This window comes from Spinacia oleracea, chromosome 1, assembly GCF_020520425.1.
Source record: "Spinacia oleracea cultivar Varoflay chromosome 1, BTI_SOV_V1, whole genome shotgun sequence".
Taxonomy (NCBI): Eukaryota; Viridiplantae; Streptophyta; class Magnoliopsida; order Caryophyllales; family Amaranthaceae; genus Spinacia; species Spinacia oleracea.
This window is the reverse complement of record NC_079487.1, coordinates 89562929-89623876: the sequence shown is the minus strand read 5'-3', so window position 1 is coordinate 89623876 and position 60948 is coordinate 89562929. Positions and strand designations below refer to the sequence as shown.

The 60948-nt window shown below is 39.7% G+C and overlaps 1 protein-coding gene, 1 long non-coding RNA gene and 1 other non-coding gene across 3 annotated transcripts; all 3 read left to right on the top strand.

The window, feature by feature from the left end:
* The first annotated feature begins 10626 nt into the window (after nucleotides 1–10626).
* Nucleotides 10627–11922, top strand: LOC110780289 (uncharacterized). The gene has a single exon (XM_021984711.1). It carries the CDS (start codon nucleotides 10627–10629, stop codon nucleotides 11920–11922), a length of 1296 nt encoding a protein of 431 aa, XP_021840403.1.
* Nucleotides 11923–23982: 12060 nt separating this feature from the next.
* Nucleotides 23983–27812, top strand: LOC130467423 (uncharacterized). Its single transcript, XR_008927360.1, has 3 exons — nucleotides 23983–24245; nucleotides 24902–24975; nucleotides 27481–27812. It is a non-coding gene; the product is annotated as an uncharacterized lncRNA (long non-coding RNA).
* A 28050-nt stretch (nucleotides 27813–55862) lies between these two features.
* On the top strand, nucleotides 55863–55969 carry LOC130466494 (small nucleolar RNA R71). The gene has a single exon (XR_008926718.1). It is a non-coding gene; the product is annotated as a small nucleolar RNA R71 (small nucleolar RNA).
* The last annotated feature ends 4979 nt before the right edge of the window (nucleotides 55970–60948 follow it).

The following is a 60948-nucleotide window of genomic DNA, read 5'->3' as shown; positions in this document are numbered from 1 at the left end:
AAGATACAGCTGGAAAGTCTTCCACATGTCTGTGAACTGCTTGGATAAGTAAATCCAAACAAAGCATCACTAGCAACCTAAACAGTTGAAGTAAAAGTACTTATTGCCTAAGAAGCAATAAAACAGAGTTGTTTATATTAATGAGTTCTTCATTGAACTTTGGTGGATCACATGTCTGCTAACTTGATGGCTCTTCATTGCAAAATGCGTAGAACCACTATCGAAGTAAGAAAGACTAGATCACATAATAAACAAACTCAAAAGATCTTATCATCCTATCTCGAATATCATTCGATGAAAAAGATATTAAGATTGGAAAAGCATGATAACTAAACCTATGCAACAAGTGAGAAAGCAACACTCACATTGTAGCACTGGAAATCAAGCATAGCTTTGAATTCCATGAAATGTTTTAAAGATGGGTTCGAGGCCTATGGTTGTAAAACATTGGGGTTGAACATTTATCATATTCCATTTAATCTTGGTTTAGTATTAAATGATGAGTCCCTTCAATTTGACGATATATTCAAGATAGACTGTCAGGACCAGTCCTGTGACTAAGAAATGTCTATCAAGTGAACTTGAATGTCAAAGGTTGAAAATGGTCCCTAGTCGGAGTTTTCTATAAAATTGGACGCATAGAAAATGTTAGACGACTAGAATGCAAGATGACTAGTAGTTCTGTTTCTTGAACTATGTGGACATGGCAATGTCATAATCATTTGCATAGATACTTACTTTGGGAAGACTAGTATCGGACAAGACCTATGAAACTTTAATGTAAGAGATGAAAATCTGTCATAAGTAAATTTCATTAAAATTATTAGACACTAAATCCTCAATACCTAAGTGATTTGAGATTACTTGTTTGAGAACTGGTTGCTTTGACGTTGACCAACCGTCGCACCGTAAAAGGAGGCTATAAAGGCAACGCTCAGGTAATCACCTATCAAACGAAGTCTAATCTCATGATCGCAAGATTGGGATTGTCCTCCCATAAATCGGGATGAGATGCTTAAAAGTTGTACAAGGCCACTCGGAGAGCTAGAAACTGTGAAATGCATGGCCGTGCTCGGATGAATCATAGGCTATGATTATCTGTTTATTTGATCAGTTGAACTCTGAAACCAAGGAACACCTCTGGACATAATAAGGATGACAACTCTTACCTTATGTTCAAGAGCAAGCATCGAGCGACAAAGGAATTAGGAAATGCACACTTGTCCCTAAGGACAAGTGGGAGACTGAAGGAAATAATGCCCTTGGTCCAAGTCTGCATTCAATGTTAAGTCTAATAAATGCGGTTCAGTATTAATTAACAAGTTAATAATTCAGTGAGATCAAGTGAGCTGAATGCCTAGCTAGAGGCCGCTTCAGTTCAAGTGGAATTAATGATATTAATCCACAGCTTACTCTTGACTGAACCCGTAGGGTCACACAAATAGTACGTAAACGGATCAAGTATTTAATGGCATTAAATACTCCATCTATGGATATTCGGAATCGACGGATCTTGGTTTCAGTGGGAGCTGAGATCGTCACAGGCAAGAAATGAATACTCCGGAAACGATGATATTGCCGGAAACGGAAATATGGATCGTATCGGAAATATAAATATTATCCAAGTCGTAGATGTTGCCGGAAACGGAAACATGGTACATATCGGAAAATATTATCGGAAATGGAAATATTGCCGGAATCGGAAATATTACCGGAAACGGAAATATTGTCAGAATCGGAAATATTATCGGAATCGGAAAATAATTCCGGAAACGGAAATATTAAATATTTGTTCGAAACGGAAATTAATTCCGGAATCGGAAATATTAAATATTGTTCGTATCGGAAATGAATTCCGGAATCGAGAATTTAATCGGAAGCGCATCGTACGAATTAGCATCGGACGAGGCCTGCCAGACGAAGGCCCAGCACAAAGCCGGGGCCATCGCCCAGCAAGCCAAGCGCAACAACCACACGCCAAGCATGCGACCAGGCCCAGCGCAAAAGCCAGGCCCAGCCGAAGCTTGGGCGCGCGCGCGGGGCTGCGACGAGTGGGCTGGCGCTGTGCGTGGGCCGCAAGGCCTGCGTGCGGTGCTAGCGTATTACTCGAAGTGTGTTACTCGAATCCTAAAGCGTATAGAATTCGTTTAATGATTAAATTCCTAATCCTAAACGATAAATTAATTAAATAAGAGTTCCACTAGGATTCTAATTTAATTAATTCGTATCCTAGTAGGATTCCAATTCTCTTTCCATACCCCTATAAATATGTGGCCTGGGTTCACAATTTATAACGAGTTTCAAGTATTCAAAGTGAGTTTTTGAGAGAAAAATTCAGTCACATATCTTGCCTAAAAGTGCCGAAAATTATTAGTACCTTAAGGGCGATTCTAGTTGGTCAATCTTAAGGCGGATCCGGACGTGCTGTGGACTATCTACGGAGGGACGACACTTGTCCTAAAGACTTGTTCTTGTTCGGTTTGGGCGCAGCTAGGGAAGGCACGCAACAAAGAGTATGCATCTAAACTATGCTATATGATTATGTGTAAATAATATGTATTCCTGGCTAAATGGTTTTTCCGCATGATTTATGAATTGTCATATGTATCATAACCTAACATCCATATGCATCATTGATTGGTTCAATAATGTATGCTATAATATGTACACGCCCGGATGTTGCGTACGCACTCAGTGCTACGAGCAGATACCAGTCAGACCTAGGAGAGGCACATTGGACTACTGCCAAGAATATTCTGAAGTACCTGAAAAGGCACAAAGATGACTTCCTGGTCTATGGTGGAGATGATGAATTAATTGTTAAAGGCTATACAGACGCAAGTTTCCAAACCGACAAAGATGATTTCAGATCACAGTCTGGGTTTGTCTTCTGCCTCAACGGGGGTGCAGTAAGTTGGAAAAGTGCTAAGCAAAGCACCATTGCGGATTCTACAACTGAAGCGGAGTACATTGCTGCACATGAAGCAGCAAAGGAAGCTATATGGATAAGTAAGTTCATAGGTGAACTTGGTGTAGTCCCCTCCATTAAAGGACCAATAGCCCTGTATTGTGATAATAACGGAGCTATTGCACAGGCAAAGGAGCCTAGACACCACCAGAGAGTCAAGCATGTACTTCGTAGATTTCACCTTCTACGAGAGTTCGTTGAAAGAAAAGAAGTCGAGATAAACAAGATTGGAACTGATGACAACATATCAGATCCATTGACTAAACCTCTGCCGCAGGCGAAGCACAACTCGCACACTGCAGCTATGGGAATCAAGCATATTGGAGAATGGCTTTGATATCCCTGTTTAATGTTTTAAAGTTTTAGAGTTTAAATCTTTGTAAAACATTATTGGTTAATCATTCACAACAAATGAAAAGAATTCATTTTTCCATTTAATTAGTGGTTTATTAAATGATGAGTCCCTTCAATTTGACGATGTATTCAAGATAGACTGTCAGGACCAGTCCTGTGACTAAGAAATGTCTATCAAGTGAACTTGAATGTCAAAGGTTGAAAATGGTCCCTAGTTGGAGTTTTCTATAAAATTGGACGCATAGAAAACGTTAGACGATTAGAATGCAAGATGACTAGTAGTTCTGTTTCTTGAACTATGTGGACATGGCAATGTCATAACCATTTGCATAGATACTTACTTTGGGAAGACTAGTATCGGACAAGACCTATGAAACTTTACTGTAAGAGATGAAAATCTCTCATAAGTAAATTTCATTAAAATTATTAGACACTAAATCCTCAATACCTGAGTGATTTGAGATTACTTGTTTGAGAACTGGTTGCTTTGACGTTGACCAACCGTCGCACCGTAAAAGGAGGCTATAAAGGCAACGCTCAGGTAATCACCTATCAAACGAAGTCTAATCTCAAGATCGCAAGATTGGGATTGTCCTCCCATAAATCGGGATGAGATGCTTAAAAGTTGTACAAGGCCACTCGGAGAGCTAGAAACTGTGAAATGCATGGCCGTGCTCGGATGAATCATAGGCTATGATTATCTGTTTATTTGATCAGTTGAACTCTGAAACCGAGGAACACCTCTGGACATAATAAGGATGACAACTCTTACCTTATGTTCAAGAGCAAGCATCGAGCGACAAAGGAATTAGGAAATGCACACTTGTCCCTAAGGACAAGTGGGAGACTGAAGGAAATAATGCCCTTGGTCCAAGTATGCATTCTATGTTAAGTCTAATAAATGCGGTTCAGTATTAATTAACAAGTTAATAATTCAGTGAGATCAAGTGAGCTGAATGCCTAGCTAGAGGCCGCTTCAGTTCAAGTGGAATTAATGATATTAAATCCACAGCTTACTCTTGACTGAACCCGTAGGGTCACACAAATAGTACGTAAACGGATCAAGTATTTAATGGCATTAAATACTCCATCTAAGGATATTCGTAATCGACGGATCTTGGTTTCAGTGGGAGTTGAGATCGTCACAGGCAAGAAATGAATACTCCGGAAACGATGATATTGCCGGAAACGGAAATATGGATCGTATCGGAAATATAAATATTATCCAAGTCGTAGATGTTGCCGGAAACGGAAACATGGTACGTATCGGAAAATATTATCGGAAATGGAAATATTGCCGGAATCGGAAATATTGCCGGAAACGGAAATATTGTCAGAAACGGAAATATTATCGGAATCGGAAAATAATTCCGGAAACGGAAATATTAAATATTTGTTCGAAACGGAAATTAATTCCGGAATCGGAAATATTAAATATTGTTCGTATCGGAAATAAATTCCGGAATCGGGAATTTAATCGAAAGCGTATCGTACGAATTAGCATCGGACGAGGCTCGCTAGACGAAGGCCAGCACGAAGCCAGGCCATCGCCCAGCAAGCCACACGCATCACCAACACACGCCAAAGCCTCGACCAGGCCCAGCGCAAGCCAGGCCCAGCCGAAGCCATGGGCGCGCGCGAACAGTAGCATGGGCCGAGCGCTGTGCGCTCAGCGTGGGCCGCAAGGCCTGCGCGGGTGTACGGTGCTTGGCGATGCTCGTGTGCGAATCCTAAGGGATTCGATAAAAGATTAAATCCTAAACCTATTAGATAAAGTTTATTTAAATAGAGTCCTAGCAGGATTCTAATTAAATAAATTAGTATCCTAATAGGATTCCAATTCCTTTTCCATACCTCTATAAATAAGGGCCTAGGGTCATTATTTATACATAACTTTTCAAGTATTCAAAGCTAGGATTTTTAAGCAGAAAAATCAGCCATAACTCTTGCCCATTTAGCCGAAAATAAGTAGTACCTTAAGGGCGATTCTAGTTGGTCAATCTTAAGGCGGATCCGGACGTGCTGTGGACTATCTACGGAGGGACGACACTTGGAGTCCTAAAGACTTGTTCTTGTTCGGTTCGGGCGCAGCTAGGGAAGGCACACAACAAAGAGTATGCATCTAAACTATGCTAAATGATTATGTGTAAATAATATGTTTTCCTGGCTTTATGGTTTTTTCCGCATGATTTATGAATTGTCATATGTATCATAACCTAACACCCGTCGCCTGCGGCTTCGGGCATCGCCTCTTCTAGGACATACTCCTTTTCTTCCTGCATAAGAACTATTTGCAAGTTCCTTTGCCAGTCAAGGAAGTTTTTCCCGCTCAACTTCTCCTTTTTGAGAATTGATCGAATGTTGAATGAATTGTTGTTTGCCATATTTAAAACTACAATTGAAAAGAATAAACAAATAAATAACCATTCACAGTTTCTCTTAATAAACTTAAATTCTAGCATACATGCATAATTCAATGTTCATTAAGCATTTTATTCAAGTTATGTGTTCCAGCAGGTGTGAATAAAATGATTCCAAGATCCTAAAATCATTGAAGAACTAAGCACAGTTTGTCGACTTAATCCTAAAACATCTTAGGTAAGCAAAATCATTTTGCTAATAGTCTAGAAACTATTCTTGGTTGATAGGTACGTCTAAGAACTTATTAGGTAAACCTATCGATTTTGCCACGACATAAAAGGACTCCTTACTTATATCGTTGAGTTTCACCAAAACTAACATGTACTCACAATTATTTGTGTACCTTGCCCCTTTAGGACCAATAAGTAACACCTCGCTGAGCGAAAACTATTACTAGATTGATGTAAAGGATATTCAAGCAAGTGTACATTTTGGCATGGCACCTTTTAACTCAATTTTTAAGTTTGGAACTTAAGGCTCTTACTATGTTGGTTAGATTTTAAGTGAACTAAAATTCTTAATCATGCAACATAATCAAGCTTTGATCTCATGCATTTTAAGACATATTTAAAAGCAATAAATAACTCAAAACATGCATAAGATAAATGTGATCTAGTATGGCCCGACTTCATCTTGAAGCTTTAACTTCAAAGTCCGTCTTGAAAATCTCCATGGGAGGAACCATTTTCTTCAAATAGGATAAGCTATAATTAAAACTAATTACAACTATTTGATGGTACGCAGACCATATTTGAATTGAAAAACAACTTTGGTACTTTAGACCAATTACATTCAAATTAATGGTACGCAGACCATATTTTCTATCCTATTTGGGCCATACTAGTCACTTCATAACCTGCAAAACAGTACATATACAATATATACCATTCACCCATTCATTATCATGAATGGCCCACATAGCTGGTTAGTAAAACACATTATGCATCACATAAACATTTGCAGCAATTAATCAAGGGAACCAATAATCTACAAATTATTCAGTCCTTATCAAGAGTTTATGACTAAAAAGGGCTCCCACTTAAACCAATAAATTCATATGCTTTACTAATTTTAAACATAAAAATGTATTTCTAGTCTAACCGGAAACATACAAATTTAATTAAAATTTAAAGCTCATATAAATTTATAATTGAATCCAAAAAGTTTAATTTAATTTCAGTCGTATTTAAATTAATTCATGATTTTAATTTTAGTAAAATAATTAGAATAAATAAAATTTATTATAATTACAATATTCAAAATTAAAATCCAAGAAAATAATTTAAATTATTAATTTTAAAATTAATTAAAATTACGTAAACTGAAAATTTCAAATTAAAATTTCAAAACGATCTAATCGCAACGCAACAATCCCACGCAACGCACGCCCATGGGCCACACGCACACAACCAACACTGGCCATGTGCGCGCAGCCCATGCGCTGCGTCGCATCGCTGCTGCTCACCATCGCAAGGCATCAATCGAATACGCGAGCTGGTGCTCGCTGCGCGCCCCAGCGCTCGATTTATGCGAGCCATCGCTCGCTGCGCGTCTGCCTTTCCCGCACGCGAGCTTGCGCTCATCGCACGAGGCAGCAGTATGAGAGCTGGCGCTCGCTGCGCGCGAGCCATCGACGCTGTGCGTAGCGCTCGTGGCACGCGAGCTTGCGCTCGCTGCGCGCGAGGCTCCGCATGCTTGCTCGAGGCAGTGCGCGCTGTGGCGCAGCACGCTTGCTGCCCACACGCGACTGCTCGTGCCTTGCTCTCGCCCCTGCCCATGCGCCCATTGCTCACAGTTCATGACACAAGGCAGGGCTGCTGCCTTGTGCTCGTGCACCATGCCCTTGCTCGCTACATTCGTACCGCATGGGCGACGAGCTCCCTTGCTCGTCGTCGCATGCCCGCACTATACAACACCTCTTAAGGGTAACACGTAGCGTCCATTGCTTTGTGCGTGCAAGTTATATGAGCGAATCGCATAAAAATTAAAAATTTATATTCAAAATTAATGACAAATTAATAAATAATATTAATTTCATAATTTTAGGGCGAAAAATCGAAAATTTATTATTTAATTGATTTCCGATTAACATGGATTCAAGTCTAGGTCATAAAAATTTAAAATTTAACACAAATTTACAATTTTTATGGTGGTTTTTAATCATAGGTATCTAATTTAATTATAACTAATTATGAAAATCAAATTAATTCTAAATTATTCCAATTTTAAACAAATTAATCATAATTACAAATTAGATTCCATAATTAACAAGGCTAGGCATTCAAACTTGTTAAACCTATACAGTAGGTCAATCAAAAATTCAATATTTATCAACAAGAATCGCAAATATTTAATTTAACATCTTAAATTTACGAAATTTTGCATTCGAAAAACTAAAACCTTCGAAAAGTCATAGTTAGGCTTCGAATTTGAGAATTCTGGGTTCGGCCGAAAAATATTATTTTTGTCAAAATTTTAGAATGCCTTTTACATGCGGAATTGACACAAAAATCACTCGATTTGGATGAGTAACGAAGAAACTGCCGAAAAACTGCGTACGTATAATTAAATAAACGCAATTTGCAATTAATTAACAATTACGAAAATTAATCACCCCTTTTTAATTCTTGCAAATTTGTAATATTTAACCATGTTCATGCAATTTAGATTATGAAAATAATAAGAGGCTCGTGATACCACTGTTAGGTTATGATACATATGACAATACATAAATCATGCGGAAAAACCATAAAGCCAGGAAAGCATATTATTTACACATAATCATTTAGCATAGTATAGATGCATACACTTTGTAGCGTGCCTTCCCTAGCTGCGCCCGAACCGAACAAGAACAAGTCTTTAGGACTCCAAGTGTCGTCCCTCCGTAGATAGTCCACAGTACGTCCGGATCCGCCTCAAGATTGACCAACTAGAATCGCCCTTAAGGTGCTTAGGAATTTCGGTTATTATTGTGCAAGAGTGTGGCTGAATTTTATTTCAAAAACTTATCCTTTGAATACTTCAATCGTTCGTATAAATTATGACCCTAGGCCCTTATTTATAGAGGTTTGGAAAGGGAACTGGAATCCTAGTAGGATACGATTTAATTAAACTTAGAATCCTACAAGGACTCTATTTAATTAAATAATCCTAATAGGAATAGGAATTTAATCATACATCAAATCCTAATAGTTTTAGGAATTATGCATGGACACAAACACACACACGAGCATCACCCGCAAGCATGCAGGCCATGCCCGCGCACAGCCCACACGCCCACGAAGCCCATGCGAGCTACCGCAGCCCACGAGGCTGCCATGGCCTAAGCTGCGCGCTGGGCCTGCCTTGCGGTAGGCCTGCCGCAGCCTTGGGCTGTGTTGTGCGCGCCATTGCTTGCTGGGCGATGGCCAGGCTTCGTGCTGGGCCTTCGTCCGGCAGGCCTCGTCCGATGCTTATTCGTATGATACGCTTCCGATAAAATTCCCGATTTTCGGAATTCATTTCCGATACGAACAATATTTAATATTTCCGATTCCGGAATTAATTTCCGTTTCGAACAAATATTTAATATTTCCGTTTCCGGAATTATTTTCCGATTCCGATAATATTTCCGATTCTGACAATATTTCCGTTTCCGGCAATATTTCCGATTCCGGTAATATTTCCATTTTCGATAATATTTTCCGATACGTACCATGTTTCCGTTTCCGGCAACATCTACGACTTGGATGATATTTATATTTCCGATACGATCCATATTTCCGTTTCCGGCAATATCATCGTTTCCGAAGTATTCATTTCTTGCTTGTGACGATCTCAGCTCCCACTGAAACCAAGATCCGTCGATTCCGAATATCCATAGATAGAGTATTTAATGCCATTAAATACTTGATCCGTTTACGTACTATTTGTGTGACCCTACGGGTTCAGTCAAGAGTAAGCTGTGGATTAATATCATTAATTCCACTTGAACTGAAGCGGCCTCTAGCTAGGCATTCAGCTCACTTGATCTCACTGAATTATTAACTTGTTAATTAATACTGAACCGCACTTATTAGACTTAACATAGAATGCATACTTGGACCAAGGGCATTATTTCCTTCAGAGACCTCTTGCACCGAAGGCGCCTCAAACAAGCCAGAGAAGCCATCAGGAATGATAGGATCACCCGAGGTCTACCCCCCTCTAGTGCCAAGACTACGGCCTCCGCACGAGACCACCCCACTCCTTCAAAGCCAGTCGGACCGATCGAGGTCAGCTCCCGAAGGACATCTCTCAGGAGGCACTCACCTTCTCCCACAAGGAGACGTCACTCACCCCCTAGCCGGGCTAGAGGTCGTTCTCCCAGGACAAGGGTTTCACTCCCCGATCAACAGCCAGGGGCTCATTCATCCTCTCATCGCCCTAGGTATCGTTCACTCTCAAGAATAGGAAGGAGCCCTCCACGCCGTGAGCGAACATACTCGCCTCTCCTAGAGAGTAGAGGTAGGCATACCTCCCCAAGGGGAAGATGGGACTCCCCTCCACCAAGAACTGATAGGCACATGCATACTTCCTCATTGCAAGAGGCTCTCACTTCCTTCTCCCAAGAAATAATGAACACCCCTCGCCGAGACAAAGTGAAGGTCCCTACCATCGAGCCTTTCGATGGAACTACGGATCCAGAAGAACACATGGCCGCCTATGCGGCTCAAATGAACGTTCAGACTGGATGCGGAGCTACTTGGTGAAGGTACTTTCCAACCACCTTGAAGGGTCTTGCCCTTATATGGTTCAACAAACACGTACCAAAGGGAAGCATCAAGAGCTACAGTGAGCTTGAAAAGATTTTCATCAGCCAATTCGCGGCGGGTCGGAGGCACCAAAAGACAAGTGTCAACTTAATGGCAGTCAGACAGGGAGAGACGGAGACCCTTCGCGATTATATTAAGAGATTCAATGAAGAAGTCCTAAAGATACACAATCTCAAGGACGAAACCAAGTTCGCATCCCTCTTGGCAGGTCTTCAGCCAGATGACTTCAAGTTTGAATTGATCAAGTCCGGGGTGTCCAACCCCGAGGAAGCAATGGAGAAGGCTCAAATGCACATTCAAGCCACAGATATTTGTAAGATCAATTGGGGTGGTGAGAGTGGAACAAGGCAAAAACAAAAGCCAAGACCAAACGGCAGCCACGACCAAACTCAGCCCTCCCTCAAAAAGTCAGTTATGGTTGATGACCATGGTGAGGATCCGAGGTACAACCGCAATAGGCGGGAGATTTACCTTGATCTCAAAGGAAAAGACATCCTCCCTAAGCCACCTGCAATCCGTATGCCCGAAGCAAAGCGAGACAAGTCACTTTGGTGTGAGTTTCACCACGAGTGCGGGCACACCACAAAGAACGGTAGGGAGCTGAAAAAGGCACTGGATCACTTGGCTGACAAGGGCAAGCTGAATAATTACTTAAGGAAGAATCCTCCCCCAAAAGCAAAAGCCAAAGAAAAGGAGTCCCTTAGTGATGATACGGGAGACTACATTGGAGTGATAGCCGGAGGCTTGGCAACAGGCGGGTCTGTGAGCAAGGCGAAGGATAGCTTGTGGGAACTGGAACATCAAGTCCTAAAAGTGGCATCGGCTTCTCAAACAGCCCCGGTGATGACATTTGGTGGGAACACTAGCCATCCAATTCAAGAGTCCCATGACGATCCGCTGGTCATCGAGATGAAAGTCGCTAACTCAACGGTAGGGAGAGTGTTAGTGGATAATGGATCATCCGCCGACATCATTACTCTAAAGTGTCTAGAAGGGCTCAAGTATTCCAAAGATGATCTGAAAACCATCTCCCAGCCACTCATTGGATTTGGAGGTCAAGCCGTCCATCCTCAAGGCACCATCAAGCTACCTGTCAGGTTGGGTCCTAAAAACAAGGGAAGACGGTTGTTGGTAGACTTTCTTGTCGTGGACATCTCCCTACCATACAACATCATCTTAGGCCGACCTCTACTAAGCAAAATAAAAGCCGCAATCTCTGTGTACCAACTTCTCATGCAGCTTGAGTTGGAAGATGGCTCCGTGGGAAAAATATTTGGGGATCAACAAGTGGGCAGGCGATGCTATGTTAACAGCCTCAAGAGAGGGACAAGTACCCCCCAGCCACTGGCCAAGAAAGCCAAGCCAGAAAAGACTCGAAACTCCTGAAGGCAAGCCCCTCCCTCGCCCATGGAACGCCGACAACCTTAGAAGGTTTTATGTTCAATCTCCTAAGAATTTCTCCCTTTCTCAAAAGTACTTAGCTTTATAGCTCACAACCATAGTTTTCAATGATGAAAGTGGGGGTAAGATACATGTAAGCCCGCCATAGGCTAAATAACATCCCATAATTGTAAACAAAGCTTTATATCTTCAAGGCAATAGTAAAGAGCTCGACCAGTAATATTACTTAGCAAATTTCGTTTCTAGAATGTTGTAAGTAGAAGCCAAACATTGGCCATGCAAGCGCAACACACGTCAAAAGGAAAAGACAAGCCAAGTTCAAGCACATGAACTCATACTTAGTGAAATAATCTAAGTCATTTTCTAGAATGGTGCTTCATCGTTCGCCCAAGCATGGGGCTCATTAGTCCCTTTGGAGAACAACAACCCATTCCCATACTTATCAAAATAATCTAAGTCATTTTCAAGAATGGCGCATCATCATTCGCCCAAACATGGGGCTCATTAGCTCCTTTGGAGAACAACAACCCATTCCCATACTTAGCAAAATAATCTAAGTCATTTTCAAGAATGGCGCATCATCGTTCGCCCAAGCATGGGGCTCATTAGTCCATTTGGAGAACAACAGCCCATTCCCATACTTAGCAAAATAATCTAAGTCATTTTCAAGAATGGCGCATCATCGTTCGCCCAAGCAAGGGACTCATTAGCTCCTTTGGAGAACAACAGCCCATTCCCATACTTAGCAAAATAATCTAAGTCATTTTCAAGAATGGCGCATCATCGTTCGCCCAAGCATGAGGCTCATTAGTCCCTTTGGAGAACAGCAGCCCATTCCCATACTTAGCAAAATAATCTAAGTCATTTTCAAGAATGGTGCATCATCGTTCGCCCAAACATGGGGCTCATTAGTCCCTTTGGAGAACAGAAGCCCATTCCCATACTTAGCAAAATAATCTAAGTCATTTTCAAGAATGGCGCATCATCGTTCGCCCAAGCATGGGGCTCATTAGTCCATTTGGAGAACAACAACCCATTCCCATACTTAGCAAAAATATCTAAGTCATTTTCAAGAATGGCGCATCGTCGTTCGCCCAAGCATGGGGCTCATTAGCTCCTTTGGAGAACAACAGCCCATTCCCATACTTATCAAAATTTATCTAAGTCATGTGCGGAAAGTAGAAGCCATGGCACCATAAGTAGAAGCCATGGCACCATCATGTGTGTGGCAAGTAGAAGCCATGGCACAATCATGTGCGAAAAGTAGAATACATGGCACCATCATGTGCGGCGAGTAAAAGCCACGACACCATCATGTGCGACAAGTAGAAGCCATGGCACCATAAGTAGAAGCCATGGCACCATCATGTGTGTCAAGTAGGAGCCATGGCACAATCATGTGCGGAAAGTAGAAGCCATGGCACCATCATGTGCGGCGAGTAAAAGCCACGACACCATCATGTGCGGCGAGTAGAAGCCATCGCACCATCATGTGCGACAAGTAGAAGCCATCGCACCATCATATGCGACAAGTAGAAGCCATCGCACCATCATGTGCGGCGAGTAGAAGCCACCTAGCCTTGGCCTTGGCCTACCCTCACACTCACTAAACAAACTCACAAAAACAATCCCCAAAACACAAACAAAATAAAAAACCATCAGCCATCATTTTACATGGCTCGACAAAAAAAAAAAAAAGAACGAACGCCCCAAAATCAGTGACACCTTATGCGCCTACGTCACCTACCCAAATGCAAGAGGTAGCAGCCTTGACACGCCCTCGCCTCACACAACATGTGTGGAGCACAACTACGACGACGAGCGCCCATCACCACGCGACAAGTGACAGCCCGCGCGTCCCTTAGGCAAGTATTAACAACCAGCAGCCCCGACATCCCGTGTGCACGTCTCGCGGAGCAAACAACAGCCTTGCACGTGCCTTACTTTCGATCAACCTGTCCCGTGCGTAACACGGCTCAACCGAATGTCTCTCTCCATGGACATACGTTGAGTACATAGCAGCCACACCATGTGCAACGATCAATAGCCCCTTGTATAGGCATCAACAGCTTAGTTGGACCAAGAAAGGACAGCCAAGCCCAACAAAATCAACAGCCACGCCGTCTTGCACTAGCATCGTGTACGGGCAAGAGCAGCCACGCCCGCACAGCTCACCTTGCAAGCTCCCGATGTCGGCCCATAATGCGCACTCACCCGGGTTGCACAAGCACGAGATCAGGCCACCTACTAGGCGAGCAAGAGCAGCCAACAATGCACGAAATGCCCACACATGGGGTAAGGCGAGCTCACAAACACAAAGATACTCCCATACTTAGAAAAAATCTAACTCCTCGGGTCCTGAAAAACAACCGCCCAACATCGGGCTTAGACCGAAAAACCTACCCATGGCACGAAAACTAAAGGCCCAAGGGTGCAAAACGGTAGCCACGCGTACATACGATCAACCAACACGCCAAGGGTTTACGATAAACAACAGCCTGTGCGCCATTTTGTGCGCGGAAAATATCAGGCACGAGTTCAACGACAAACGACAACCACGTGCTCTCGTAAAGGAGACAAGGAGCAACACAGCTCGCCCAAAACAACAGCCATATGCGGGTATCATTCGCCCGATACGCAACACATGCGCAACCAACAACCATGCGCGTTACTCAAGTAGAAGCCCCGCCCGCGCGCATTAAATGGCAGCCATATTCCCATGAGGTATTACTACGTACTGAAGGAAAACACTCGCCAAGTCAAAATGGCAGCCATGTGCCCACAAATATTAAACTCTAATCTAAATCTTTTGGCTTTTACGCAAAAGCCAAAGAAAACATGTTGTCAAAACATTTCCACTCAAAAAGCATTAAGACCTTGCATGCATCATCCACCAAAACATAGCCCCACAAACATTTATGCATCCTCCACCAATGTTGTCAACTCCATTCCTACGCCAATAAGTGTATATTACCCGCCCCACTCAAAACCAACCGCCATATTTTTATAAACCCACAAAACTACAAATACTTGGCATATTTTTCACCTATTTTATCAACTCTAAGGAGTATTATCATTAACCACATATTACCCTATCAATTACTACTTTTTAATCCGCCAAACACACAACCCTCGAACGACTAGTCTCGTATATTTGGCGTGGGGCTAATGTTCGGGCCCCCTGTGGGACCCACTTTTACACAAATTACCAAAATACCCTTCTAGGGGAAATTACTAAAAATACCCTCAAGCACAAACCTTTTGATGGGCTCAGACCAGAACTTAGGGGCCCATATCTCAGCCTCCTACAGGCCCAAGATTTTGCACCCCTACACTTGCCCATATTTACTAAGTATGCCATCTTGCATTACTATAAATATGTCTCACCTAATCATTACTCAGGTATGCAATTATTCCCACACTGACTCTCTCACTACTTTCTCTCTCTACAAGAACTGACTTGAGCGTCGGAGAGGGTTTTCTCGGGAACCCCCCCCGAGCCAGTTTACGTTTGCCGTTTTTGTAGGACAAACCACAACCGATTGGAGGAAAACGACAGCCTGGTTGAAGAGGCTTCCCCTATTTTCACACTTAGCATTTTCTTCACAAAAACAATACCTATGATTAAAAACCACCATAAAAATTGTAAATTTATGTTAAATTTTAAATTTTTATGACCTAGACTTGAATCCATGTTAATCGGAAATCAATAAATTAATAAATTTTCGATTTTTCGCCCTAAAAGTATGAAATTAATATGATTTATTAATTTGTCATTAATTTTGAAAATAAATTTTTTTTATGCGATTCACTCATATAACTTGCACGCACAAAGCAATGGACGCTACGTGTTACCCTTAAGGGGTGTTGTATAGTGCAGGCATGCGACGACGAGCAAGGGAGCTCGTCGCCCATGCGGTACGAATGCAGCGAGCAAGGGCATGGTGCACGAGCACAAGGCAACAGCCCTGCCTTGTGTCGTGGGCTGTGTGCAATGGGCGCATGGGAAAGGGCAAGAGCAAGGCACGAGCAGTCGCGTGTGGGCAGCAAGCGAGCTGCGCCACAGCGCGCACTGCCTCGCGCAAGCGTGCGACGAGCGCTGCGCCCAACGATGGTGAGCAGCGTGCGCGTGCGACGAGCGCTGCGCCCAACGATGGTGAGCAGCGTGCTTGTTGCGACGAGCGCTGGTGCGCGCCTTGCGATGGTGAGCAGCAGCGATGTGACGCAACGCATGGGCTGCGCGCACATGGCCAGCGATGGCTGTGTGCGTGTGGCCCATGGCTGTGCGTTGCGTGGGGTTGTTGCGTTACGATTAGATCGTTTTAAAATTTTAATTTGAAATTTTCAGTTTTCGTAATTTTAATTAATTTTAAAATTAATAATTTAAATTATTTTCTTGGATTTTAATTTTGAATATTGTAATTATAATAAATTTTATTTATTCTAATTATTTTACTAAAATTAAAATCATGAATTAATTTAAATACGACTGAAAAATAAATTAAATCAGCGGATTCAATTATAAATTTATATGAGTTTTAAATTTTAATTAAATTTGTATGTTTCCGGTTAGACTAGAAATACATTTTTATGTTTAAAATTAGTAAAGCATATGAATTTATTGGTTTAAGTGGGAGCCCTTTTAGTCATAAACTCTTGATTAGGTCTACAAATCCTTAAGGTTAAAACAACTTGATTAGAATTAATAAGGACTGAATAATTTGTAGATTATTGGTGCCCTTGATTAATTGCTGCAAATGTTTATGTGATGCATAATGTGTTTTACTAACCAGCTATGTGGGCCATTCATGATAATGAATGGGTGAATGGTATATATTGTATATGTACTGTTTTGCAGGTTATGAAGTGACTAGTATGGCCCAAATAGGATAGAAAATATGGTCTGCGTGCCATTAATTTAAATGTAATTGGTCTAAAGTACCAAAATTGTTTTTCAATTCAAACATGGTCTGCGTACCATCAAATAGTTGTAATTAGTTTTAATTATAGCTTATCCTATTTGAAGAAAATGGTGCCTCCCACGGAGATTTTCAAGACGGACTTTGAAGTTGAAGCTTCAAGATGAAGTCGGGCCATACTAGATCACATTTATCTTATGCATGTTTTAAGTTATTTATTGCTTTTAAATATGTCTTAAATATGCATGAGATCAAAGCTTGATTATGTTGCATGATTAAGGATTTTAGTTCACTTAAAATCTAACCAACATAGTAAGAGCCTTAAGTTCCAAACTTAAAAATTGAGTTAAAAGGTGCCATGCCAAAATATACACTTGCTTGGATATCCTTTACATCAATCTAGTAATAGTTTTCGCTCAGCGAGGTGTTACTTATTGGTCCTAAAGGGGCAAGGTACACAAATAATTGTGAGTACATGTTAGTTTTGGTGAAACTCAACGATATAAGTAAGGAGTCCTTTTATGTCGTGGCAAAATCGATAGGTTTACCTAATAAGTTCTTAGACGTACCTATCAACCAAGAATAGTTTCTAGACTATTAGCAAAAGGCTTTTGCTTACCTAAGATGTTTTAGGATTAAGTCGACAAACTGTGCTTAATTCTTCAATGATTTTAGGATCTTGGAATCATTTTATTCACACCTGCCGGAACACATAACTTGAATAAAATGCTTAATGAACATTGAATTATGCATGTATGCTAGAATTTAAGTTTATTAAGAGAAACTGTGAATGGTTATTTATTTGTTTATTCTTTTCAATTGTAGTTTTTATTATGGCAAACAACAATTCATTCAACATTCGATCAATTCTCGAAAAGGAGAAGTTGAGTGGGAAAAACTTCCTTGACTGGCAAAGGAACTTGCAAATAGTTCTTATGCAGGAAGAAAAGGAGTATGTCCTGGAAGAGGCGATGCCCGAAGCCGCATGCGACGGGGTCACTCAGGCAGCCCTCAATCATTGGATTGATGCCAACAAGGATGTGAAATGTCTAATGCTCGCCACCATGAGTGCAGATCTGCAGAAAACGTTCATCAACTCAGATGCTTTCACAATCATCAGTGAGTTGAAGAACATGTTCCAAGATCTGGCTCGAGTCGAAAGATTCGAGACTCATAGGCAAATTCTTGAGACCAAGCTTAAGAAAGGCGAGCCCGTAAGTCCACATGTTCTCAAAATGATTAGACTCATTGAGAATATGAGTCGGCTGGATCAACAATTCTCTCAGGAAATGGCTGTAGACACCATCCTCCATTCTCTTCATAACGGGTATGATCAGTTTAAACTGAACTACAGTATGAATAGTCTGGACAAAACGCTCACTGAGCTTCACGGTATGCTGAAAACCGCTAAAAAGACGCTCAAAAGTGATAAGCAAGATGTTCTTATGGTGCGTGGGGGCAAGTTCAAGAAATCTGGAAAGAAGAGGAATGCTAAGAAAGGTGGCAACAAGGCCAGCCCAACTAAGCAAACTGGCGCCAAGTCTGAAAAGAGGAAGGCCAGTCAACCCACTTTTGAATCCGAATGCTTCTACTGCAAGAAGAAGGGGCATTGGAAGAGAGATTGCTTGAAGCTAAAGGAAGATCAGAAGAACGGAACAGTCGTTCCATCTTCAGGTATTTTCGTTATAGACTGTATACTTGCTAATTCAACTTCTTGGGTATTAGATACAGGTTGTGGCTCACACTTATGTTCCAATCCACATGGACTAAGAAGAAGTAGAAAGTTGAGCAAGGGTGAAGTCGACCTACGAGTGGGAAATGGAGCACGGATTGCTGCATTAGCTGTAGGAACTTATTATTTGTCGTTGCCCTCCGGGCTAGTTTTGGAACTGGAAGAATGTTTCCATGTTCCAAGTCTTACTAAAAACATGATTTCAGTTTCTTGCTTAGATGCTAAGGGATTTTCCTTTTTAATAAAAGACAATAGTTGTTCGTTTTATTTTTAAGAGATGTTTTATGAATCTGCTAGATTAGTCAAAGGACTTTATTTATTAGATCACGACAAACAAGTTTATAACATAAATACCAAAAAGGCCAAAAAGGATGATTCAGATCTCACCTATCTATGGCATTGTCGATTAGGCCATATAAACTTGAAACGCTTAGAAAGACTTCAAAGGGAAGGAATTCTAGAACCATTTGACTTAGAGGATTATGGTAAATGCGAATCATGTTTACTTGGCAAAATGACAAAGCAACCTTTCTCTAAAGTTGGAGAAAGAGCAACTGAACTATTGGGTTTAATCCATACAGATGTATGTGGACCAATGAGTACAAATGCTAGAGGTGGTTTCAGCTACTTTATCACTTTCACTGATGACTTCAGTAGATATGGTTATGTCTACCTAATGAAGCATAAGTCTGAATCCTTTGACAAATTCAAGGAATTTCAGAGTGAAGTAGAGAATCAATTAGGCAAGAAGATTAAGGCACTGCGGTATGATAGAGGCGGTGAATATCTGAGCTATGAATTTGATGACCATCTGAAAGAATGTGGAATTCTATCAGAATTGACTCCCCCTGGAACACCACAATGGAATGGTGTGTCGGAACGGAGGAACATAACCTTGCTAGACATGGTCAGGTCAATGATGGGTCAGGCCGAACTTCCATTAGAATTTTGGGGACATGCACTAAATACAGCTGCACTCACTATAAATAGAGCTCCGTCTAAAGCTGTCGAAAAGACTCCATATGAGTTATGGTTTGGATAGCCTCCAAATGTTTCTTTTCTTAAGATTTGGGGATGTGAAGTATACGTCAAGCGATTAATTTCAGACAAACTTCATCCGAAATCTGACAAATGTATCCTTATGGGCTATCCAAAGGAAACAAAGGGGTATTACTTCTACAATACATCTGAGAACAAAGTGTTTGTTGCTCGAGATGGTGTCTTTTTGGAGAAAGATCACATTTCCAAAATGACAAGTGGGAGAAAAGTAGACCTCGAAGAAATTCGAGTCGAACAACAAACTGTAGAGAATGCTCAAGATGACATTCAGGATGAAACTCAGAGATCTTTAGAAGTATCTGGTTAGAATCATGGTCAATCCAGAAATGTTACCCCGCGTAGATCGCAAAGATATAGATCTCAACCGGAAAGGTACTTAGGTATTTTGACGAACGAGAGCTATGATGTTCTATTACTTGAAAGTGATGAACCTGCGACTTACAAACAAGCTATGACGAGCCCTAGCTCCAAGCAATGGCAAGAAGCCATGCAATCTGAATTAGACTCCATGTCTGAAAACCAAGTATGGGATTTGGTCGATTTGCCAGATGGCTACCAAGCCATTGGAAGCAAATGGGTTTTCAAACTGAAAAAGGACAAGGATGGGAAACTTGAAGTTTTCAAAGCTAGATTGGTTGCAAAAGGTTATTGGCAAGTCCACGGTGTGGATTACGATGAAACCTTTTCACCAGTTGCAATGCTAAAGTCTATTCGGATAATGTTAGCAATCGCTGCATATTACGATTACGAAATATGGCAGATGGATGTCAAAACTGCTTTCTTAAACGGCGTTTTAACAGAAACTGTGTTTATAACACAGCCTGAAGGTTTTGAGGATCCAAAGAATGCTAAAAAGGTATGCAAGCTAAAGAAATCAATCTATGGATTGAAGCAGGCATCAAGGAGCTGGAATATACGTTTTGATGAAGCAGTCAGTGACTTTGGTTTCATCAAGAACGCAGACGAATCTTGTGTATACAAGAAGGTCAGTGGGAGAAAAATTGCTTTCCTAGTATTATATGTCGACGACATATTACTTATCGGAAATGACATTCCTATGTTGAACTCTGTCAAGATTTGGCTTGGGAAATGTTTTTTGATGAAGGATCTAGGAGAAGCACAATACATATTGGGCATCAAGATTTACAGAGATAGATCTAAAAAGATGATTGGACTTAGTCAAAGCACTTATATCAATAAGGTGCTTGATAGGTTCAAGATGGCAGACTCCAAGCGAGGCTACCTACCCATGTCTCATGGAATAACTCTAAGCAAGACTCAGTGCCCAAAAACACTTGATGAGCGTAGACGAATGAATGGGATTCCATATGCATCATTGATTGGTTCAATAATGTATGCTATGATATGTACAGGCCCGGATGTTGCGTACGCACTCAGTGCTACGAGCAGATACCAGTCAGACCCAGGAGAGGCGTATTGGACTGCTGCCAAGAATATTCCGAAGTACCTGAAAAGGCACAAAGATGACAAAGTCTATGGTGGAGATGATGAATTAATTGTTAAAGGCTATACGGACGCAAGTTTCCAAACCGACAAAGATGATTTCAGATCACAGTCTGGGTTTGTCTTCTGCCTCAACGGAGGTGCAGTAAGCTGGAAAAGTGCTAAGCAAAGCACCATTGCGGATTCTACAACTGAAGCGGAGTACATTGTTGCACATGAAGCAACAAAGGAAGCTATATGGCTAAGGAAGTTCATAGGCGAACTTGGTGTAGTCCCCTCCATTAAAGGACCAATAGCCCTGTATTGTGATAATAACGGAGCTATTGCACAAGCAAAGGAGCCTAGACACCACCAGAGAGTCAAGCATGTACTTCGTAGATTTCACCTTCTACGAGAGTTCATTGAAAGAAAAGAAGTCGAGATAAGCAAGATTGGAACTTATGACAACATATCAGATCCATTGACTAAACCTCTGCCGCAGGCGAAGCACAACTCGCACACTGCAGCTATGGGAATCAAGCATATTGGAGAATGGCTTTGATGTCCTTATTTAATGTTTTAAAGTTTTAGAGTTTAAATCTTTGTAAAACATTATTGGTTAATCATTCACAATAAATGAATAGAATTCATTTTTCAATTTAATTTGTGGTTTATTAAATGATGAGTCTCTTCAATTTGACGATATATTCAAGATAGACTGTCAGGACCAGTCCTGTGACTAAGAAATGTCTATCAAGTGAACTTGAATGTCAAAGGTTGAAAATGGTCCCTAGTCGGAGTTTTCTATAAAATTGGACGAATAGAAAACGTTAGACGACTAGAATGCAAGATGACTAGTAGTTCTGTTTCTTGAACTATGTGGACATGGCAATGTCATAATCATTTGCATAGATACTTACTTTGGGAAGACTAGTATCGGACAAGACCTATGAAACTTTACTGTAAGAGATGAAAATCTGTCATAAGTAAATTTCATTAAAATTATTAGACACTAAATCCTCAATACCTGAGTGATTTGAGATTACTTGTTTGAGAACTGGTTGCTTTGACGTTGACCAACCGTCGCACCGTAAAAGGAGGCTATAAAGGCAACGCTCAGGTAATCACCTATCAAACGAAGTCTAATCTCAAGATCGCAAGATTGGGATTGTCCTCCCATAAATCGGGATGAGATGCTTAAAAGTTGTACAAGGCCACTTGGAGAGCTAGAAACTGTGAAATGCATGGCCGTGCTCGGATGAATCATAGGCTATGATTATCTGTTTATTTGATCAGTTGAACTCTGAAACCGAGAAACACCTCTGGACATAATAAGGATGACAACTCTTACCTTATGTTCAAGAGCAAGCATCGAGCGACAAAGGAATTAGGAAATGCACACTTGTCCCTAAGGACAAGTGGGAGACTGAAGGAAATAATGCCCTCGGTCCAAGTATGCATTCTATGTTAAGTCTAATAAATGCGGTTCAGTATTAATTAACAAGTTAATAATTCAGTGAGATCAAGTGAGCTGAATGCCTAGCTAGAGGCCGCTTCAGTTCAAGTGGAATTAATGATATTAATCCACAGCTTACTCTTGACTGAACCCGTAGGGTCACACAAATAGTACGTAAACGGATCAAGTATTTAATGGCATTAAATACTCTATCTATGGATATTCGGAATCGACGGATCTTGGTTTCAGTGGTAGCTGAGATCGTCACAAGCAAGAAATGAATACTCCGGAAACGATGATATTGCCGGAAACGGAAATATGGATCGTATCGGAAATATAAATATTATCCAAGTCGTAGATGTTGCCGGAAACGGAAACATGGTACGTATCGGAAAATATTATCGGAAATGAAATATTGCCGGAAACGGAAATATTGTCAGAATCGGAAATATTATCGGAATCGGAAAATAATTCCGGAAACGGAAAAATTAAATATTTGTTCGAAACGGAAATTAATTCCGGAATCGGAAATATTAAATATTGTTCGTATCGGAAATGAATTCCGTCACTGGGAATTTAATCGGAAGCGTATCGTACGAATAAGCATCGGACGAGGCCTGCCGGACGAAGGCCCAGCACGAAGCCAGGCCATCGCCCAGCAAGCAAGGACGCGCGCACGCCCAACCCAAGGCAGCCAGGCCCACCGCAAGGCAGGCCCAACGCGCCAAGGCAATGCTGCCCAGCGTGGGCTGCGTGGGCCGAGAGCATGTGTGCGGGTGCCTTCGTGGCTCCGTGCGTGTGTGTTTGAGTCCATGCACAATTCCTAAATCTATTAGGATTTGGTGTATGATTAAACTCCTATTTCTATTAGGATTATTTAATTAATTAGAGTCCTTGTAGGATTCTAAGTTTAATTAAATTGTATCCTACTAGGATTCCAATTCCCTTTCCAAACCTCTATAAATAAGGGCCTAGGTCATAATTTATACGCACGATTGAAGTATTCAAAGGGTAAGTTTTTGAAAGAAAATTCAGCCACTCTCTTGCACTAATAGCCGAAAATTCCTAAGCACCTTAAGGGCGATTCTAGTTGGTCAATCTTGAGGCGGATCTGGACGTACTGTGGACTATCTACGGAGGGACGACACTTGGAGTCCTAAAGACTTGTTCTTGTTCGGTTCGGGCGCAGCTAGGGAAGGCACGCTACAAAGTGTATGCATCTATACTATGCTAAATGATTATGTGTAAATAATATGCTTTCCTGTCTTTATGGTTTTTCCGCATGATTTATGTATTGTCATATGTATCATAACCTAACACTTATTATTTTATTAAATTCCTGCCCAAGAGAAAACATTCAACGCTTTCTTAGAAAAAGAATTATAAAAAAAAAAAACAAAACATCATACACGGTAACCTATCAAATTAATTAATTAATGAGACCTAAACTAAAAAAACTTGGACACCGTTTCAACTCTAACTCAAGTCTCCATCAACAACGAAACAAACCACCGTAAACCCTCACGGGAAACCCTCTATCAACGAATTGGGCACCACCATCAATACCCAAGAAATTGAAACCCTCCATCAACAATTGAGAATCGCAAAATTGCCGGCGATAGATTCATAGGCAATCACTTAAGCAACAGCACGGAGCCGTCGAATCAGGTTGTAGCAAACCCTTCAAAAACGGTCTTCGGTGCGTCCCTCGTCTTTTCTGTTCATGTAATTCGACCGATTGATTTGATTATATTTGATTGAGTGATTGTTATATTTTCTTTGATTTTGAACATTAGGTTTTGATATTTTTATTTTTGGGTTGATTGGGTTTTGTTTTGTGTTCAAATAATTTTTTTTTTGCAAGCAGAGAAATTGAGCATCTAAGTTCTTAATTCGATTTGATTAATTATGGAATTGTGCACTGAAGTGAATATGGGAGTTCCTTGCCTGTATTAGCCATGAGTTGACACAACACTGATATGATTTATCACAGATTCCTGACTATTATTTAAAGAAGTCAAGGATTCATAAGGATTATTTAAGTGGCGTGAACTTGATGATGTTTCTTGCTGCTCGGTTGTTCATATGCATACATGTTCAACTCCTTGTTTTCATTATGCCATTCTGCTTGGCCACACTTGCAGTTAGCATGGTTCGATTACCGATTTATTTTGTTAATTAAAGTTTATGGATTTGGGTTTACAAGTTATGTAGTCTTCTGCCCAGTCTAATCAGTTTTCCAGCGTGATACACTAGTCTAAAGTTTAGACTCTAGACCATGTTATTTCATGTGAAATATTTGTTAATGTTGCTTGTTAATTTGTTTATCTATTTATCTATTTATTAATGTTGCAGGACTTGTCGTGAGCACCCATGGCTGCTTTCCTATCTAATTGCCAATGATTAGCTGTTAGTGTGATTAGTAATAAGTACTCTTCCCTCTTTCTTTTTTAGTTGTGATGCCGTTAGTGAATCTTATGGATTGCTTAATGTTTTAGGTATCCTTTGTTACCTATATTTAGGAGTTTATGTTAATGTTAGATAATCAAATTGATTGGCAACAAAAATTCGTTGTTAATGTTAGTGCCGACGTTGTCCTCCGATCTGTCTTTAATGGGGTAACTTGGATACAAGTATGTTTCATATGGGTATATTTTGTAATTGGTTCAGTCCCCATGAAGTTGTTTAAGTTCTCTTAACTGGTTGTTTTAAGGAATTTTATCTGTTCACTTTTCTATATTTGTGGAGTGAGTTTCTGTCCTCTTTGTGTTCACTGTTCAGCCTTGTTATCTTTGTGTCATCTTTGTGTTTCTGTCCGACTTTGTCCTCTGATCCTCTTTGTTTAGATGTTTATTGGAGAAAGTAGAGACGAGATATAAGGGGAACCTTTTTCCTTCCCCAGCCCCTGTTAAAACACCAATTGGAACAAAACTCTGGTTTGATTTTGAATTAGTAAGAAAGTTCAGCTTCCCAACAATGTTTTATTGTTACTAAGATATGGAACCGGTTTACGTCACCAGGAAACAATTTGAGTTGCTTAGGGAGGAATAAAACCTGGTTTATCTAGTTTTTTATTTTTCTTGTGTCAGTCAGATGCTTTGACATTTTTTTTATCTGCGGGATACACTAAAACCAGTCTTTAGGGGGAAAGTTTGTCCTTTTATGTTTCATGGACCGTGGTGGAAACATAATATGGGCATTCAAAAGGTTTGAGATGATAAAAAACTGTGAGTAATCAACATTGTCTACCAGTTTCCTTGTGCCCTATAGAGCTTGTTACAGTCTAAAATAATAAATGAAAGTCTAAAAGATCAATGCAGCCAATTTAAATCTGTAACCTGAATTCACCTTACATTCTTCTCATACATACTATATGGATCAAGCGTAAATCTATAATGGACATCATGTCCCTCCGTTATCATATGGATAAATTGCCTCAAGCTTAGCTCTATAATATAATTGCTTGTGTGTCTCTCTAGTCACTTGACTGTCACAATGCAGAAGAAAAAAAACCTTAATCTTTCAGAGTCGATATCAAGTGATCCGTCTTCTGTTCTCCGTACCTTTGAACTTGTGCATATTGATGTTATCATCGTTTGACATCTCATCTCCGATATTTACGTGATTTTTCTGTTAGCAATCGAGATAAACTTCTGCAGAACTGTTTCAGAACACACACACAAAATAGCTAGTTTAGCATTTTTCTTACATTTTTCAGAAACGAGTAAGAAAATTTCAGGGGTAGAATCCTGAAATACCTCTTTATATATTCCTGATTCTTCAGCAGGTTTTGATAGTTCTACAACACAATTTTTTGGTGCCACTTCAATCACCTCAGCCAGCATGTTAAAAGATGAACGGAACTTCGATTTTAGTTGTATTTGCATCTTGATGTTACTCATCCATTCAACCGAAAGACTTGCATCCCTAGCTGCTTTCTCTATCTTTTCTTTAGTTTCAGTGATTGTATTTTGATCCCAACATTATCTTCTTGTTCTTGTCGTCCTGTTTTTCAAGACACCAATTAATCTAATGAGTGCAGTTCTTATTAGTAAAATTTACTACTTTATTTGAGAAAATCACTAGAGAATCCTCATTAATCAGATATAAGGAGGAAAATATAGTTTGGTTTCATGTTTGTAGACTTGCCAGCTCTTCAAATAGGGTTGACAAATCAAGGTCGTCAGACATTGCTATCAGTTGGAACTTGGAAGGCATTGATAGATCCTTAAGTTTCAGGGACCATTTCTTCTTCTGAACTTTTCCTGAAAAAAAATCCTTGCCAATTAGTTAGCATGTACATCTTTGAACCGTGTTTCTTGTATAGGTTTAGTCATTACGTTTTCAGGCTCAAAAAATGCTCGAACATCGTCTGTGTAGCTTTTTCCTTGAAAGTAAATTCCTGCAGCAGGCTTATAATCTCTCTGAATCCACTCATCTTCAGCAATTTCTTCTACTGTAATTCTGTGCAGAAAACGGAATTCGAGGCTAGTTAGATCAATCTTTTGTTTTCAATGATCATATACTTCATAATCATTTAAACCAGCATACCTTTTTTGAACGGGGATTCAATAATCTGCCAATAAGTTGCTCACATTTATGTACACAAACAACAATATAGACTCTATGTTGTGATTTGATAGGCTTGTTTTGTTGAAGTATTGTTAACCTGAATTTCACTTTATCTTTTCTTATACAAACTTATTAGCCCCGAACTTAAATTGTTCATACGTATTTCTGATCTGTATGATACATTTTGATGCTTGTGTTTCTGATCTGTTAAAGCCACAAGATAAACTTATTAGCATATTTTAATTATTTAGAGTTTGCTGTCATTGTTATCAGATGCATTCTCATAATGTTTGGTTATGTTCTATAGCATAGTCATTTAGTTTGAGTACAAATTGATGTCTTGCTTGTTTTCACATATCCAGGCGCTCAATTGGTTGAAATCTTACTATTGGGATTCTCAGAAGAGTGCAATCCCTTACCATAGTGGCAAAAGTGAAATATTCGTTGTTGGCAGCGTAATCTGGTGGCATTTAAACTACATGACATGTTTATTACCATATAGATCCTAGGATTAAATTTAAAATTCATGGCATGTTTATTAGATTAATGCTTGAAATCTGAACTTCCATCTGCCTATAACTGTTGTTTTCTGATCTGATTCAGTTATGTTTATGCAGCTGTTGTTGGGTTCTGGGCTTCTGCCTAAGTGGATGCTGATGAATTGAAGGCTATTAGGGGCAGCTTCAGCTAAATTCATGGCATGTTTATTAGATTAATGCTTGAAATCTGAACTTCCATCTGCCTATAATTGTTGTTTTCTGATCTGATTCAGTTATGTTTATGCAGCTGTTGTTGGGTTCTGGGCTTCTGCCTAAGTGGATGCTGATGAATTGAAGGCTATTAGGGGCAGCTTCAGCTAATTTCGTTTACCTCGGTTGACTTAACTAGCTTTTTTTTTTGGTTTTTCTGTTATTTTGAATAGCTTTTAGGCTAGCTTTATTCTTTTAAGCTTGCAGCTTGTAGCAGACTTAAGTTGCAGTTTGAGCTTGTACAAACTTGAAAGCGCTTTTGATTAATAATTTTTCTTATTTACCAAAAAATATTATGGTTATTTATTTTCCTATTTCATTTTATTTTTGAATTGTACTGTGACTCACCATAGAGTATTATATACATCGCCTAGAATAAAGGAGGCAACACCATAGAGTATCATATGCTTCGCCTCGAATAAAGGAGGCGACACCATAGGGTATCATATGCATCGCCTCGAATAATGGAGGCGGCACCATAGAGTATCATATACATCGCCTCAACAAAGTAGGTGACTCTAAAGAGTACCATATGAGTCGCCTCTAACGAAGTAGGTGACATCATAGACTACCATTTTCATCGCCTCAAACTAAGCGGGCGACACCATAGAGTATCATATGCGTCGCATAAAACGAAGTAGGCGACACCATAGACAACCATTTATATCGCCTCAAACGAAGAAGGCGACACGATAGAGCACCACACGTGTCGCCTTAAAAAGCAGGCGACACCATATAGCACCATATGTGTCACCTCAAATGAAGTAGGTGACTCAAAAAAGTACATACAAATTCATAGATTTCCTCTACGGAGTCGCCTCCAACATAAGAAGCGACACATAAACCACCCTACAGTGTCCGGTCACAAGCGACACATAAAAGGGGTACCTATAGAATCGCCCCCTGTGGAGTCGCCCATGAGGTGACTTTATAGGTGGTTAAGAGGCGACTCCAAAAGGGTTTTTTGTAGTAGTGTCCGCTCTTCCAATCACTGACCCTAACTCTTAGGGATTGAACATAAGCATCATAGGATCCTTAGAGTTGACTAGGATCATCCCAACTAGCTCGGGATTGTGTAGTGACTCGTAAAAAACTGTGAAACGAGCCTTAAAAGGCCAATTTCTCCTTGAACAACCTGAAAACTTCAGATACACAACACAACACATATTAGTACTAAAATAGCACCGAAGAGCTCATTTGAGACCGAAAATTACTAAGGGACGAGTGTAAAAACGCTATAAAATATGAATATTTCAAACTTCCCAAGCTAAACCTTTTCTTGTCCCTAAGCAAAGAGCATCAATGAGACATAAACAATCAACTCACCCCAAGTTCAATAGAAAAGATAAACGATAAATCAAAGAATAAATCAAGGCAAGAAAATATCATGATTGAATTCTCTAGTCCCTACGGTCACACATCAACCTGCACAAAGGTCACGCAAAGCTCACAAGGCATACGCATACAATCAAGATTGAGTCTGGCCAAGTGAATCACTCCTCTCGTTATGTGGCGGGCTAAGGGAACCAAATGTGGCCCGTTCACTCACCTTTCCATTATGAACATGCATACTACCAAATGAGTAGTAGCCCCTCCAAACTCACAACACTCACGTGTTTGAAGGTTCTTCTAAACACTCACCTACGCTGGAGCGGACTTGAAATGTACATATATTCTTTGATCCTTGATAAACGACTGTTTTCAACCTATTGTTGTACACACATTGCACGATGATCAAAAATGACTTTTATTTAAGCTTGTAATGTTGGCCGGGTATAAACAAGGGGTAAGGAAGAATTTGGACATGTGAGATTAAAGTCTATCTTGGGAAGGAAAATATAACCAAGGAAACCAATGCCAATTATCCCCACAAAACCACGTACTCAACAATTTCTAACTTACAATCATAAGGGGGGAGGTACTAAAGAATATGAAACAATGATCTAATTCCACCCTTTCATTGCTTTTTTCTAACTACGAAAAATGCTAACATATTTTTTTTTGATTTTTTTTGAACTGAAATACCGACGAAAAGGAAAACTAAATATGTACAAGCTATACTACGCATAACTACATGCTTTGGGTGCCAACTAGTAACTACACCTCTTCAGAATTCACTTCCCATAAACACAGGTGCATAACCTTGAGTATCATAGGCCTAGAAAGCCAACCATCCCCACAAAAAGAACCAATACCAACATATGATAGCTCTCCCAAGCTAGACTTGGGATAAGTAACCAACGGGGCTAATAAGGGTTATTTTGTGGATTTAAACTAAAGAACGGTCAAGGCTAAGCATGGGAATGAAAAACAGGAACAAATGCATCTATGATAGTCTAGAGGATTCCCAAGGAGTGATCTTTCATCATGCGCAAAGTACAAGTGTGTTAAGCATACTAACAGTCAATAACCAAAGACTCTAATCAATGCAACACCAGGAATTAAGCACTCAGAAGAATTAAGGCTCAAAACCTCACAGCTAACCACAATCCAACAATATTCATATGACAAGTGGGACAAAGTTGACCTTCATCAAGAGTCAATGCAACCATAATTAATTTTGAAAACAACCAATCCATAATGCTCACCTGTCTAATCACCTTAAATCATCAAAAAGTTTAGAACCGAAGGGGCACATGGAATTAACTGTCTCAATCTCATCAATAAGCACGTATTTAGGATATTTATATTTTTTTGAAAGCGATAAACTAATCTAGAAAGCAACAAAACAAACCAAAACTAAACAAAGCACAACAAAAAGCAGTAAATAGAATGGCGGTGGGGAAGAAGAGAAATCATACCTAATATACACACCAACAAAACACCCCCCCAAAGCTAAATCAGACAATGTCATCATTGTATTAAAGGGGAATGGAACCATCACATCATCCTTGGTGGCTCGGGCCACCATCATCCATATCATCTCCAAGTCGACCACCATGGCTACTAGTCCCAGCTCTACTAGTGCCTACATTTTCGTACCCCGGGAACCAATCATATCCATAATAGCTAGTGGGTGTGAAAGTACTCATTGCTCCTGGAACTCCATAACCCTCCGGGGGATAACCAAACCATGAAGGTGTTAGGTGATGAACAATTCAATGTCATGCGGAATAAACCATAAATGCGAGAATCCAAATTAATTGCACTTAGTCAATTAGCATAATTTAGTACACATACTTTGTGATGTGTCCCTTCCCTAGATGCTCCCAAACCGAACAAGAACAAGTTAGAATACCAAACGTCGTACCAACTAGGATATAAACTAAGGTTTATGATTCCGGGATCTCACTTTTAGGTGATAGGCAAAGTATGTTGTATTGATGTATTAATTCATGACAATATGCAATGTACTTATAGGAAAACCCTAGAAGCCAAAATCCCACAGTAATTTAGGTAGTTTTAGGAAAATCCCGAAACCCAAAACCCTCTAGGGCATCGGGCTTCTTGGTGCACAAGTCGCTTTCATAGCAAGCAAGCTTGTCCCAAGCCTGCACGCAAGGGCCAACAACGCTGACCCAAGTGCTAGGCACAACAACGCTTGCCATGCACATCTATGCTGGCCCATGCGCTAGGCACAACTGCGCTGGCCAACTTGTTGTTTCCTTGCGCGCTGGCCCAGCAGCGCTGGCCTTGCACGCTGGCGCGCTGGCCCAGCTTGTTGTGGCTGTTGCTACGGCCCAACGAGCGATGGGCCATTGCTCGTGCGATGGCTCGTCGCTCGTTTTATGCTTTCGATTTGTTTTCCTAATCCAAAAATATTTCCTATTCGAACAATATTTACGTTTCCGATAATATTTCCGATTCTGACAATATTTTCGATTTCGACAATATTTCTGATTCCGGTAATATTTCCTCTACCGGCAATATTTCCGATTCCGACAATATTTCCGATAATATTTTCGATACGAACCATATTTCATTTCCGACAATATCTTCGACTTCGATAATATTTATATTTCCAGTATGAACCATATTTCCGTTTCCTGTAATATCATTTCCGACAAATATTCTTTCTTTGCCTTTCGGTAGTTTGTTTAGCTCCCACTGAAACCAACATGCATCATCTTCAAAAATCCATAATTAGAGTATTTACTGAATATAATATTCACCTAAATACATGATCCGTTCACGTACTATTTGTGTGACCCTACGAGTTCAGTCAAGAGTAAGTTATGACATTAATAATATTAATTCCACTTGAAATGAAGTGACCTCTAGCTAGGCATCCAGATAATTTGATCTCACTGAATAATTAACTTGCTTAATTCATACTAAACCATACTTATTAGACTTAGCATTAAATGCATTAAATGAACTTGGACCAAGGGCATTATTTCCTTCAGTCTCCCACTTGTCCTTAGGGACAAGTGTGCATTTCCTAATTCCTTTGTCGCTCGATGCTTTCTCATGAACATAAGGCAAGACTGGTCATCCTTATTACGTTCAAAGGTATTCCTCGGTGTTAGAGTTCAACTGATCAAATAAACAGATAATCATAGCCTATGATTCATCTGAGCACGACCATGCATTTTATAGTTTCTAGCTCTCCGATTGGCCTTGTACAACTTTTGGTATCTCATCCCGATTTATGGGAGGACAATCCCAATCTTGTGATCTTGAGGTTAGACTTTGTTTGATAGGTGATTACCCGAGCGTTGTGCTTATATCATCCTTTTACGGTGCGACGGTTGACAACGTCAAAGTAACCAGTTCTCAAACAAGTAATCTCAAATCACTCAGGTAATGCGGATTAGTGTCGAATAAGATATTGAAATTTACTAATGACAAAATTTCATCTATTACAGTAAAATTTCATAGGTCTGTCCGATACTAATCTTGATCAAGTATGTATATATGCAAATGATTGTGACATTGCCATGTCCACATAGTTCAAGAAACAAAACTACTAGTCATCTTGCATACTAGTCGTCTAGCGTTTTCTCTGCGTTAACCTCTATAGAAAATTTCGGACCAGGGTCCATTTTCAAATTTTGACATTCAAGTTCATTTGATAGACTCTTCTTAGTCACAGGACTGGTCCTGACAGTTTATCTTGTAAATTGTCAAATTGAAACGACTCATCATTTAATAAACCACAAAATTAAATGGAAAAATGAAATTAATTCATTTCTATGAATGACTAACCAAAATGTTTTATAAAGTATTTAAATTCTAAAAACTTTAAAACATTAAAAGACATCAAAGCCATTCTCCAATATGCTTGATTCCCATAGCTGTTGTGTGGGAGTTGTACTTTGCTTGCGACAGAGGTTTTGTCAATGGATCTGAGATATTGTCTTAAGTTCCAATCTTGCTTATATCGACTTCTTTTCTTTCAACGAATTCTCGTAGAAGGTGAAATTTACGAAGTGCATGCTTGACTCTTTGGTGGTGTCTAGGCTCTTTGGCCTGAGCAATAGCTCCATTATTGTTACTGTTCCTTTAATGGAGGGGACTACACCAAGATCACCAATGAACTTCCTTAACTAAATTGCTTTTTTTCTGCTTCATGTGCAGCAATGTACTCCGCTTCAGTTTTAGAATTCGCAATAGTTCTTTGCTCGACACTTTTCCTGCTTACTGCACCTCCGTTGAGGCATAAGACAAACCCAGACTGTGATCTGAAATCATCTTTTTTTGGTTTGGAAGCTTGCGTCTATATAGCCTTTAACGATCAATTCACCTTCTCTACCATAGACCAGGAAATCATCTTTGTGCCTTTTCAGGTACTTCAAAATGTTCTTGGCACCAGTCCAATGTGCCTCACCTGGGTCTGACTGGTATCTACTTGTAGCACTGAGTGCATACGAAACATCCGGCTGTGTACATATCATAACATACATTATTGAACCAATCAATGATGCATATGGTATCCCACTCATTCGTCTTCGCGCATCTGGTGTATTTAGACACTAAGTCTTGCTAATAGTCATTCCATGAGACATGGGTAGGTGACCTCTTTTGGAGTCATCCATATTGAACCTATCAAGCACCTTATTGATATAAGTGCTTTGACTAAGTCCAATCATCTTCTTGGATCTATCTCTGTAGATCTTTATGCCCACTATGTACTGTGCTTCTCCTAGATCCTTCACCGAAAAACATTTTTCGAGCCAAATATTTATAGAGTTCGACATAAGAAAGCAATCTTGCTTATACACAAGACTCGTCTGCGTTCTTGACGAAGCCAAAGTCATTGACTGCTTCATGAAAACGTATATTGATGCTCGCTTTAATCCATAATTGGATTTCTTAAGCTTGCATACCTTTTTAGCATTCTTTGGATCCTCAAAACCCTCAGGTTGTGTCATAAACACAGTTTCTATAAAAATGCCGTTTAAGAAAGCGGTTTTAACATCCATTTTCCATATTTCATATTCTTAATATGCAGCGATTGCTAACATTATCCGAATAGACTTTAGCATTGCAACTGGTGAAAAGGATTCATCGTAATCCACACCGTGGACTTGCTTGTATCCTTTTGCAACCAATCTAGCTGTGCCAACTTCCAGTTTACCGTCCTTGTCCTTCTTCAATTTGAAAATCCATTTGCTTCCTATGGCTTGGTAGCCATCTGGAAAATCGACCAAATCCCAAACTTGGTTTTCAAACATGGAGTCTATTTCAGATTGCATGGCTTCTAGCCATTGCTTGAAGCTAGGGCTCGTCATAGCTTGTTTGTAAGTCGTAGGCTCATCTCTTTCTAGCAATAGAATTTCATGGCTCCAAACGTTAAAATACCTACATATCTTTTGGTTGAGACTATACCTTTGCGATCTAAGCGAGGAAACAACTCCAGTTGGTTCTTAAACCTCACCAGATACTTCTAAAAATCTCCGAGTTTCAACCTGAATAACATCTTGATTATTATCTAGAGTTTGTTGTTCGACTCAATGTTCTTCGAGGTCTACTTTTCTCCCATTTGTCATTTTGGAATTGTGTTGACTTTCCGAAAAGATACCATCTTGAGCAACAATCATATTGTTCTTAGATGTATTGTAGAAGTAATACCCTTTGTTGCTTTGGGTATCCCACAATGATACATTTGTCAGATTTTGGTTGAAGTTTGTCTAAAACTAAGATGAGTTAAAAAGTGATACCGCAAGTGCACGGTGTCTGTTGTTAGCAGATACTTAGCAAATACGGGTCGATCCCACAGGGAGACAAGTTCTATTAGTTTTTGCCCAATTATACGAACTATTTCAATAACGAAAGTTGAGTTGAGTATTAACTACTAAAGCTAAAACAATAATAAAAATGCGTAATTTATCAATGAATTAAAGGTCTAGGGCGTCTGTTCGGTTCACCATGCTTATACCAATCCAAGAACATAAATCAATTCGGAAATGAATAAACTAAGCCGAGTAATTAAAGTACATGCTAAGCCTACGGTCGGGTCTTAACACTTTCAATTCAACATATGCAGTACGGTCGCTAACATAATCAGAATTGCCAATTGCACTAAGCCTCTAAAAATACGATCTTTCGATTCTAATTCCTATTAGCTAGATAATCAATTCATGAAATTGGCCGATAACATGAATCAACAATTAAAACAAATCAATTGGAATACTCAAGCAATAATCTATAAATTAACAAACTTTATGCATAATAATCATGGTATAAACATGGTTTCCCTTACTTAGCCCTAGAATACGACTACTCGCTCATAATTGAATTAACAAACATGATAGAAATAATAAACACGAATTTCATAATCAAAGGAAAATTTAAACTAAGGAACGAAAACAATAAGAAAGAATAAAAGCAAAAGAAATTATTGAATTACCTCTAGATTGATGAATTGAAAATTGAAAGCTAGGGTTCAACAATGGAAAAAGGGAAGAATAGAAAACCAAAAACTGGCGTTCAAGTGTTCTCCCAATTGAAAAACGTAAAAGAAAATAAAAGCATAAGGCAATACATTCATTCCCTTGAGGTATTTTAGTGTTTCCTCAATTCTAAACAAAAAAGGAAAATAACAATTACATAAGCTATGATTTTATTGGACGATCACCAAGACGAAAGCATGAACCCGCGTGGAAGTAGCTGGGCGGAGAAACCAGCGGGCCCACTGGTGGGTCGCTGGTTTTCGCGCCCAAGGGGAAGATTGGGCCATCGTTTTGGGCTTCGGGCGAATCGGATAGTCGAGCCATCTTGTTTATGTCATAACTCTTGTTCTACAATGCCTATAAGGACGTGTGACCTGTCGTTGGAAAGCTCTTGAAGTCTACTTTCTAGGCCAATAAAAATCGCCTCATTCCGACATGTAGAACTTGAGATATCATCAAAAGAGTGAACGCCTGTCCGTTTTGATGCTTAGAAAAATAGCGTTTAGCTTCGTTATTGACTCAAAATTATCCCTAGAGATATGCAATGATCCTCGAGTCAACATTCCATCCGTTCATCATCCAAATCAACTCATAACACTCCGAAAGCATCCAAATGACCGTAAAATCACCTGAAACATTAAGAAAACACAAACGGGGCGTAATAGAGTACGACAACGATAACTTATGCAAATGTGATCCTAAATGCAACTAAAATGATATAAATGCCTAATAATGCAACCTAAATGCGCCTAAAATACCCTATACAAATATGACTCATCAAATTCCCCCAAGCTAGACTGTTGCTTGTCCCCAAGCAACACTAAACCAAAGATAGAGAAGCAAGACGCACTTGACTTTCATAAAACCATGGTAAGACCAACCTAACTCTCGAGCAAACAATCAAACAGAGTTATTGAGACGGCAATCTAGCTCAGATACAAATAGAACCACAAAGCATCGTGATCCACAATCGAAACAACCAAGCTTAGCCACAAACTATTCTCAATCAAGCTAGTCGTCGCCGCATAACTTGTAGAATATAAATATATGATGCAACATAGGGTAAGATGACAATAGCAAGAAACGATTTTCATTCAATCACAAAACAAACATGCCGATCAAGAGGTCTTTATAATAAGCTTGTAATGGGGCTAGGTGAAAAGGAAGGGTAGGGTATAATTTGGGAAAAAGTGAGAGTAAGGTCCAACTTGGGGAGCAAATGTGAACTATATGCGTCGGCGTGATAATGCCGCAAATCCAACTCCATCGAACCATGAAACCCTAACAATCAACCAAGTTACAACCAAGGGAAAACATAATATAATGTCAATGATCTTTCTTCATTCCCCTTTCCTTGCTTTCAAATTACATACAAGAACGAAAAACATATATTTTTTTTTTTTCTTTGATTTTTCTCTATTTTTTTTTTCTTCTTTCTTTTTTCTTTTTTTTTTTTTTCTTTTTTTTTTTTTTTTTTTTTTTTTTTTATTGAATGAAAATGAAACTAGATAATGAAATCGAAAGTACATAAATAAATCTAATGCTAACTGTTACAAGCTTGGGTGCCAACAATAATATACACCATTTCCGAACCACAAATCCAAACATTGCCTCGAACCACGAACTATTGGCTTAGTGTGCCAATCAATCAACATCAATGAAACCATTACGAACACCGAAGCTCCCCCAAGCTAGACTCGGGACAAGTAACCAACGGGGCTAATAGGGCTCAATTTTGTGGAGTTAAAACAATAAACGGACAAGGCTACAACATGGGTATGAAAGGCAGGAACTGATGTTTCTAAGTTCGTCTGAAGGCTTCCTAAGAGAATGGCCTCTGTCATACGCGGCATGCGTGAGTTGCAACTAAACTACTAATGAATCTCAAGCCAAAATCATACGATAACAAGTCACATCAATCACACAAACACATAGTAAGGTGACCTACAAGATAATTGGCTAGCTATTCTTGACACGAGACCAACATCTTACCGCATACCATTCAATTGGTTCACACAATGCCAAGCAGTTATCAATGTATAGCATGACCGACTGAATTTCAGAATCATAACTAAGTTCAAAAGAAGCTCAAGAGAGTCAAATAAAGCCCGAACATAGTTTGAAAGTCAATTGCACAATGCAGGGTATAAAGACATATGAATGCAAGTAAGAATGCAACTAAATTGAACAATAACACTAGGAAAGCAGTACATTTTTTTTCGTTGCACGTAAACTCCCACCCCTAATGGACGGTACAAAGCGTACAACACCTAAACAAGCAATAAAACTATACTAGAAAGCAATAAAGATAGATATCCCTCCCCCAAGCTAAACAAAACACAGTGCCCTCACTGTGAAAATAGCAACAAAATAACTCAAACAAGGGAGAAAGATGGGAAGTGCTCACTCGTGATGAGCCTCGTCTGCCGAGGATGACTCGGTAGAACTGTCGACAGTAGAAGCGGTGTGGCCAGAAGCTTCAAACTGACGACGAAAGGAGCCAATCTCCATGGATGTGGTTGAATTTGGATGAAAGCTAGTTGGTTTAGTTGCTTTCATGATGCAACAACCACGATTTAAAATACCCCAATCAACCAAGACGATGCATACTTCAAGATTCAACGATCAATCCCAACGAATAGTTCAAGCAATAATCAATAATCTCCCAATGCTAACAATTTGAACTCAACAATCAACAAACGTTAACCAATCTCAACAAGTAATTCAGATAATATTCGTCAACAACGACAACCATTCAAATTCAACAACCAATATTGACATCAAAATTTCAATTTCATAGTCAAAATATGAGTAAGTGAATAAACTTTAGAAAAATTGAAACTTTAATATCTTTTGTGCACCACAAAGACCAGAATTTGGTTGCGAGCTCACATGAATGTCACAAACGAGCACTAATACTACACAATTTGCCAATGCCCACAATGAATAAAAAAAACCCCAAATTGATTTCAAAAGTTAGGGTTTTAATTCATGAACCAATATAATGGTGAAGGAGGGAGAATTCAGAGGTGAAGAAGGGGGTGGGAAGGTGGCGGATGGTGGCTGTTGTGAGGCGGTGCGCCGACCACCGTAGCACAGGCGGCCGACGGCTGTGATGGAGGACGAACGAGCAGATGCTGTTCGCAAGAAAGGGAAAGAATTCGAAGGAGGGAGAGGGAGACTGGGCGGGACTGCGGTGTCGTGGGTGAGGGAGAGGGAGGTGCGAAGGGGTTGCGAAGGTTCGGCGGGATAAGGTGATGGTGGTGCAGCGACGGGTTACCGCCGGTGGTTGCTGGCGGTTCGTATGGGTGGACTGGGCGAAAGGGGGGGCGGGTCGAAAGAGGGAGAGGGACAAGCGAAGTGCGAAGGAGGGCTTGTGGTGCGAGAGAAGGAGGCGGGCTGAGGTGGGGTGGTGCGAACTGGTGGTGCGCGAGAGGGGAATTGGCTGGTTGAGGGTGAACGTGTCCGGGTTGCAGGTGGAGGGTGGTGCGCCGACCTCCGGTACGGCACGTGACGGCGGCAGTTGTGGTTGAGGGAAGGCCAGTTGTTTTTTTTTTGTTTTTTGAATAAGGGGAGGGCGGGAATCCAGTGTGGTCGCTGGCAATCCAGCGGGCAAGGCAGAGATTTGTGAAATTTGGGCCAAAAACGTTCAGCGAGGCCGCTGGGTAGTCGCTGGTTGTCCGCACAACGAAGTGCGACCAGCTAGCTTGTTGGGCGAGCGCTGGAATGCGCGAGTGCAGCTCGTCGCTGCATTATTGTGGCTTGCAAAAACTTGTTGATGCATCGCATTTTCGGAATTAACTTGATCTTGACCCTATAATTCTGAAAAAATAATAATTCAAGCACCACTAAATCCAAAAGTTAGAATCGTTAGTGAAACTAAACGCAAAAAAATAAATAAAATAAATACGATGATGAAAAACTAATCTAAAAATAAAATAAAATTATGAATTCAAGTGAACTCAAAGGAAAAAAAAAATCGTTAGTAAAATTAAACGCAAAATAAATAAATAAATAAATAAATACGATTAACGAAAACTAATCAAAATATAAAATAAAATTATGAATTCAAGTGAACTCAAAGGAAAATATTTTTGTGCTTTTGTTGTTTTTTTTTTGTTTTGTTTTTTTATTTTCAATAAATTAAGCAAATAGAAATAAAATACTAAATTAAAATGGAAATAAATGAAGAAAATTGAAATGAAGGAAAGTTAGGAATCGGGTTGCCTCCCGATAAGCGCTCGTTTTAAGTCATTAGCTTGACTCCACTCAAATATTTAATCAGAAGAATCCAACGCCTTGAGTAATTTATCAAATGCCCCTGCAAACATGTCATTGAGCACTACGTATGGCTTGAGAAAAACCAAATTCATCCTCGCAAATAGGGTATTAGATAAATAAACAGAAAAAATAAAACCAAAGGAAAAAGAATCAGAAGTAGAGGAAAAATCAAAAGAAAAAGAAAAAGGAGAATATTTACAACTTCCCTCTAATTGCTCCTCGGGCAATGTAAACGTTTTAGAATGAGCATCAAGGTCGGCAAGGTCAAATGTATCATGGAATGGAGACCTATTGATAAAGTGCGAAAGACTTAACATGGGGGATGTAGGAAAAAGATCAAGCCTCCGCGAAAACGGGACATAGGCGGGAGGAGATATAGGCTCAACATTGATGCTTTTACCTATAATTCCACCCTCGTGAACAAACTCGTCACTAAAATCGTCAACCAAAAGTTTTGCAACCAACGGTTTCTCAACCATCGATTCTACAACCATTAGTGATTCTTCAACCTCCAAAGTCTCCGTTATATCCAACTTTTCCTCATCAGTACCAAAAGTCAAATGATAACCTTCCTCTAATGAACTAACATTCTCAACAAATCCACCATCATCATCATCATCATTATAAAGGATTTTCATGTCATAATAAGATGGTTCGAGTTGGAAATTTTGCGTATTAAATCGAAGGGAAGGGTTGACAGTTTTAACATATGACTCGCTATAGGGACAAAGAGAAGTATCATGGTCATGACAATGACACCAAGAACAATAATACGGGGGAGGGGTGTGAGTTTGAGGAATAGGAAAAGAGAAATTTTGCAGAGTAGGTTCAACAAGCATTGTCATCTCCCACTCATATGTATCCCTAGCTAATTGCTCAATCAAATCCCAACACTCTTCTGGAGTCTTCTCCACAAATATATAACTACTCATGGAATCCAACACCAATCTTGTATCTTCATTCAATCCCTCATAAATCACCATACATAGTTCCCATTGTTCAAAAAGATGATTTGGACCAAGAAAATCTCCGAGTCTATAATAATACCTCCAAAACACTTCATTCTCGAATTGAGGAAAACAAATAAAAGCCATGTATATAAAAAAAAATAAGGGAAATTTTATACACAAACGAAAAAAAATATATACAATGTAGTCTCACCAAAAATAAAAGCTAAAAAGAAAAATAAAACCGTCTCCCCGGCAACGGCGCCAAAAACTTGATGAGTTAAAAAGTGATACCGCAAGTGCACGGTGTCTGTTGTTAGCAGATACTTAGCAAATACGGGTCGATCCCACAGGGAGACAAGTTCTATTAGTTTTTGCCCAATTATACGAACTATTTCAATAACGAAAGTTGAGTTGAGTATTAACTACTAAAGCTAAAACAATAATAAAAATGCGTAATTTATCAATGAATTAAAGGTCTAGGGCGTCTGTTCGGTTCACCATGCTTATACCAATCCAAGAACATAAATCAATTCGGAAATGAATAAACTAAGCCGAGTAATTAAAGTACATGCTAAGCCTACGGTCGGGTCTTAACACTTTCAATTCAACATATGCAGTACGGTCGCTAACATAATCAGAATTGCCAATTGCACTAAGCCTCTAAAAATACGATCTTTCGATTCTAATTCCTATTAGCTAGATAATCAATTCATGAAATTGGCCGATAACATGAATCAACAATTAAAACAAATCAATTGGAATACTCAAGCAATAATCTATAAATTAACAAACTTTATGCATAATAATCATGGTATAAACATGGTTTCCCTTACTTAGCCCTAGAATACGACTACTCGCTCATAATTGAATTAACAAACATGATAGAAATAATAAACACGAATTTCATAATCAAAGGAAAATTTAAACTAAGGAACGAAAACAATAAGAAAGAATAAAAGCAAAAGAAATTATTGAATTACCTCTAGATTGATGAATTGAAAATTGAAAGCTAGGGTTCAACAATGGAAAAAGGGAAGAATAGAAAACCAAAAACTGGCGTTCAAGTGTTCTCCCAATTGAAAAACGTAAAAGAAAATAAAAGCATAAGGCAATACATTCATTCCCTTGAGGTATTTTAGTGTTTCCTCAATTCTAAACAAAAAAGGAAAATAACAATTATATAAGCTATGATTTTATTGGACGATCACCAAGACGAAAGCATGAACCCGCGTGGAAGTAGCTGGGCGGAGAAACCAGCGGGCCCGCTGGTGGGTCGCTGGTTTTCGCGCCCAAGGGGAAGATTGGGCCATCGTTTTGGGCTTCGGGCGAATCGGATAGTCGAGCCATCTTGTTTATGTCATAACTCTTGTTCTACAATGCCTATAAGGACGTGTGACCTGTCGTTGGAAAGCTCTTGAAGTCTACTTTCTAGGCCAATAAAAATCGCCTCATTCCGACATGTAGAACTTGAGATATCATCAAAAGAGTGAACGCCTGTCCGTTTTGATGCTTAGAAAAATAGCGTTTAGCTTCGTTATTGACTCAAAATTATCCCTAGAGATATGCAATGATCCTCGAGTCAACATTCCATCCGTTCATCATCCAAATCAACTCATAACACTCCGAAAGCATCCAAATGACCGTAAAATCACCTGAAACATTAAGAAAACACAAACGGGGCGTAATAGAGTACGACAACGATAACTTATGCAAATGTGATCCTAAATGCAACTAAAATGATATAAATGCCTAATAATGCAACCTAAATGCGCCTAAAATACCCTATACAAATATGACTCATCAATCGTTTGACGTATACTTCACAACCCCAAATCTTAAGAAAATACACTTTTGGAGGCTTTCCAGTCCATAGTTATGGAGTCTTTTTGATAGCTTTTGACGGGGCTCTATTTAGTGCGAGTGCAACTTTATTAAATGCATGTACCCAAAATTCTATTGAAAGTCCGGCCTGACCCATCATTGAATGAACCATGTCTAGCAAGGTCCTGTTCCTCCTTTTCGACACACCATTCCATTGTGGTGTTCAAGGAGGAGTTAATTCTGACAAGATTCCACAACCTTCAGATGGTCATCAAATTTGCGGCTCAGATATTCACCACCTCTATCAGACCGCACTGCTTTAATATTTTTTCCTAGTTGATTCTCTACTCCACTATGAAATTTCTTGAATTTGGTAAAGGATTCAGACTTGTGGTTCATTAGGTAGATATAGCCATATATACTGAAGTCGTCAGTAAAAGTGATAAAGTAATTGAAACCACCTCCAGAATTTGAACTCATTGGTCCACATACATCTGTATGGATTAATCCTAATAGATCACTTTCTCTTTCTCCAACTTTAGAGAAAGGTTGCTTTGTCATCTTTCCAAGTAAGCATGATTCACATTCTCTAAAATTCTCTAAGTCAATTGGTTCTAGAATTCCTTCTTTCTGAAGCTTTTCCATGCATTTCATGTTAATATGGTCTAATCACAATGCCACAGATATGTTAGATCTGAATCATTTGTTTTGGCCCTTTTGGTATTTATGTTATAAAATTCTTTATCGTGACTTAGCACATAAAGTCCATTGACTAATTTTGCAGATCCATAAAACATTTCTTTAAAATAAAACGAGCAACTATTGTCCTTTATATCAAAGTTAAAGACCTAAGCATCCAAGAAAGAAACAGAAATAATGTTTTTATTATTTATACTTGGAACATGAAAATAATCTTCCAGTTCCAAAACTAGCCTAGAGGGAAACGACAAATGATAAATGCCTACATCTAATGCAACAATCCTTGCTCCATTTCTCACTCGTAGGTCGACTTCTAGCTTGCTAAGCCTTCTACTTCTTCTTAGTCCTTGTGGATTGGAACATAAGTGTGAGCAACAACCTGTATCTAATACCCAAGAAGTTGAAGATAGCAAGTTTACAGTCTATAACGAAAGTACCTGAAGATGGAACGACAATTTCGTTCTTCTAATCTTCCTTTATCTTGAGGCAATCCCTTTTGTAAAGACCAATTCCATCACAAAAGAGAAAATTTGATGTGGCTTTGTCTTGCATTGTCTTCCTTTTGGGAGATGACTTAGCATTTCCCTTAGACTTACCACCTTTATTGAATGGTGTCCATGTAGCCTTGCGTAAATCTTTGGCTTCACAATCGAGTACTATTTCAGCAGTGTGAACAAGCCGAATAAACTCATTGACCGTTTCTTCTCTTGGTTCACCCATATAGAGTCACTTGAAGCGAATAAATCCATCATGAAGTGAGTTGAGTAAGATAGAGACAACCATCCTTTCGCTCATTAGAGAAACTAGAAGACTCAAGTGATCAAACAATGGTAACATATAACTCACATGATCTCTAAGTGGATTACCAACTCTTTGCTTAGAGTGAAGGATTCGAGCATGTGTTTCTTGGACATCCATCCTAAAACATCTGTTTTGAAGATTAATCTTCAACCCTTTCGTTGGTTGAATCAATTCATGGACATTTAGGTCTCTTTCTTCCATGCTTCCACGATAGATATCCCTAAGATTCTTGATCAGCCTGTAAGGTCCGTAAGCTACAAACCTCCTATGCCAATCACTAGGGATGTTTCTCAAAATGAGACTCATAACCATTTTGAGATCCGCTTCCCAGGCGACATGTCTTTCAGGAGTCATTTCTCTTGCATAATAGCTTGGAATGGGGATTGAAGAGTCTATACTCAAGTGCATTGAGCATTATCACCTCAACAAGCTTCCTTTGCCATTCAAGAAAATTCGTTAGGTTCAACTTGATCATAAGTTCTGAACCAATGATGATGTTTTGATTGAATGCCATAGTTCAAAAACTACAATTGAAAGGATTAAACAAGTAATTAAATACCTTCATACATGCTCTTAATAAAATTAAATTCAAGCAATCATGCATATTTCAAAGTTATTAAGCATTTTATTAAAGTTAATATGCTATGTTAGGTGTGAATAAAATGAATTCAAGATCCTCAAAATCATTAAAGAACTAAGCATGCTTAGCTTTGACTTAATTATAAAACATTTTAGGTAAGCAATTCCATTGCTAATAGTCTAGAAACTACTCTTGGTTGATAGGTACGTCTAAGAACTTATTAGGAAAACCTTTCCCATTTTCCACGACATAAAAGGGCTCATATCGTTGAGTTCAATCAAAATCAACTTGTACTCACAACTAATGTGTACCTTACCCCAATTAAAATCAAGAAGTGACACATCACTTTGGCGGAAAACTATGACTAACTAGACATAAAGGTTAGAAAGTAAGTGTTATCTTGGAATAACACCTTTTAAATCAATTTTAAAGTATGGAACTTAAGGCTTTTACTATGTTGGTTAGATTTTAAGTGAAATAAAACCTTAATCATGCAACATAAGTAAGTCACAATCTCATGCATAATATCAAGACATATTTAAAGGAATAAATATCTTAAAGCATGCATAAGATTAACTTTGTGATCTAGTATGGCCCGACTTCATCTTGAAGCTTCAACTTCAAACTCCGTCTTGATAATGGATTGGAAACTTCGTTCTTGAATGTCACCATGGCAGGCACCACTTTCACCAAATAGGATTTGCAATAATTAAACTAATTACAACGAATTGATGGTACGCAGACCATATTTAAATAAAAACATGGTGCTTTGGACCATATTTTACATTCAAATTTAATGGTACGCATATCATATTTTCGATCCTATTGGGCCATACTAGTCACTTTCCACAACCTGCAAAATAATATATTTACAATATACCATTCACCCATTCATTTATCAATGAATGACTCACTTAGCAAGTTAGCAGAAAAGTGTATCACATAATACTTGCAATCAACTAATTAAGAGTCAAGAATCTACTAATTATTTGACCTTATTAGTTCTAATCGAGTTTATTAATCATAAGGTAATAAGGACCTAATAAGAGTTTAACTAATATGAATAAAAACTCCCACTCAAACCAAGCATTATATGCTTTATTAATATTTGAACATAAAAATGTTTTTCCAAGTCCAATCGGAAACCACATATTTAATTAAAAATTTAAAGCTCATATAATATTTATTTTAAATCCCTTTAACGATTTTTAGTTGATTAAAAATGAATTAATTATAATTAATTCAAGGTTTTAATTTTATTAAATAATTAGTATAAAATTAATTATAATAATTAAACTACTCTCTCCGTATTTATTTAAGAGATACACTTGGCCGGACACGGGTATTAAGAAGAAAAATTGAATGAAATAAAATAATAAAGCAAGTGGGGTTACATAGATATTTTAATAATTAAACAAGTGGGGACCATGTCATTTTGGTGGGTGGGAGGTGAGGTGGGTTTATGAAATTATTTGTTTAATAGGATGGTGGGTCATAGGGTAAATTAGATGGTGGGTTGATAAGTTACTAAAAATGGCAAGTGTATCTCTTAAATAAATACGGCCGGAAAAGGCAAGTGTATCCCTTAAATAAATACGGAGGGAGTAATAAAAATAAATTCCGAGAAAAAATAATGAGTACGAAATTAAAATTATTAAATTCGTCACTCAACGGAAAATCAAAATGCACAAACATACACAATGGCCCAATGCCATAGTATGCATGGGCAAAGGGCAAGGCAAGGTCCATGAGCACGAGGCACATGCCTTGCCGAGGCTGCATAACAGTAGGCTTAGCAGCGCAGACCCATGGCCGAAGCCATCTCGCCACGCCACTGCCTTACCGCGTTGGGCAGCACGGAGCAGCGCGCCTGGAACGAGGCCAGCGCCCACCCCATGTTGCCTTTGTGCGCGTTGCAGCAGGCGCGCTAGGCGCTGCGCGCACACAAGTGTTCCGCTCGCCCAACGCTGCACACATAGCACATGCAGTAGCACATGTGCACACACTTGTGCCTTGCTCGATGCCATAACACCGCATGGGCGACGAGCTCCCTTGCTCGTCGTCCCATGCCCGCACCATTGCAACACCCATTAAGGGTAATACTAGGCTTTTCATTGCTTCGTGCGTGCAAATTTGTGATAGATTTTATAAAATAAAATTTTATTATTTTCAAAATATTATGACTAATTAATAAATCATATTAATTTCATAAATATTCAGGCGATTAATCGAAAATGCATGAGTTAAACCAATTTTTCGATTACATAAACTTTAGGGATTAAAATTAGGGTTCATAAAATTTTAAAGATCCAAACTTTAAAAAATTTTAGGTAGTCTTTTAATCATTAAATACCAATCAAATTATCAATTAATTATGAAAAATCAAATCAAATTCTAAATTATTTGGAAATTCAAAGAATTGATTATAATTACAAATTAGGTAGCATAATTAACAAATTTTAAACTTGGAATTATTAATCATATGCAGTAGGTCATTTATTAATTCAAGATTATTAAAAAAGCTTCGCAAATATTAATTTTAACATCATAAAAATTACAAATTTTGCATCCAAAAACTAAAACCTCCGAAAAGTCATAGTTCGGCTTCGACTTGGGAATTCTGGGTTTGGCCGAAATAATTTTTTTGTCAAAATTTAAACACCGTTTACATGCGGAATACACTATGAAAACATAAGATTACGATCAATATTGCCAAAACTGCCGAAAATCCTGATGAACATATAATTAAATAGTCGCATGAATTTGCAATTAATTACACCAAAGTATTTCACCCCTTTAATTCTTTGCAAATTTATAAAATTTAATCCATGTTAATATAATTGATTAAAAAATTAATTAGAGGCTCGTGATACCACTGTTAGGTTATCAGCAATCCAATGTCATGCGTAATAAACCATAAATGACATAAGCAAAATTAAATGCACATAATCAATTAGCATAATTTAGTGAACACACTTTGTGATGCATGCCTTCCTTAGATGCTCCTGAACCAAACAAGAACAAGTTAGAACGCCAAACGTCGTCCCTCCGTAGAAAATGCACAACACGTTCGGATCCGCCTTAGATCGTACCAACTAGGATATAAAATAAGTTTTAAGATTTCAGGATCTCACATTTAGGTGACAAGCAAAGTATGTTGTATTGATGTATTAATTCATGACAATATGCAATATATTTAAAGGAAAATAGGAAAACCTTAGAAGCCAAAACCCTTGAGTAATTTAGGTAGTTTTAGGAAAATCCCAAAACCCAAAACCCTCTAGGGCAGCCGGCTGCTTGGTGCATAAGTTCTTTCACATCAAGCAAGCTTGGCCCAAGAATGCACACAAGGTGTCAGCAGTGCTAGCCCAAGAGCTAGGCACAACATCGTTGGCCCATGCACTAGGCGCAGCTGCGCTAGGCACAACAACGCTGGCCAGCTTGTTGATCCCATGCGCGCTGGCCCAACATCGCAGGCTTTGCACGCTGCCACGCTGTCCCAGCTTGTTGTGGCTGCTGCTTCAGCCCATCGAGCGATGAGCCATTGCTCGTGTGATGGCTTGTAGCTAGTTTTGTGCTGCCGACTGACAGGCTAAATCGCACTCCTATCAAAGATAAACCTAACGTTCACCAACTAAAAATATAGCAAGGGAAGCAGGGATCGTATCCACAGGGAAACAGTGTTCTTTCTACTATTAAAAGACTAATCTAGACTATTGGTAACAAGAATTGGATTGGTTTGTATATTAAACTAAAGCAAATAATCAAATCGGAAGATAACAATATTAAAGGAATCTAGGGCAGCGGCTCACCACAAATGCAGACCGGGATTGGACAACGGACAATAACAATCAATTAACAATCATAACTAGGAAAACATGCATCTCTCGAATCTTATGAATTCCTTAGGATAGAACAACTAGCGGGCTCTCGCTACGTACTAGAAATAATTCCTATCTAATAGCCACAAACCAAAAACATCAGATTTATACTCTCGGCGCATAATCTAAGGTTAATCAAACTCAAATCAAAATAGTCCGGCCGAACAGAATTGACGAGCAATAATAATAAGCTATAGAAATTAATCAATCAATCAAATATCATGTCCACATATAATCCCAATCATGCATTCATGGATCCCCTAAACCCTAGAAATTAAACTACTCACTCATGATAATAAATAACAAAGCAATTAATATAATAGAAAACATGATTAAAGCAATAAACTAAATTAGAACAAGAAGCAATACCTAATTGAAGAACAATGAATAATGAAAGCTTGAATTTTTATATAAATCGAACTAAGTGTTTGAATTGATGTAGAGAGAAAATAAAACTTAGAGAAATAAACTAATGGTTTTGTGCTGGAAAAATAAGATGTCCGTCAAAAATAAAACAAGTTTGCTTATATAGTTTTGCCAAAATAAGGCCTAAGAACGGAATTAAAAACGCGAAAAAACTGCTGGAGGTTGGCGTCGCCCGATCGGGCGAAGCTTCGCCCGATCGGGCGAATCACTCGATAATCGGCCCGATCGGGCCAAAATCCGCCCGATCGGGCGGGTTGCGAAATCTCCACAAGACCTCCAGATTGACCGCCCGATCCGGATCGGGCGAGCTGCGCCCGATCGGGCGCGCGTTGATGAACTTGGCTTGCTTATACTTCCGCCCGATGGTTGCATTTCGCCCTCAGCTTCCAGGGCGATTTGCAATCTTCAATGTATCTCGCCCGTGTCACCAAGTCTAACTCCCGGGGCTCAACCATAAGCATCTCAGGCTCCCGAAAGTCGACGATGGAGGTCCCGAACTTCTCGGACTCATATAGTGGCCTTGATCAACAATGAAACGGGTCTAAAACGACCAATTTCTCATAATCAAACCTGAAACTCAAGGCACACTCAATAACACACATTAGTACTAGAAACGGCTCCTAAGAGCACGTTTGATACATAAAAGTACTAAGGGACGGGGGCAAAAATTCTATATAAAACGCATATATCAAACTCCCCCAAGCTAGATCTTTGCTTGCCCCTAAGCAAAGAAATCATCGATGAATACATAAATCAACTTCACCCCAAACACATCTTAAAACAATGGATACGATTCAAGGCAAAATCCAACAAGCATGCATCAATGTCAACCAATCAAATCCATCCAACCGCTAATCCGCCTTAACAATCGTCACGCAAAGCGAACCAAAAATGCACATTGGAATTCAAGACTAGTGCTCACATACTCGTCGCTCATTTATGTGGCGGATAAAAGATGTACCCGTTCGCTCTCCTCCCAACATATGAGTGAACAATGCCCTCCCAAACTCACAACACTCGTGTGTCTAGAAAAACATACACTCAACCTAATAGTCGACTCGAAATGTGTCATGTCATAACTTGCATTGATAAACAACTACTTTCACATTAATACAACTCTATGCACAAAGGTCGGAAGGTCTTTCAAGCTTGTAATGTTAGGCTTAGGTAAGGGTGCGGTAAATTTGGGAAAAATGTGAGCTTAAAGCCTTGGCTTTGGGGAGCATAAATCCTAGCAAAACCATGGTCAACCACAAATGATGACCACAACCACAACTTCCCACTCAACACATGATGAAACAACAAACAAACCACACTATATTTTCTAGCCTTTCTTTCACAATTAAAATCAATCACTCATAAGGATAAGAAATTACAATACTTGAGTGAAACAATGCTTTGAAATTTCTTGAGAATAACGACCTTTCCTTCTTTTTCTTCTTCTTTTTTTTTTTTTTTTTTTTTTTTTTTTTTTTTTTTTTTTTTTTTTTTTTTTTTGGAACCTTCACACGATTTTTTTTTTTTTTCTTTTATTCTCCTCATCTCATTCATTTTTTTTTTTCAACAACAATCATGATAAGAAGAATTTCCCTTTTCAATACTCGATATGCTCAAAATGTACCACACTGCAACTCCCTCACCTCACTACTATTAGCTCCCCCAAGCTAGGCTTGGGACTAGTAACCAATGGGGAATTTACGGGCTTGTAATGTGGTTAGTCACCGAATAAATGGCACAGGCACAACATGGGTAGAACAAGAGGGAACAAACGTATCTAATTTCATCTGAAGGCTACCTAAATAGAAAAATGCCTTCGTCCTCCACAACGTGCATGTATATGAGTCATAAAACATTACTAATAGTTGCAAACCAATACTCAAAATCAATGGCACACCAGGAAGCTATCACACATCCTAACCAAGTCAACTAGTCAAGCACCAAGTCCACAAGTAGTTGGTCAGAGTTGACTCAAGTCAAGGCATCAAAGTAATCGGATCTCAAATCATGGTTAACAAATCAACAATGCTCGTCATCAAAAACCAAGAATCAAAACAGTTTACAATCAAGGGGCACAGGGAAGCATGGTTTTGTATTCATCGGAACGTATTTTTGTATATTTTTTTTTTTTTTTTTTTTTTTTTTTTTTTTTTTTTTTTTTTTTTTTTTTTTTTCAAAGCAATAAACTAATCTAGAATGCATTAAACACACCAAAATAAACACACCAAAATAAAGAAATGCAATACTAAAAGAAAGACATACCTACAATGTACAAGTAGTGTGAAACCCCCCCCAAACCAAATCAGACAATGTCCTCATTGGCTCAAGGGTATCGAACCTCATCATCAACATCATCTCGGCATCACTGATGGCCTTGGCCATCATTACCAGCATCATCACCATCATCTCGGCCAGCATGTCCACTAGGACCCGCTCCCCACCCTCCGTACTGGGTGGGTGTGAAGGTGCCCATAGAACCCGGAGCTCCATATCCCTCCGCGGGATAGGTAAACCAGGTAGGGTGCTCGTAATCTGGGGCAATATAGCCCTGCCTGGCATACTGATCATAAAATGGGAACATGGTCCTCTGGTGATCAGCTGCGAACTCCCGGAACCCGAGCTCAAGTCTGCTCAACCTCTCATCAATGGACCCCTGATCCTCATGAACTACCGGGCCACTCTGGGGCCTCCCCGTGTCTCGACGCCCCCTCCTGAAGTAGGTGCGAGGCTCTGGCTGGTACTGATGGGGCTCTGGCTGAGGGTCAGGCTGAGGCTGGGGGTCAGGCTGAGGCTCTCGCTCAAATCCAACAAATAGATAATGAGCCTGACCGGGTCTGAAACTAGTGCGGCCCTGAGGGTCAGGCAAGGTGAAAAGCCTGTTTCCCTCGAAAATCCAGTACATGGCTCCCGGCCTAAATAACCCGTGCTCCCCCTGCAGCCTACGGAGTCCAGCAAAATAAGCCAAATCAAGCAAGTTGCTACCCAGAACTGGGATCTGGTTAGCCTCAGTAAAATTGGCCGTGGCCATGGCTATGTGGGTGATCAACCCACCAATGGTAATCTTGGTAGTATGTGTGGAGGTGGCTATGGAGTAAAATTGAGAGGCCATGTGATGTGCAAGGTTCATTTTGTAGCTCTCCTCTCCTTCGGAAACGTAGCCACCTAGGATCTCTAGCTCCGTACTTCTAATGTTCTGGGTCTCATCCCTACCAAAGATAGTAAATCCTAGGAACCTGTAAAAGACAATGGGTACCGGGTGTTGAATCTTGGAAGCATGCAAATGTTGCATACTCCCGGGATTATCATTGCCCGTAAGCTTTCCCCACATGGTACAGTTATTGTGAGTCTCCTTGGGTTTCCTACTATATGTGGTAGACAATCCAAAAATTCTACCAAAATCAGATAAGCTCATGGTGTAGGTTCGGTTCATGACACGAAATTGAACCGATGACACGGTTCGATAACCATCCCTACGAATATTAAAACTACTCAAAAATTCTAGAGTCAACCGCCTAAATGTGAGACGGAGCATACCATACATGCTACTCATACCAACACCAACAAAAACACGTTTTACATCACGCTCAATTCCCATTTCATGCAATGATTTTTGACATATAAAGCGAGTAGGGATTACCTCCCTCAATTTGAGGTGCATGAATCGTGCTCGTTGCTCCTCCGTAATAAAGATGACATCCGGAAAATCCGTGTCGGGCTCGAATTGCGGTGGTGGAGGTGGTGGTGTCGGTTCCCGAGCTCGGCTTGTGGAAGCCTCATGTTGATTTCTTGGTACCCTCGTGCATTTTCTTTGTGGTCTATTTGCCATTGATGAAAAATCTGAATTTTTGAGCTTTTTGAGTTTTTTGGGTGAATTTGGGGATTTTGTGGGGGTGAGTGAAAACTTAAATCGATTAGGTGTAGGTTGTAGAGGATGATGAGAGGATGATTTTGATGAAAGAATTGTTGAATTTGGTGGAGATTTGAGGGAGATATGGTGGTTTGAAGTTTTTAGAAGTTGGGGTTTAATGGAGGAGTGAGAGAAAGTTAGGTTGAAGATGAAGAGGAAGTGAAGAAAGATTGGGGAATTCGTGAGTTTATCGCTGAAATCGCGTCTCGCCCGATCGGGCGACATTCCGCCCGATCGGGCGGGATGCGATCTTTTTCTTTTCATGCGTGCGCGCCCGATCGGGCGCACCTCGCCCGATCCGAATCGGGCGATTTGCGAAAGCTCATTTTCTTGACTTTTTCCTGCCCAGAATCATCCTTGACTTTTCCTCGAAAATTTCATCAACCGCCCGATCGGGCAAAATTATTTCGCCCGATCGAGCATTCCACTCGCTGGACCGCCCGATCGGGCATGCTGCGCCCGATCGGGCGGAAATAAACAGCAAGAAACTCATCCGTGCGCGCCCGATCGGGCGCACCTCGCCCGATACGGGTCGGGCGGTTTGCAGCGTGCTTGGCCTTGTGCGTAATTTCACTTTCTCGAACTTGGGGTTTTAGGCCTGCACATTATTAAACACCCAAACAGCGTAATGCCCTCTTCTCGCCTCACTAACACCAAAAAAAACAATACTTAAACACACTTAGGTAGAGAAATACTAACTAAACACACAAAAATTAGAATCAACAATCAAACTTATACTACTAAGGCAATAAATGGATAATGAAATACTCATCCCCTATGAGATTGATGTAATGTCCCCATTACAGTATCTCCGTTTATGCGCAGACAATGGACATGAAAGGGATGAGAGCCACGACAGCTCATCGAATGGGGGCACCAAAGATGGTGCCATCTGGTGTCACATCGATTACCTTGGATGAGCTGTGTGGTGCGGGAAGTGACAGATCACGACCCTGATCACGAATACGATGTCCACCGTTTATAGAACTTTCGGCCCTTTGGGTCGTGGCATCATCAATCCGTCCCTTCTTTCGAACCCATGCCGAAGAGTGCATACTCTGATCACCTCCACCTGCAAGACAATTTGAAACATGTGCTTTTTCCGAGGAGTTATTAGAGTTAGTATGAGTCAATTCGGTATTAAAATAATCATTAGAAATATTGACTCCAAAACATGACTCCTCTACCATAGGGTTCTTAGCAACATGGGTTAAATTGAAAGTAACCTTATCATCTCCCACATTTAGCGTCAACTTGCCATTCTTGACATCTATGATTGCCCCCGCAGTGTGTAGGAAAGGCCGACCTAAAATAATAGGAATTTGCCTATCCTCTTCCATGTCTAAAACAACAAAATCAACAGGAATAAAGAATTTACCTACTCTAACAGGCACATCTTCTAAGACACCTAGGGGGTATTTTACAGATCTATCGGCCATTTGCAGAGTTATGTTGGTAACTTTTAAATCACCCATGTTCAACTTAGTACATACAGACAGGGGCATGACACTAACACTGGCACCTAAATCACATAAGGCTTTGTCAATAAAAAGGTTGCCAATATTACACGGGATAGAGAAACTCCCGGGGTCCTTCAACTTGGGTGGAGACTTATTTTGTAGTAAGGCACTGCACTCCTCAGTAAATGCAACAGTCTCCACCTCACTAAATGCTCTCTTCCTAGTCAAGATGTCTTTCATGTATTTAGCATATGCAGGTACTTGAGTAATTAATTCAGTGAAAGGGACTGTTACCTGCAGATTCTTTACCACTTCTAAGAACTTACCAAACTGCTTGTCTAGCTTGTTCTTTAGCTGACGATGAGGGAAGGGAAGTTTGATAGGTGGAACTTGTATCTCAACTTTCTTCTCAACCCCTGTGTCAGCTTCCTTATCCTTGACCACCTTCTCACTTTCTCTTGGCACAACACCACTAACAGATACTTCAACCCCTTCCTCTATAGTCATAGGTGGCCCATCATACTCATATCCACTCCGCAGAGTGACAGCATTTACAGACTCTCTGGTCACAGGCTGTGAAGGGAGTTGACCTTTGGGTCTCTCTGCAAGAGCGGTAGCCATTTGTGCCAACTGTTTATCCATGATCTTGTTATGAGCAGTGAGGGCATCGATTTTGGCATCCTTTTCGCTTAGAGATTTCTGCAATTCCAACATCATATTCCTCATCTCTACAAGCATGGGATCAGGTTGTGTGGGTTGAGGTTGTGGTGGTAAGCCAGGTGATCCACTAGGTTGCGAGTTGTAGTTGCTCCGCGGTTGGTAGGGTTGCTGTGGTGGTAGAGGGTGTTGAATTTGGTGGGGGTTCTGAACATTAGTACTCCTATATGATAATAGGGGGTTATTTTTATACCCCTCATTGTATGAGTTGGAATACGGATTGTTCTGCTTGTAGGACTGGAATGCATTGCATTGTTCGATGGAGCTTCGGCATACCTGTGCATAATGGCCCTGCATCCCACAACTATTACAGACATTAGCAGATTGGGCACTCATTGCAGCGACACTAGCATGTTGGGTGGATTGGGAAGATGCGATCTGTATATTGTCGAGCTTGTGATGTAGGGCAGTTAGCTGAGCAGTAAGTTGTTCAATAGAATTCATCTCATGCTTGACACCTCGGTCGGAAAAACCTCTAGGATTCCCATATTGGGCACTATGGATGGCCATCTCCTCAATCACCTCCAAAGCTCTAGGCACCTCCAGTTGCATAAATCTTCCACTGGCAGCTGAATCCAAAAGACACCTAGACTCATTACCCAGACCATTGTAAAACTGCTGAACCAGGAACCAGTCATCCAAACCATGGTGTGGGCACTCTCTTTGCAAGTCCTTGAATCTCTCCCAAACTTCGAACAAACTCTCATCTACTTGTTGAGAGATACCTAATATCTGACCCCTCAGACGAGCTGTCTTCTCAGGTGGGAAATATTTAACATAGAATGCGAGGGCTAAAGAATTCCAATCGGTGATTTTCATAGCTGCGCGGTTGAGACTGTTAATCCATAGCTTGGCCTTCCCACTCAATGAAAATGGAAAGAGTATCTCCATAGTCTGCTCCGGTGTTAAATTCTTCTGCTTAATGGTGGCACAATACTGAATGAAAGACTGAATGTGGAGATTGGGATCTTCACCCTTTTCCCCACCGAATTGGTGTCTCTCGATCATGTTTATCAGTTGGGGTTCAATCTTGAAATTCTCGACCGCAATGGAAGGCATGATTGCCTTGGGAAGCATAGACAGACTTGGTTTAGAATAGTCTGTAAGCCTTGGCACAAGTGGGGGTGGTGGTGCTTGGTCACCCATCTCTGAATCTGTATGGAATAGATTGCTAATCAGATGGTCGGATTCAGAGTCAGAATAGTCTCTCAACTGTTCAACGAATCTACGCCGTCTACGAAAGGTCCGTTCAGGTTCAGGATCGAACGAAGTCAGATCGCTGGTATGGACAGTCCTGGGCATAAACAAGCAAGAACTAGAAAACAGTCGTGAGGTCCGGTCTCAAGGAACGGGAGTCCCTTGAGAAGTGACAAACAATAATCCAGAAAAACAATTAATAACAGAAAATAAAACCGTTTCCCCGGCAACGGCGCCAAAATTTGACAGGCTAAATCGCACTCCTATCAAAGATAAACCTAACGTTCACCAACTAAAAATATAGCAAGGGAAGCAGGGATCGTATCCACAGGGAAACAGTGTTCTTTCTACTATTAAAAGACTAATCTAGACTATTGGTAACAAGAATTGGATTGGTTTGTATATTAAACTAAAGCAAATAATCAAATCGGAAGATAACAATATTAAAGGAATCTAGGGCAGCGGCTCACCACAAATGCAGACCGGGATTGGACAACGGACAATAACAATCAATTAACAATCATAACTAGGAAAACATGCATCTCTCGAATCTTATGAATTCCTTAGGATAGAACAACTAGCGGGCTCTCGCTACGTACTAGAAATAATTCCTATCTAATAGCCACAAACCAAAAACATCAGATTTATACTCTCGGCGCATAATCTAAGGTTAATCAAACTCAAATCAAAATAGTCCGGCCGAACAGAATTGACGAGCAATAATAATAAGCTATAGAAATTAATCAATCAATCAAATATCATGTCCACATATAATCCCAATCATGCATTCATGGATCCCCTAAACCCTAGAAATTAAACTACTCACTCATGATAATAAATAACAAAGCAATTAATATAATAGAAAACATGATTAAAGCAATAAACTAAATTAGAACAAGAAGCAATACCTAATTGAAGAACAATGAATAATGAAAGCTTGAATTTTTATATAAATCGAACTAAGTGTTTGAATTGATGTAGAGAGAAAATAAAACTTAGAGAAATAAACTAATGGTTTTGTGCTGGAAAAATAAGATGTCCGTCAAAAATAAAACAAGTTTGCTTATATAGTTTTGCCAAAATAAGGCCTAAGAACGGAATTAAAAACGCGAAAAAACTGCTGGAGGTTGGCGTCGCCCGATCGGGCGAAGCTTCGCCCGATCGGGCGAATCACTCGATAATCGGCCCGATCGGGCCAAAATCCGCCCGATCGGGCGGGTTGCGAAATCTCCACAAGACCTCCAGATTGACCGCCCGATCCGGATCGGGCGAGCTGCGCCCGATCGGGCGCGCGTTGATGAACTTGGCTTGCTTATACTTCCGCCCGATGGTTGCATTTCGCCCTCAGCTTCCAGGGCGATTTGCAATCTTCAATGTATCTCGCCCGTGTCACCAAGTCTAACTCCCGGGGCTCAACCATAAGCATCTCAGGCTCCCGAAAGTCGACGATGGAGGTCCCGAACTTCTCGGACTCATATAGTGGCCTTGATCAACAATGAAACGGGTCTAAAACGACCAATTTCTCATAATCAAACCTGAAACTCAAGGCACACTCAATAACACACATTAGTACTAGAAACGGCTCCTAAGAGCACGTTTGATACATAAAAGTACTAAGGGACGGGGGCAAAAATTCTATATAAAACGCATATATCACCGACTCATTTTTCCATTCAGAAAAATATTTCTGGTTCGAACAATATGTACGTTTTCGATAATATTTCCAATTCCGACAAAATTTTCGATTTCGACAATATTTACGATTCCGATATTTTTTTTCGGCAAAATTTCTATTTCCGATACGAACGATATTTCCGTTTCTGGCAATATCTTCGACTTCGATAATATTTATATTTCAATTATGAACCATATTTCCATTTTCGGTAATATCTTAATTTCTGGAGGGTTATGGAGTTCCGGGAGTGAGGGGGGTCAAAAAGACGGTTTTAGGATCTTTTCTTACTTTTTCCCTCGTGGACGTGTGGCAAGAAATATTAAGTAAAATTGAACTAACCATGGGAAATTAACCTATTTTTACTAGTTATGGAGTCTCCATTCAGTTTTACAAAACTGTCAAAACCCGGTTGTTGTGATATGTGAGTACAAGCTTGTGAGACCCAGGCTCAACGTATTTGACCACAGCGGTCTTAGGCTCCCTTGTGATTCCTGTTGTGGGAATCTCTCAACATACATCCAGGGGAGTAGAGTTTGAGGGTTCGGGAGACATTTATTAATACGGGGAGTGCCACACATTAGCCCATGAAGAGGTCCTTACTAGTTCAATGTAACGAAGATGGGACATGCGTTAGACTACATTACTAATCTGAGTTGATTTTAATGCACAAGTTTTTTACTAACAATCGTCAAGAGATGATTTAGATTGATTTAAGGTACCTAACAATAAATCTGGATTGTCCGAAGAATACTTATTAGGTGTGATAAATAATCAAATTAAGTTTGACAGATTTATAATGGTGATTAAAGCAATAAATCAGATTATGACACTTTACAATATAGTTTTGGGTATATTGCGGTTCTGAGAAACTAACCACTTAGCTTTACTCGCTTTCCTTTTATTGAACGAATGTTCCTCGACTTGACTAGGATCCTGGGCAGGATACATGCTTAATTCAGGCGCTTATTCAGACAACATTTCGCTTAACAAGAGTTAAGACGATAGAACTACAGGACGTATAGAGCGATTATAAGGACGTATTGGAACCTTTGATTTAGGCTTAGAGCTTGTGGGTAGTATGAAAATATTATTTTGTGCCTTTACTTCGGCTGATTTAGCCTCTATTTATAGTGAAAAGGTGGCTATAAAGATAGGGAATTGTAAGAGTTTTAGGTACGCTGAAAAGCACATGGACGCAAGAAATAAGTCGCGCCTGATAGCTGGACGTGAGAAATATCTCACGCTCAGCACCTGGCGCCAGATCTTCTTGGTCTTTTAATTATAATTGAATTAGGATTGTGGCGTGAGAAAAGAAATTGCACATGAATGTCGGCGCGAATAATCAGTTGCGCTGGGCCCTGTGCGTAAGAAGTTTCTTGCGCACGATTCCGGTTTCATGAATTTTTCTCTCTTTTTCTGATTTTACTTCAGCTTTGTGCCGCAGTAAAACTCTTTTCATCCTTATTTTCTAGTTTATTCAACCAAAACTCTGTTTAATCCTTTTCTATATTTTTAGGATTTTAGGAATTCAATCGGAATGCGACTAGAATTCTCAAATGCTTTTCAATCTAATTTCTAAGGATTTTAAATGGAATGCAACTAAAGTTCCCATATAAGTGTTAGAATTTCAATTGGAATGCAATTAAATATTTTTTGTCGCAAATATATGTTTGTACGGTTTACTAATTTTAGCGCATACTTAAAGAGGAATCTACTATAAATAAAAGTTACTATAAATGGAAACTTTGGGTTTGGGTAACGAGTCAGTCAGTCTTAGAATATTCGTCGTTTATGAATGCGTTTGCCAAGTGGTTGTTATGTTTCATCATCGTACTTATCGTTTCTAGCCGGAGACAAAATGTAGGCATCTACAGTTAGCCCCCACTTTGAGTAGACGGAGTCTGTTCAAGACGAAGATCAAAGTATTGGTAGAGGAAGTGCGTCTAAGAATCTAATTTTGGGAAACTGATTCGGATGCGAGGGTCTCACGAGCCCCCGTGTGATAACATTTGACTCGAGGGTCATCACTAGCAAAGTTAACATTTCTCCTCACGAGTCATTGGATACTTTGTTGAATGAACTTGTACCTCCTCGCAATGTCATTGGAGGTGTTCAGATGAAGATAGTGCTTTTTTAAAAACTTTCTAGATTTAATTGAGATTAGATTGAAAATTTGAATGTCTTGCTTTTTGAAAAAGAAAGAGAAAAACTTCACTCTCGTCTTTTTGTTGAAAGAAAACGGAAAACTTGGATCTCGCCTTTTTGGTAAAGAAGGCGGTAAATTTGTCTCTTACTTTTTTGGAAAGAAAGCGGTAAACTTGTCCCTCGTTTTTTAGAAACGATTTTTTCACTCTAGCCTTTTGAAAAAGAACGCTGGAAACTTTTCCCTCGTTTTTTTAGAAAACGGAAATTTTCCGGTCTTTCGTTTTTGGAAAAAGGTAAATTTTGGTCTCTCGTTTTTTTTAGAAAACGGTAATTTTAGTCTCTCGTTTTTTTAGAAAAGGGTAATTTTTTGTCTCTCGTTTTTTAGAAAACGGTAATTTTTGGTCTCTCGTTTTTTTAGAAAATGGTAATTATTGGTCTCTCGTTTTTTTAGAAAACGGTAATTTTTTGGTCTCTCGTTTTTTAGAAAATGGTAATTTTTTGGGGTCCTGTTTTTTTAATAAAACGGTAATTTTTTGAAATATTTCTAATTACTTCCTGAGAGATCGTGGCCGATTGGTGGGCCCACAACTTTTATTATTATTTCTCGAATAATGACAATTTTGAAAACTGTTACTTTTTTTCGCGGGAGGAAGATTGTAAAGTATAACGGTTGATTTGCAGTTGGACAAGGGATAAGTGGCTCGCATAG

Coding starts and splice junctions, on each gene's coding strand:
- LOC110780289 (XM_021984711.1), top strand. CDS start 10,627: ATGGCAGTCAGACAGGGAGAGACGGAGACCCTTCGCGATTATATTAAG.